We start from the raw sequence: 72,089 nt of genomic DNA, 5'->3' as shown, positions 1-72,089 counted from the left end.
TTAGTGGAACTCAAATCAAGGGTTTGATTTGAACCTAGTAAAGTTTTTATTGTTAAAGAGTTGTTTGTTTTAATCAAGCATATTGACTCAACCCGTAAATGACCATTTCATTCAAATAAACAAACAAACATTGTTTTTGTTCTTCTGAATGTGAGTCTTTCTGTGTTTGAAACAGAAATTTAGGTATGCTGATTATGGAACAAAATAGTCATTAAGTTCCAGCCTTTGAAAGGACTTAAAACAAACTAGATGATCCTACAACTAATGTAGCATTGCCATGCTTCATTTCCCAGTTGTAGGCCATTAGTGTAGCCTGGCTTCCATTGTTTGAGTTATTACCGAAGTAAGAACTTCAAGCGGTATATGATACCAAGGAAGTTTGATTGCTAGGTCACTTCTCTTTAAACATAAACTTATAGGTAGAAACGAAATCGTAAAATTTCTTTCATTTGTTCCTTGTTTTCCTATTTCTTGTACCCTTTCTTTATTTCTTATAGTCTTAAGAATTGATTTCTCTAGATTTGACTTTTATACTTTGTTTAGACATGTCCAATGTCACCAACAAGGTTCTTTACCATTTTAATTTATGTTGAATATTTTGTTTCAACTAGATGATCTTACCAGAAGCTTCTAAAGTTCTCTAAGCATCGATCTATTCGAATGTCTAGTGACTAGACTCATTCGAGAATTAAATGGAAAATGATTTTAGGTTGTTAACCATTGGTAAAGCTGAGCGTTTAAACTCAATGCTTTATGATCTCAAAACTACATTGTATTTTGAATTCACAAGCACCAATCGGTTCGCCATTCGACTTTGATACTCGAAAACAACCATAAAAGTCGCTAAAAGAAACGTACATTTTAAATTGCTCATTTTCTCTTATTTCCGTGAATAGTTCTTAGATTCACTACCAATCGAGGAAATTTACTGTTACCTTTCTAAAAGGATTTACTGCAGTGCAAGATATTTAATTATGAACAATAATTAAAACGTTCATTGAAGCATGCAAAGTCTAAACATTTATCATGAGTAATAACTTGAAAATTAAAGCAATCATGCAATTTAAACAAGTTATTGACATTTTATTCGATTTTGTTGTTCCGGCAGGTGTGAATAAAATGATTCCAAGACCCTAAAATCATTGAAGAATTAAGCACATTATGTATTTTGACTCAATTCTAAAATATTTTAGGTAAGCAAAAGCCTTTTGCTAATAGTCTAGAAACTACTCTTGGTTGATAGGTACGTCTAAGAACTTATTAGGTAAACCTATCGATTTTTCCACGACATAAAAGGACTCCTTACTTATATCGTTGAGTTTCACCAAAACTAACATGTACTCACAATTATTTGTGTACCTTACCCCTTTAGTATCGATAAGTAACACCTCGCTATGGCGGAAAACTATTACTAAGATCGATGAAAAAAGGATATCCAAGTAAGTGTTATTTTGGCATGGCACCTTTTAACTCAATTTTTTTTTTAAGTTTGGAACTTAAGGCTCTTACTATGTTGGTTAGATTTTAAGTGAACTAAAATCCTTAATCATGCAACATAATCAAGCTTTGATCTCATGCATATTTAAGACATATTTAAAAGCAATAAATAACTTAAAACATGCATAAGATAAATGTGATCTAGTATGGCCCGACTTCATCTTGAAGCTTCAACTTCAAAGTCCGTCTTGAAAATCTCCGTGGGAGGCGCCATTTTCTTCAAATAGGATAAGCTATAATTAAACTAATTACAACTATTTGATGGTACGCAGACCATATTTGAATTGAAAAATAATTTTGGTACTTTAGACCAATTACATTCAAATTAATGGTACGTAGACCATATTTTCTATCCTATTTGGGCCATACTAGTCACTTCATAACCTGCAAAGCAGTACATATACAATATATACCATTCACCCATTCATTATCATGAATGGCCCACATAGCTGGTTAGTAAAACACGTTATGCATCACATAAATATTTGCAGCAATTAATTAAAGGCACCAATAATCTACCAATTATTCAGTCCTTATTAATTCTAATCAAGTTGTTTAACCTTAAAGGATTTGTAGACCTAATCAAGAGTTTATGACTAAAATTGCTCCCACTTAAACCAATAACTTTATATGCTTTACTAATTTTAAACATAAAAATGTATTTCTAGTCTAACCGGAAACATACAAGTTTAATTAAAATTTAAAGCTCATATAAAATTATAATTGAATCCATTTATTTAATTTATTTTCAGTTGAATTAAATGAATTTAAATTAATTCAAGGATTTAATTTTAGTAAAATAATTAGTATAAAACAACATTTATAATAATTATAAATATTCAAAATTAAACTCCAAGAAAACAATTTAAATTATCAATTTTAAAGTTAATTAAAATTATTTCCGAACTGAAAATTCAAAATTAAAATCAAAACGTACCAATCGTCGCAAGACGAGGCACTTGGGCTTGCGCCCAAGCCCCATCAAGCCACGAGGCAGCGCGCCCCGCTCGATCGATCGTCGCACAAGGCACACACAGCCACACGCCACAGGCAGCCACACGCCACATGCACACGGGCCATTACTGGCCACGCTGCGCGCAGCCTTGTGCTGTGTCGCGTGTTGCTGCGCAGGCCAGCGCGCGCCGAGCGAGGGATCGCTCCCTGCTCGCGCGTTCTGCTTGCTGGCTGGGCGAGCCAGGCGCGCTGTGGCGTGCCAGCATCGCTGCCCACACGCGTCTTGCTCGTCGCTCTTGCCTTGCATCGTCGCCCTCGCCCATCGCATAGCACACACGCACACACGCACAGGCTGCGTTGCCTCGTGCGCGCGCCATGCGCTATGTTGCTCGCTGCATTCGTACCGCACGGGCAACGAACTCCCTTGCTCGTCGTCGCGTGCCCGCACTATACAACACCCTTAAGGGTAACACGTAGCTTCCATTGCTTTGTGCGTGCAACATTAATGAGCGTTTTCATAAAAATTTAAAATTTTTAATTCAAAATTAATGACAAATTAATAAAACATATTAATTTCATAATTTTAGGGCGAGAAATCGAAAATTTATTAATCAATTAATTTCCGATTAACATGGATTCAAATCTAGGTCATAAAAATTAAAATTTAAGTAAATTAACAATTTTTATGGTGGATTTTAATCATAGATACCTAATTAAACTATTAATTAATTATGAAAATGAAATTAATTCTAAATTATTCGAATTTCAACAAATTAATCATAATTACAAATTAGGTTGTATAATTAACAAGGCTAGGCATTCAAACTTGTTAAACATATACTGTGGGTCAATCAAAATGTCAAGATTTATCAACAAGAATCGCAAATATTTAATTTAACATCTTAAATTTACAAACTTTTGCGTTCGAAAAACTAAAACCTCCGAAAAGTCATAGTTAGGCTTCGAATTTGGGAATTCTGGGTTCGGCCGAAATTTATTATTTTTGTCAAAATTTTAGAATGCCTTTTACATGCGGAATTGACACAAAAATCACTCGATTTGGATGAGTAACGAAGAAACTGCCGAAAACCTGCGTACATATAATTAAATAAACGCCATTTGCAATTAATTAACAATTACGAAAATTAATCACCCCTTTTAATTCCTTGCAAATTTGTGAAATTTAACCATGTTTATGCAATTTAGATTATGAAAATAATAAGAGGCTCGTGATACCACTGTTAGGTTATGATTCATATGACAAAACATAAATCATGCGGAAAAACCATAAAGCCAGGAAAGCATATTATTTACACATAATCATTTAGCATAGTTTAGATGCATACACTTTGTTGCGTGCCCTCCCTAGCTCCGCCCGAACCGAACAAGAACAAGTCTTTAGGACTCCAAGTGTCGTCCCTCCGTAGATAGTCCACAGTACGTCCGGATCCGCCTCAAGATTGACCAAGTAGAATCGCCCTTAAGGTACTAGGATTTTCGGCTAGGTTAGTGCAAGTGTATGGCTGAATTTTTCTTTCAAAAACTTACCTTTTGAATACTTCAATTGTCACTGTAAATAATGACCCTAGGCACTTATTTATAGAGGTATGGAAAAGGAACTGGAATCCTATTAGGATACTAATTAATTAAACTAGAATCCTAGTAGGACTCTGACTTAATTAATTTATCCTTTTAGGATTAGGAATTTAATCATATATCAAATCCTAATAGCTTTAGGATTCGTGTACGAACACAAACACACACACGCACGGCAGCCCACGAGGGGCGCCTATGCGCGTGCGGCCTGTGAGTTCGCAGCCCACGCCACGAGGCCCACACGCTGCCTTGGCCTTAGCACGCGCTGGGCCTGCCTTGCGGTGGGCCTGGGCGCTGCCTTGGCTTGGGGCGTTTGTGGCGCGCTGGCTTGCTGGGCGATGGCCCGGCTTCGTGCTGGGCCTTCGTCCGGCAGACCTCGTCCGATGCTTATTCGTACGATGCGCTTCCGATTAAATTCCCGGTTCCGGAATTCATTTCCGATACGAACAATATTTAATATTTCCGAATCCGGAATTAATTTCCGTTTCGAACAAATATTTAATATTTCCGTTTCCGAAATTATTTTCCGATTCCGATAATATTTCCGATTCTGACAATATTTCCGTTTCCGGCAATATTTCCATTTCCATTAATGTTTTCCGATACGTACCATGTTTCCGTTTCCGGCAACATCTACGGCTTGGATAATATTTATATTTCCGATACGATCCATATTTCCGTTTCCGGCAATATCATCGTTTCCGGAGTATTCATTTCTTGCTTGTGACGATCTCAGCTCCCACTGAAACCAAGATCCGTTGATTCCGAATATCCATAGATGGAGTATTTAATGCCATTAAATACTTGATCCGTTTACGTACTATTTGTGTGACCCTACGGGTTCAGTCAAGAGTAAGCTGTGGATTAATATCATTAATTCCACTTGAACTGAAGCGGCCTCTAGCTAGGCATTCAGCTCACTTGATCTCACTGAATTATTAAGTTGTTAATTAATACTGAACCGCATTTATTAGACTTAACATTGAATGCATACTTGGACCAAGGGCACTATTTCCTTCATTTCAGCCTGAAGAAAAGAAAAGAAAAGAAAAGGTCCCCCTTCATATAAATTGGTGACATATTTCCTGTCCTCTTGATGCACATAAAAGTCACAATATTTTGGAAGTTAATGCTAATAAGGGGACTAAAAGACCTGGATAGTGAAGCCAATTCCCTAATGCTCACACTTAAAAATTATTGTTGATGTCAATTTAACAGTCCGATTGTGTAGAAAAAGGTGACCCTTAGATGTGCATCTTCATGTGTGGATACATGTTTTAGTGTGAGAGAAACTTATACAACCCTAATATGGCTAAAAACCAGGTAGAAGAAGAGAACCATGATCAAATATCTAGATAATACATCAGATACAGTTTCTATATATTGAAAACTCTTTTCAAACGTATTCATAAGTATATGAAAAATACAGATAATAACTTTAAATTCATCACATCTTGAAGCAAGGTATTATATCCCAATACTGATTTTCGGTTTTCTATCACAAAAGTTTCTCAAGTAAATAGTAACACTCATATTACATTATACCTTCTTACAAATTGATTACATAAAACCAAGGCTGCTTCTCTACAACACTTCCTTGTTAATTACCGATTTCCTTTCACTGTTCTACCATCAGTTTGTATCTAGATATGCTAGAATTACTCTTGAAGACATTAAAAAATGATGATTAATCACAAGAGTGGCATATCAACTACTATCTTTTTCCTCTACTTCTTTCGCAGTTCAGTCATCTTATTCTTCTATCCCCTTGGTCCAGAATTAAATCAATCATTAACTATGTTTTATCTCTTTAACCAATTTGTAAATCAAAACCACAGGGTAAAGAAACCCATCACAACATTGCATAGAATGAATGATACATACAGGACAGGGACCCTAATTAGTAGAAGGATTTGGGAATTATATCCCAAAATTATCAGCAATATAGGCAATTATTAAGTATATAATAATAAGTTTTTTATCAAATACAGGATTTAAATAAAATCATAATCAAATTCACAGCTTCAATAAAAACACTATCTTACCGGATTATTAATGTACTCTACCTTGAGATCCTTCAAAATCCTCCTGGAATGCATCCCCTTAAAACCTAAAAAATCAAAAAAGATCAAGTCAAATATTCAGCTAGAATCATCAAATATAAATTAAGAAAAAAAAATACCAAATTAAACAAAAGTAAACGAGCATATCGCAATTAAACTGCAATTTACACATGCCAAATCGCAAATTCCCAATTGATAAACCTGTAAAACGCAAAGCACAACACTAACATCCAAATCCTCCACAATTGAATTTTGTCGTCAGTAAAGATTTTCCAGAGATGACACTAGCAAAACCGCAGATGAACTCGACAAATTTGGATTGAAGGGAACTCGGCGATTTTAGTTTGAAGGGATCCCTCAAATTTTTTTGATTTGGGGGATTGGGAATGAAATTTTTAGTTTAGCTTTCTGGAGAAAATTTTGGGGAGTTGAGATGAACCGCAATAGTATCGTGGGTGGTAAATGGGATTTTTTGTGTGTGGGTAAGATTTACGGAATACTCTGCAGGTTTCAACAACACGTTTATAAAAAACGCTGTATTTTACTAATTTTAGCAGCTATGAGTTATTATTTGATTATAACAACAGCGTTTATTCATAAACGCTGTAAATTAGATGTTGTTAATTACTCATTTTATTGTAGTGATTGTAGAAGTAATACCCCTTTGTTTCCTATGGATAGCCCACAAGGATACATTTGTCAGATTTTGGATGAAGTTTGTCTGAAATTAATCGTTTGACGTATACTTCACATCCCCAAATCTTAAGAAAAGACACATTTGGAGGCTTTCCAAACCATAACTCATATGGAGTCTTTTCAACAGCTTTAGACGGAGCTCTATTTATAGTGAGTGCAGCTGTATTTTGCATGTCCCCAAAATTCTATTGGAAGTTCGGCCTGACCCATCATTGATCTAACCATGTCTAGCAAGGTTCTATTCCTTCGTTCCGACACACCGTTCCATTGTGGTGTTCCAGGAGGAGTCAATTCTGATAGAATTCCACATTCTTTCAGATGGTCATCAAATTCATAGCTCAGATATTCACCGCCTCTATCAGACTGCAGCGCCTTAATCTTCTTGCCTAATTGATTCTCTACTTCACTCTGAAATTCCTTGAATTTGTCAAAGGATTCAGACTTATGCTTCATTAGGTAGACATAACCATATCTACTGAAGTCATCAGAAGTGATAAAGTAGCTGAAACCACCTCTAGCATTTGTACTCATTGGTCCACATACATCTGTATGGATTAAACCCAATAGTTCATTTGATCTTTCTCCAACTTTAGATAAAGGTTGCTTTGTCATTTTGCCAAGTAAACATGATTCGCACTTACCATAATCCTCTAAGTCAAATGGTTCTAGAATTCCTTCCTTTTTAAGTCTTTCTATGCGTTTCAAGTTAATATGGCCTAATCGACAATGCCATAGATAGGTGATATCTGAATCATTCTTTTTGGCCTTTTTTGGTATTTATGTTATAACTTGTTTGTCGTGATCCAGTAAATAAAGTCCATTGACTAATCTAGCAGATCCATAAAACATCTCTTTAAAACAAAACGAACAACTATTGTCTTTTATTAAAAAGCTAAATCCCTTAGCATCTAAGCAAGAAACACAAATGATGATTTTAGTTAAACTTGGAACATGGAAACATTCTTCCAGTTCCAAAACTAGCCCAGAGGGCAACGACAAATAATAAGTTCCTACAGCTAATGCAGCAATCCGTGCTCCATTTCCCACTTGTAGGTCGACTTCCCCCTTGCTTAACCTTCTACTTCTTCTTAGTCCATGTGGATTGGAGCATAAGTGTGAGCCACAACCTGTATCTAATACCCAAGAAGTTGAATTAGCAAGTATACAGTCTATAACGAAAATACCTGAAGATGGAACGATTGTTCCGTTCTTCTGGTCTTCCTTAAGCTTTGGACATTCTCTCTTGTAATGGCCAATTCCATCACAATAAAGACAGCTTGATGTGGACTTGTCCAGCTTTGTTTTAGCATTGCCCTAGGACTTTCCACCTTTCTTGAAGGGTCTCCCTCTAGCCTTGAGTAAATCTTTGGCTTCGCAGTCGAGTATTAATTATCTCAGCCTTTCTGACAAGGTGAACAACCTCTGCAACTGTTTCTTCTCTTGGTTCACTTAGGTATAGTTGCTTGAAGCGACCAAACCCACTGTGCAATGAATTGAGCAAGATAGAGACTGCCATCCTTTTGCTTATTGGTGTTCCTAGCAGATTTAGGCGATCAAACAATGAAAGCATATGGTCTACATGGAACCTCAGTGGGACGCCTACCCTTTGTTTAGTGCGAAGGAGCTGAACATGTGTTTCTTGGATCTCCATCCTAAAACACCTGTTAGGAGAACTAACCTTTAGACCAGACATTGATTCAATCAACTCATGGACGTTTAGGTCCCTGTCCTCCGTGCTTCCATGACAGATATCCCTCAGATTCTTGATGAGCATAAAAGTTTCGTAAGCTACAAACCTTCTAGCCCATTCATCATGGATATAGTTCAGCATGAGACTCATAACCTTTTTGAGATCCGCATCCCAGGCGGCAAATCTTTCAGGGGTCATGTCTCTGGCATAGTAGCTTGGCATGGGATGGAGTAGTGCATACTCAAGTCCATTGAGTCTGACTACTTCAACTAGCTTAGCTTCCCATTCAAGAAATTTTGTTAGGTTCAGCTTGACCATAAGCTCAGAACCTATGATGATGTTTTGATTGTTGTTTGCCATAGTTAAAACTACAATTGAAAAAAATAAACAAGTAAATAACCATTCACAGTTTCTCTTAATAAACTCAAATTCTAGCATGCATGCATAATTAAATGTTCATTAAGCATTTTATTCAAGTTATGTGCTCCAGCAGGTGTGAATAAAATGATTCCAAGACCCTAAAACCATTGAAGAATTAAGCACATTATGTATTTAGACTCAATTCTAAAATCTTTTAGATAAGCAAAAGCCTTTTGCTAATAGTCTAGAAACTACTCTTAGTTAATAGTCACGTCTAAGAACTTATTAGGTAAACCTATCAATTTTGCCACGACATAAAAGGACTCCTTACTTATATCGTTGAGTTTCACCAAAACTAACATGTACTCACAATTATTTTGTGTACCTTACCCCTTTAGGATCAATAAGTAACACCTCGCTGAGCGTAAAACTATTACTAGATTGATGTAAAGGTTATCCAAGTAAGTGTTATTTTGGCATGGCACCTTTTAACTCAATTTTTAATGTTTGGAACTTAAGGCTCTTACTATGTTGGTTTAGATTTTAAGTGAACTAAAATCCTTAATCATGCAACATAATCAAGCCACAATCTCATGCATAATTAAGACATATTTAAAGCAATAAATAACTTAAAACATGCATAAGATATTAAATGTGATCTAGTATGGCCCGACTTCATCTTGAAACTTCAACTTCAAAGTCCGTCTTGAAAATGGATTGGAAACTCCGTCTTGAATTTCACCATGGGAGGCGCCATTTTCTTCAAAAAGGATAAGCTATAATTAAACTAATTACAACTATTTGATGGTACGCAGACCATATTTAAAAGCAATAAAATTTGGTACTTTAGACCAATATTACATTCAAATTAATGGTACGCATACCATATTTTCTATCCTATTTGGGCCATACTAGTCACTTTCATTAACCTGCAAAACAGTACATATACAATATATACCATTCACCCATTCATTATCATGAATGGCCCACATAGCTGGTTAGTAAAACACATGTTATGTATCACATAAATATTTGCAGCAATTAATCAAGGGCACCAATAATCTACCAATTATTCAGTCCTTATTAATTCTAATCAAGTTGTTTTAACCTTAAAGGATTGTAGACCTAATCAAGAGTTTATGACTAAAGGCTCCCACTTAAACCAATAACTTTATATGTTTTACTAATTTTAAACATAAAAATGTATTTCTAGTCTAACCGGAAACATACAAGTTTAATTAAAATTTAAATCTCATATAAAATTATAATTGAATCCACTCTTTAATTTATTTTTCAGTTAAATTAAATAATTTAAATTAATTCAAGGTTTTAATTTTATTCAAATAATTAGTATAAATAAAATTTATAATAATTAGATTATTCAAAATTAAATTCCGAGAAAACAATTTAAATTACGAATTTTAAAATTAATTAAAATCGTTTCCGAACTGAAAATTCAAAATTAAAATTAAAACGTATCAATCATAGCAAGACGAGGCACTTGGGCTTGCGCCCAAGCCCCATCTAGCCACGAGGCAGCAGCGCCCCTCGACTAATCGCTCGTCATGCATGACTAGCAGCAGCCACGCGCAAACGCAGCAAGCCAAGCCACCCTTGCGCGCAGCCTGCTCGTCCACTTCGCATCGCAGCTGCTGCCTGGCGAGGCATCGCTCGCTGCACGCGAGCCATCGCTCGCTGTGCGAGCCAGCGCTCGCTGGCGAGGCAGTGCGCGCTGTGGCGCAGCACGCTCGCTGCCCACACGCGACTGCTCGCTCATGCCTTGCCTTATCGCCCATCGCCCATCGCACAGCACACACGGCCAGCACCAATGCCTCGCGCGCGCGCCATGCTATGTTGCTCGCTGCATTCGTACCGCACGGGCGACGAGCTCCCTTGCTCGTCGTCGCGTGCCCGCATTATACAACACCCCTTAAGGGTAACACGTAGCGTCCATTGCTTCGTGCGTGCAACTTTTATGAGCGTTTTTCATAAAAAATTAAAATTTTAATTCAAAATTAATGACAAATTAATAAATCATATTAATTTCATAATTTTAGGGCGAAAAATCAAAATTTATTAATCAATTAATTTCCGATTATCATGGATTCAAATCTAGGTCATAACAATTTAAAATTTATCATAAATTAACAATTTTTATGGTGGTTTTTAATCATGGATACCTAATTAAATCGTCAATTAATTATGAAAATCAAATCAAATTCTAAATTATTCGAATTTCAACAAATTAATTACAATTACAAATTAGGTTGTATAATTAACAAGCTTACGCATTCAAATTTGTTAAACATATACAGTAGGTCAATCAAAAATTCAAGATTTAACAACAAGAATCGCAAATATTCAATTTAACATCTTAAAATTACAAACTTTTGCGTTCGAAAAAACTAAAACCTCCGAAAAGTCATAGTTAGGCTTCGAATTTGGGAATTCTGGGTTCGGCCAAAAAAAATATCTTTTTGTCAAAATTTTACAATGCCTTTTACATGCGGAATTGACACAAACATCACTCGATTTCGTTGAGTAACGAAGAAACTGCCGAAAAACTGCGTACATATAATTAAATAAACGCAATTTACAATTAATTAACAATTACGAAAATTAATCACCCCTTTTCATTCTTTGCAAATTTGTAAACTTTAACCATGTTAAGCAATTATTATGGAATTAATTAGAGGCTCTGATACCACTGTTAGGTTATGATGCATATAAACGAATATAAATCATGCGGAAATAACCATAAATGCCAGGATTCCAAATTAATAGCCACATAACAATTATCATAATTCAGATGCATACACTTTGTAGCGTGCCCTCCCTAGCTGCGCCCAAACCGAACAAGAACAAGTCTTTAGGACTCCAAGTGTCGTCCCTCCGTAGAAAGTCCACAGCACGTCCTGATCCGCCTTAAGATTGACCAACTAGAATCGCCCTCAAGATACTAGTAATATTCGGCTATTATAGGGCAAATATATGACTGAATTTTTGCTCTCAAAAACTCACTTTGAAAACTTGAAACTTCTATATAAATTGTGAACTAGGATCACATATTTATAGGGGTATGGAAAATAAATTGGAATCCTACTAGGAAACTAATTAGCTTAATTAGAATTTTATTAAAACTCTTATTAACTAATTTATCCTATTAGGATTAGGAAATCAATCATTAATCGAATCCTACTTGACTTAGGATTTGGATCGGACACAAACACACACACGAGCACGGCCCTTGCGGGTGCTCAGCCCACGCAAGCCTTGCGGCCCACGCGAGCCTCGCAGCCCACGCGAGCAGCCATGCTCGCAGCCCATTGCGCGCGCAGCCATGCTGGCAGCCTTGGTCTACTGGACCTGGCCTTGCGCTGGGCCTGGCGTGGCCTTGGTTGCCTTGTATGGCGCGCTGGCTTGCTGGACGCGGGCCAGGCTTCGTGCTGGGCCTTCATCTAGCAAGTCTCGTCCGATGCTAATTCGTACGACGCGCTTCCGATTAATTTCCCGATTCCGGAATTCATTTCCAATACGAACAATATTTAATATTTCCGATTCCGGAATTAATTTCCGTTTCGAACAAATATTTAATATTTCCGTTTCCGGAATTATTTTCCGATTCCAATAATATTTCCGATTCCGACAATATTTCCGTTTCCGGCAATATTTCAGATTCCGGCAATATTTCCATTTCCGATAATATTTTCCGATACGTACCATGTTTCCGTTTCCGACAACATCTACGACTTGGATAATATTTATATTTCCGATACGATCCATATTTCCGTTTCCGGCAATATCATCGTTTCCGGAGTATTCATTATTTTCTTTTGACGATCTCAGCTCCCACAGAAACCAAGATCCGTCGATTTCGAATATCCATAGATGGAGTATTTAATGCCATTAAATACTTGATCCGTTTACGTACTATTTGTGTGACCCTACGGGTTCAGTCAAGAGTAAGCTGTGGATTTAATATCATTAATTCCACTTGAACTGAAGTGGCCTCTAGCTAGGCATTCAATTCACTTGATCTCACTGAATTATTAACTTGTTAATTAATACTGAACCGCATTTATTAGACTTACCATTAAATTCATACTTGGACCAAGGGCATTATTTCCTTCAGATTGTGGGCGGAGGTAGGGCGGAGGTGGGTTCACGCGGTGGAGAGGGTGGTTGGGAGTGGTGGTGTGACGCTGGTGGTGCTGCAAGGGAAGAAAAGAGGAGGGAAGAGGGGAGTGGGTGGCTGCGGGAAGGGAAGCGAAAATAGGGGGGTGTTGGGTCAAGTGTTGCGCCGGAGATGGTGGTGAGGGTGGCTGGGAATGGGGGTGCAGCACGGTGGTGCAGCGAAGAGGAGAAGGGGACGGCAGTGGTGGTGGTTATTGGTGGTTCGACAGTGGTGATGGTTTCCAGTTTTGATAACTGATTTTGGTTGGAAAAATGGTGACAATTTGTGGCTTGTTTATAGTGTTGAGTTGAGTGAATAATAAGCTGAAATCCTTGGGAAACAAGGCATGAATGTAGACTGAATTGTGGGTGGAGAGGAATGAAGGAATTCCTTCATTCTTGTTCTTGTTTGTACGTGAATAGCAAGGAAGGAGAAAGAAAGATGTCAATTTGTTCCTTAGGGGCATTTTGGTCATTTTTCACATAGTTAGGCAAGATTTCTGAAAATTGGTTTCTATTTTAGGTAAATGTTTAATTAAAACCAAGTTTTGAAATAATTCTTTATAAAAAAATATCGTTAACGAAAAATAAGTTTAGTTTTCGAATAAAGATAAGAACGTTTCAAAATTATTAAAAATTCGAAAATATTAAGATTTAAAAAAAATGTCGTTAAGCCCGTAAATATTAAATTATAAAATCTAAAAATAGTAATTCGTGTAACAATATTAAAAATTCAAGCGAAATAAAACTTCGTTAATTAAAATAAAGTTTGAAATTAGGATTTAAAACGTTTTTAAATTAAATAAGCATAATTAATCGAGTTTTAAAAATTCGGGGTATTACATCACCTCCTTAAGTTTTTGTAGAAATTCTCCATTTTTTGGATCAATCTTCAGTGCTTGCGCAAGATCCATGAAAGCCGAGTCGGATTTTTTAAGCTCCACAGCTGCCACCGCCCTTCTATAGTAAGCTTTCACATTAGAAGTATCATAACACAACACCATCTAGCATAATTGACCCACTCTTTCAAAGTCTTTCTCCTTGATGAAACATGCACCCAAGTTCAGATTAAGAGACACCGCAAGGCCCAAAAAGCTGACTTATCCTCATCATTATGGATTTAAACAAATGATAAGATCTTGAGTGCAAAGGAGTACTTTTTGATAACCAAGCTAGTACTCTCTTTTTAGAGCTTATTTCCCTCATCTTTCAACCGTTTGACCAGAATTAGAACCCTAATAGGATTTTCCAACCGACTGACTGTATGAATCAGATTACCAGAAGAAACATCATCCTCTTCAAAATGAGATAAACACAAATCCCCCCTAATTTCTACGAAACTACTCATGATAACTTGGAGAAATTAAAAACAAACTGACAAAACCACCACAAATAATAAACTACTATGAAGCAAGGTAAAGCCCAACTACAACTAGCAAACTAAATAAACTCACGACAAACTAATCTTCACCCCTTTACCAACTACCAAATCCAATTAAACCAATTCCTAAAATAACATATAAAAAATCAAGGGAACTAATAACCTTGAGACCCAAGATCCTCTGTCGGACATGAAAGGGATGAAGGACAAGCCAGACCCGAGCCAAAAAACTCCGATCGACAATGAAGAGTCTTGAGAGATCCGTGGGCTTGAGAAGTTTGATGCCGAAAGGAACGATCTTGGGGAAAAAACGGACTCGGCAACAACCGGTAGAGACGAGATCGGTTGCCGGCGAGTTTGGTAGCTGCTTCAAGAGTGGCGGCTAGGAGGTCAGGGAAAGAGAGAACTTTCTCTCTCTAGCCACTTTAAGCTTGTAATTAAAAATTTTGAGGGTTAACTTTTAAATTATTTTCTATAGCGGATGTATATGAAGCACTATCAAAAGTTTTTATTTATTTATAACACCATATATTGAAGAATACTAAATAGTTGGAAATTCATTTCCAAACCTCAATTAAAAGAATTTTTGCAATTGTCACCCTAATAAAACCGATTACATAGATCTAAACTAAAATTCTAAACATTAAACTACGTAAAATTTATTAATCAATAGATTCTTATGTTTGTTGGTTCCATCAACATTATCTAGCGATTATACAATTGTTGAACAACATGGAGCACCCCTTCGGTTCTTACTTCGTCAATCTACTCTTTGTCCTAACTTGAAAATTGAAAATCTGAAAAGTACTGCGAAACAATGGGTATATTAAGAATTCATACATATATATAAGGGAAAAAACCCAAAAGAATTAGTATTACCATAAACATGAATTGCCATACTTGAAGAAAAAAATGAACTTCACATTTTGGAAAAGAATTGCAGATAATGCCTTGCTGATATATTATAAATTAAAGCTGCATAGATGGATCCGAGATGGATTCCTTGAAAAAAAGGACTCAGAAACCAAGAGGTTCATCTAGGATGTCACTGTTTAGCAGTGCTTAGCAGGGAAGGATTCTTATTAATAGGTTACGAGTGTGACAAACCAACGAATAAGTTAGTATTTGTTGACTAGTTAGGCAACTTATCTGTCATGAACCGTACTAATTAACATAGGTGAAACCTACAACAAGAGCAGCCAACCCATTTGACATAGCAACACAACATCAGACAAGTACAACAGTAGCAGGGCAGTAGAAACATGACAGGAGAAGCAAGAAGAGAGCACACAAAGTCGTTGCTGCTAGAAGACAAGAAAAGCATTAAATGTCATCTACTTAGCTTTGTATAAATAAGAAGAAAGGCAGAGAGAATTTGTGTGTATTCTTGTGTGTGTATTGTTATCAGGTTGTGGTAGAATTTGTGAGTTCTTTTCGCTAACGATGGATAAAATTGCCAACATACGTTCACAACAGAAGAAAGTCCATAACAGAACAAAGAGTGCATGATAGAAGAAAAAAAATGTAAATTTCATTCATCTAAAAGCTCAGGGTCTACAGATATCAGTCCGGAATAGCATAAGCTGACCGTAACAACTCAGAATTTTTTTTTAACAATGCTAGAAAGGAGGATTATACCATATTTAGCAATTTTATCAAAACCTAATAAGATGCTTGTGCAGATTGAGAAGATTCTTAGAGGCAGATTGTTTTTTGAAATCAGAACTATTTGGTTCAATCTATTTACCTCGGGAATAATAGAAATATCATGTTTTGTAGTTGCGTCCCCAATGTGATCTAACTTCAAAACTTCAACATTCTCCTATAAATGAAACTTTATCACATTAGTTGTTCAAATGAAAGCACTTAAACTGAATTGGAGAGCATAAGAACTAGCAAAAATAGAACGAGTCAGCTGATATTGCTGAATGCAGCACGCTGATGCTCATCAGTTGATTGCAGTATGTTGTTGTTCATCTGCTGACTGCTTATATCAATGATCACGGTCCACAAATGTGATCTAAAAAGGAGTCTAGATAACTAAAATGATAATCTGATACCAGAAGTATAATACAAACAATATAATTCATGCGGAAAAACCATAAAGCCAGGAATCCAAATTAATTTCCACATAGTCAATTAGCATAATTTAGGTTACATACAATGTGATGCGTGCCCTCCCTAGCTTCTCCTGAACCGAAAAAGAACGAATCTTAGAGATCCAAATGTCGCCCCTCCTTAGAAAGTCCACAGCACGTTTGGATCCGCCTTAGGTTCAACCAACTAGGATTTTACTTAAGGTTTTATGTATTCGGGTTAGGCTATAAACTATGTTCTCCCTAAGTAAAGAATATTATTTTTGGTGTGTTAAATTATGAGGGCTAGCCTCATATTCATAGGGTAGGAAATAAGGAATTTGAGTCTCACTAGGAAAAGAATTACCAACCCTACTAGGATTGAAATTCTTAACCAATTAGAATTGTAGCAACAAATAACTCTTAATTAATCCAATTCTAGTAGGTCTAGGAAAACTAATACTTAATGCCAAAGTTACTTGGCAATTAAGTAATCAGACTTTGCTTGGAGACCAAGACGAAGCAACCAACGCAGCCACAAGGGCCACACTGGCGCACGTGCCTGCCTAGGCCCAAACGCAGCCGCAGCTGCCCAAGGCCCAGCGCGTTGCAGTTTGGCCTTGGCGGGCTGCTTGCCTTGGCTTGCTGCTGCTGCCTTGGCCTGCTGCTCGCGCCTTGGTGTGCTCGCAGCCCACAGCGCTCCAGGCCCATCGCCTATTGCTGGGCGCTGGCGCTGGGCTTCGCGCTCAGTGCTATACGCTCGGCCTTTTGCTTGTCGAGCGATGGGCCGGCTCCCTTGCCGGCTTGTCGCTCGTCAAGCTTCCGATTCGTTTTCCGATTCCATAATCTATTTCCGTTTTGAACAAATATTTACGTTTCCGTTAATATTTCCGATTCCAAAAATAATTTCCTGTTCCGACAATATTTCCGATTCTGGTAATATTTCTATTTTCGATAATATTTTCCGATACGAACCATGTTTCTGTTTCCGGCAACATCTACGACTTGGATAATATTTATATTTCCGTCATGTACCATATTTCGTTTCCGGCAATATATTCATTTCCGGAGTATTCTTTATTTTGCCTTTTGAAGATTTCAGCTCTCACTGGAACCGAGATCCTTCTTTTCCGAATGATCATAAATGGAGTACTTAATGAATAATATATTCACTCAAATACTTGATCCGTTCACGTACTATTTGTGTGACCCTGCGGGTTCAGTCAAAAGTAAGTTGTGGATTAATCTTATTAACTCCACTTGAATTGAAGTGGCCTCTAGCTAGGCATTCATTTCACTTGTTCTCACTGAATTATTAACTTGTTAATTAATACTGAACCGCATTTATTAGACTTACCATTAAATGCAAACTTGGACGAAGGACATTATTTCCTTCATATCGCTATTCGATGCCCGCGTTTTTACGTGAAATGACAGTTATACCCTTTATAAAACTCTACCCCATAATAGTATTATAATAACAACAACAATAATAATAGTAATAATAACCATAAAAATAACACTAATAAGTAAATAATAATAATAACAACAATAATAATGATAACATGTCCGAAAATTAATTAAACTTTACAACAATGATTGAAATTAATTAAAACAGAAAATAAAAAATAAGATAAAAACCCGAAATAAATCAGAAAATAAAATTAAAAAATGGAATAAAATAGGGGAGGGGGAACAAAGGAACGAAAACAGGGAAAATGGAAGGGGTGTCGCCCGTGTTTAACGACTGTGACCATGAGCATGCCGCGTGTGTTTGGTGGCCACCACCATGGCCATGCCGCATATCTTGAGCGGCCTAGCCATAGTAGTGGCCGCCAAACACGTGCGGCATGTCCATTGTCACAACAGCTAAAAACGGGCGGCACTGTTTAAAAAAAAAAAACTATGCTCCTCGAACGTACTGAAGCATCATAGTGAGAGACTCGCAATTGTTTTGGCTTCATGTTTGTACTGGCCTCCCCATGCCAGTGGTTAAGAATCATAGGGTTTGTGGTGATTGCCACACATCAACAAAATTCATATCTAAAATCACACAGAGAGAAATACTTGTGAGAGATTCTGTTCGCCTTCATTTATTAAAAAATCGAACTTGTTCATGTGGAGATTTTCGATGATTTAACTTTTGGTGAACACTGTTATCAAGTATTGGTAGTTAGAGTTTTGAGCGCTCCACTTTGTTTCATACATCTTTTTGCGAAGTCGTTGCACCTGTGAGGATAGTGGAGAAGAGGTTAAATGAACAATCTAGTGAGTGGATTTCGAAATGTAAGAGGTGGGAGGTGGTTGAACACAGAGGCAGGGGGTGTGTTTTTTTTTTGTCGGAGATCGGTGGGCGGTGGCCGGAAACACAGAAGTAGGGGTCACACGGTGAAGGGGAGAGGGGGTTGATTTCTTTTAGAAGACATTATTGTCTTTTCATAATAAATACGCGGACGTTTTTAAGCTAACCCAGTCGCGAACGTCGATTAAAACCCTTAATATTTACTTTTAACTTTTTATCAACCGATTGGTGGTTGCAGTAACCAGCTAAATTTATTTGATGAATTTCGACATAAAAAGTGTTTGTTTTTGCCAGGAATTGTGAAAATAGTTGAGTGATAGGTAGGGGTGTTCATCGGTCCAAACCCGGACCGGACCGGACCGACCCGGACTAGACCGAAGACCGAATTTTGATAATTCAAGACCCGAAGACCGGACCAGTTATGCTTGGACCGAACCCGGACCGGACCTAAAAAATCGGTCCAAAACCCGGACCGGACCGGTTGTGGACCTATTTTTATATATATTTTTTATTTTTTCTAAATTTATGGTAAAAAAGAAATATATATATATATATATATATATATATATATATATATATATATATATATATATATATATATATATATATATATATATATATATATATATATATATATAAAGCCAATTGTTTAAGGCCTTTTTTGGAAGTTTATCATAATATAGTAATATTTACAACATATTAAAGGAGAGAATTACACTTTTAAATGGAATATATTTTATTTTATTAAGGAAAAATCGGTCCGGTCCAAAATCGGGTTTTTGACCGGACCGGACCGGACTAGACTGAAGACCAGAAATTGATATTTCTCGACCCGAAGACCGGAAATTGATATTTCTCGACCCGAAGACCGAACTGTTGCCTTCGGTGCGGTCCGGTCCGGTCTTGGTCTGTCTGGTCCGAACCGAAAAATAGACCGGACCATACCGACCAAGACCGGACCGGACCAATTTTTGCACACCCCTAGTGATAGGGCGACAAATAGAAGTGAGAATAATAAGTGTGGAAAATAGTGGTGATCCTGATTTACCCTCCCGTTAAGTGGTTTAGACGCAACGCGCGGATGGTGCAGGGGCCTGCACGTAGATCTACGTGCACCTCCACCAAAACGCAAAAAACAAAAAAAATACAAAAAGAACATAAGAAACTAAACAGAAAGAACATAATAGAGTAAACGAAAAGAACATTAACCAAAAGCTGAAAAGAACACTAATGTTAAAAAACTAAAGAAAATGTACAAAATTGAAAATAACATATTCTCTCTCCCGATACACTATAAAAAGAACAACTATTTTACAAAAAGAACATCATGTGAAAAATGCAACAGAAAAACAAAAAAAAAAACATATTACCGATAATATTATAAAAAATTAAAAACAGTAAAAAAAGTTAAAAAGTTAAAAAGAACACAAAATAATTAAAAAAAAGAACACAAAATAATTAAAAAAAGAACAACAACTTTTTTAGAAAACACAAAGAATAAAATCAAAAGAAAAATAAAATAACAAAAACTCAAAAAAATTTAAGAAAAAGACAACAAAAAAAAGAACAAGAGAACAAAACACATGAATAAGAACAACATGCATTTTCTTTTTCCTTATCAAACAAAAGAACAGAATGAAAGGGACGAAAAGAACAACAAATCTATGTTCTTTTATTAGTTGTATTTGTTCTTTTCAAACCACTTAGTGTTCTAATTAAAAAGACAAAAACGACGATATTTTGATGCACTTAAAACTAGATCTATATTTTTATTTAAATGTATTTTTGTTCTTATCCAACGCATCAGATCTATGTTCTTTTATTAAGTGTTATTTGTTCTATTCAAACGATTTCATGTTCTAATTAAAAAAAGACGAAACGACGATTTTTTGATGCACTTAAAACTAAATCTATATTTTTTAAAAAAGTATTTTTGTTCTTTTACCACGAATCAGACTATGTTCTTTTTTAAGTGTTATGTGTTCTTTTCAAACCATTATATGTTCTTTTTTTAACAATCTATGTACGTTGATATAAAAGAACAAACTATGTTGATGCCACAGTAAAAGTAAAGTTGTGAAAAGAACATTACAACTTTAAAAGAACATTAGAGGAAAGAAAAAGGAAACGTACCTTAAACACTTGATCAACATTTATCAGGAGCATCAATATCTTTTAATAAATCTTTAAAAACTGATCTCAATCCTCGGAAAATATCACCCTCTGCAGATATTCTCTTGCTTCGAAAACTAGCCAAATTGAACTAGTGTTTTTCTTAATTGACTCATTTTTCAACTAAGGAGAAACATTCAGAAGGAATTTTAGAGAGAGAATAAGGAGAAAATATATTTTTTACTCTTTCACTCACCATCTCACTCTTTCTCTCTCAAAAAATCTCTCTTATGTTGAGAGAATATAAATCCTCTCCTCTTTCTCTCTCTAAAATGTATTTATAAAATGACTAATGGTTATAATTCATAAGTACAATTATTATATATATATATAGTTGCTGAAAAATAGAAAATGAAAAAAATAGAAAGTAGAATCAAAGAATAACTGAGAAGGAGAAAGGAAAAATTCTTAAAGAGTGCATAATGAGAACTATGCACGTGTTTTTATTTTGTTCTTTTAACAGAATATTATAAAAAGAACAAATGAAAAGACTAAAAGAACAAATAGAGAGACTAAAAGAACAAGTCAAGTACCTTGTCCAACAATAATATATGATTCGGAATCATCATTTTCATCATTTTCATCATTCTGTTATGAATTATCAAGCACATTATTCATAATATCTGAAAAATAATAGGTTAACATGTATAAAACCAAGAAAAAGAACGTAACCAAAAGAACAAAGGATAAATAAAAAGTAAGAAGAAAAATAACACAATAAAATAAAAAGAACAAGTTATGAAACGCAAATGAAATTGAAAATAATAAAAAAGAAGAACACAATAGAATGAAAGAACAAATTATGAAACGCAAATGGTCTACTTTTCTACTATAATGAAACTGTTCTTTTAATACGAGCATAAAGAAACTGTTCTTTTAATACGAGCATATGTTCTTTTAATACGTAAAACTGTTCTTTTCTGGAAAAAAATCGTAATTATATAATTCAAATCTTCAAAATCAGCGATTTCAACGAAATCAGCGTGTTGTTACATAATTTGATTCATTAAAATCATCAAAACCATCAAAACTCGATTATCAAAAACAAAATCATCAAAACAATGAAAATAATCAAACACACGATTATTACAAAATCAAAATCATCAAAACTTAGAATTTATTATTTCAAAATTGAAAAATTACCTCCCAAAATCTGATTATCAGCTGCAGAATTCAGATTTGAAGAAGAAGAATCGATTTAATTTGATGTTGAAGCAGAAAAATCATCGAAATTTTGGGAATTTTCACCACTTTATCTCTCTAAGAACCATTTTAGAAAACCTAGTTCATACTTTCTCTCTCCTCTTCACAATTTGAGTTCAAAACATAAAATCTAGCAGAATATATATCGCAAGAAAAAAGCAAATCGAATAAAAAACGCGAAATACAGAGCTCAAAAGAACAGAGCCTTTAATGTTCTTTTGTTCAAGGGTATTGTTCTTTTGTTCAAGGAAAATGTTCTTTTGTTCCCGGGATTTAATGAAACACGCGCGTTTTATGTGTTTTTTATGTCGTTTTGTTTCCGGTGCACCTAGAGCACGGTGCACACGCCTGCACCATGAAATTTGCGGTTTAGACGTTTAGTTACTAGGGGAAAGTTTTACCAACGGATCTTCATTTCTGGTTTCACCCACTCTGCTTCCCTTTTCCCTGCCGCCGCACTGTTTTTTTTTCCAAAAAAAATTCACCTGAATTGGCTGTTAATTTGATCTCACCATTCCTAATTTAGAAATGGAAGAATTGTTTAGAAGTACTGACCGCCAATTAACTGGCGCCGCCTTCCCTGAAGACTTAACTCCCTTCCCTATCCCTGAACCTCAACCTCATCTTTCCTCCGCCGTTGGTGTTGGTTTCTACTACCCTCAACAAGCGGCTCTTCATTCTCCGCCAGTTCCCCAGAAGCTCCGTCCTATCAGATCCAACGGTCGTAATCCCATGGAATATTCGAATCCCGAGGACGCATTGGTTAGAATGAATGGTTGTAATTCGTCGGAGCTAGGGTTTCTTCCATTTCAGCCGGATTTCTCTTCGAAGTCGGAGGAGGACACGTCAGCAGAAGCACTGATGAAAATGAAATCGGAGATGGACAGCCAGTTGTTATGCAACTTCAAATCACAAATATCAAGCCTCAACTTCTCTTTCAGGTCTTTCTATTCTCTTTTGTACTGTAATTGTGTTTCTTGCTTATTCTACTGTTTCTCTTTGTCTTCTTCTTAACTGCTATACTTACATTTTAGGTTATTTTTTTAAAAAAAGAAGTATTTGATTCCACTGCTTTGAAATAACCCAAATTCACTCTAGGAAAGCCCTTTGTATAGTACGGAGTATAAAACATGATAAGATTGTTACTGCGGCGGTAATTTAAGCTTTGTTTTAGTTGAGTATGAGACTATGAGGACTGTAAGGGGCTTCAATGACAGGAGTAATTAAGTATTATTTGAGAGTATTGCAGTTTTTGAGTTAACTCTTTTGAATTCAGTTCCTCTTCAGATTGTAGTGGTGATTCTGCACATAAGGCAGACGAGCTTAACTCGAATGAGAAACCGAGAAAGAAGAGGAGGAAAAAGATGGAGTCCTTTTTACAAGGTTTGATGTCTCAAGTCATCCACAAGCAAGAGGAGATGCACCAGCAATTAATGGACATGATTGAAAACAAGGAAAAGGAGCGGATTATTAGAGAGGAAGCTTGGCGTCACCAAGAGATACAACGTGCCAACAGAGATCACCAGCTTAGGGCCCAGGAGGCTGCTCGTAGTGTGGCCCTTATTTCTTTCATTCGGAATGCTCTTGGCGTCTCGGAACTACAAATTCCCGAGCTCTTACCCTTGCCCCAAGTCTTCTCTGGGGAAGATGTTGCGGATCCTCACAGCTTGGGTCAAGGTGAACTCGATAATTTTGATCCTAATAACAAGAGGTGGCCGACTTCTGAAGTCCAAGCGCTCATCACTCTACGAGCTGCTCTGGATCATAAGTTTCATACTTTAGGCCCCAAAGCTCCTGTGTGGGAAGAAGTTTCAGCTGGGATGGCTAAAATGGGATACATTCGAAGTGCTAGGAAATGCAAAGAGAAGTGGGAGAATGTTAACAAGTATTATAAGAAGGCAACAGGCAATGGAAAGAAACATTCTGAGAATGCCAAGTTGTGCCCGTACTTCCATGAGCTGGAAACCCTCTACAAAAATCGGCTTATTACTGCAGCAAAAGCAAACTCTCCCAGTAATGAAGACTCCGAACAGAATGGAAAAGTATAGGAGTTCAAACTAGCATTGGCTTGAATATTATCACAGCTTATCTAATTATCTGAGCTACTGAAAGAAAGCAGTACTTGCTAGGGATGGGAACACAACTTTCTCTTTGTTCTCTAGTTTGAGACTACCAGATATTCGTGATCCAAGTTCCCATCTGTTGATTCTTTCATCAACTATTAGCTGCAATTTTCTTTTATCGTTAACAGAAGGAAATGAGGATACTTCTTTTGAGGCCATCATTTTGGCTTTATGCGCGTTGAAGATCAATACTGAGCTTAAAACAGTATGCATGTTAGGTCATTGTTGGTATGTCTTTGATCTTTTATTTGGATCTAGCCAGCAAGTCACATGCCTGGGAAGACGTCGGATAGAAAAATGCAACTCTTTCCGGCATGTTGCTGGCTAGTCCTTTAGACCACTTTTCTGCATTCATTTGGTTCACTTGTCTACAAATAGATTGAGGCATTGAGCAGCTAAGTATTGTGGATTTGTGGTACGCATTAGAGGCATGATATTCTAACCGAAATTCAGCTTATGTTGTAACTTGTAAAGCTACTTAAAGTAGAAACTAAATAAAGCTTAGTTGAAGATAATTTTCTTTGAAATTTCTTGGAAACCCATCTATGATGCCAATTTTCATAGGTACTCATCAGGCATTGTTATAAGATAAACTGTAATGACATTGTCCTTCTACATAGAAAAGTACAGCAAAAGCTTCTAAGATTGATATTAACATTGGAGATCCAACGAGGTAATTGAGATGACTGTCAATTGCATTGCAGCATGGCCGTGCACACTGCAGCAAGGGGCGTGGCATTTGCACGAGGTTGCCCCAACTACTACGCAAAGCCTTTGATCGGTGAGTATCATCTATTCATATTATTTGGATGTTTGACACTGCTAGTGGCGTTTAGAACTAGTTACCTCATATATCACCAGTAGGAAGGAATAGAACAGGGTTGAAATGGGGATTATTGACAGCAGAATGGCGAGTATTATAGGTGGTTCTGGCTGTATATAATAAGGAAAACTCAAGATAAATGATGCGATAAGCAATAACATCAAGACCTTGGCACAACTTCTGTTGTCTTTCATTTGATAAGGATTACCAGAGAGACAGAGAGAAAAGGAGAGAGGGAGAGAGAGAGGGAAGAAGTAAAATAGGGTGATCTGCTGTTGATTATTATGTAGTCAATAGTTTTGGTTAATCCGCTTTTACAGTTTTCTCATTCCTGAGAGTAAAATTCACCCAATTATCATTAATAATTAATAATTAATAATTAATAATTAATAATACGGAGTAATGAATATGGAGGGCAGGTACAATAAAACCATTTGCTCAGCAAATGTGGAAACTGGAAAGTGAAGAGGAGGGAGTGATATCTAACAAAGCAGCTTTTCCATTTTGAGAGATATATTTACTTCCATCTCTCTGAAACCAACCTACCACAGGTCCACAGTAGTACATACAGGCGTATGATTATGAATTTGCTTCTTATATTTTTGTCTAATTTAGCTAGGTTCATTGTCATCATCCTGCAACTTGTTGGTTTAATTTGCTGCCTCTATTATCATTAATCATTTAATGGTTTTCACTAACTTCTAATTTTTTCAACTTGTTGAGCAAAGGATAATGTATCCCCAATAAGTACGAGTTCATTTCATTTCACGGTCTAAAAGCACAAAGTAAAATCCCCTAGCCAGAATGCCTAATGTTATTTTTACGATGGAAGAAACATCCGATGTTATCCTACATTTGATTTGTTATAATCAAGTATCATTCAGTAATGACACCCTTCAATTCTAGTGTAGTAACGTGCATATATTTTCCACTGTAATATATTTTATATATGCTGTACATAGCATTGTATCTCATTTGGAAGCTTGAGTATTGAAGTAGATAAATTGGCGTCCATCTCTAAAGCTTGGTTTGATAGCCACTGCTGGAAATCCTGAATATTGACCATCCATTCTTGCCTTGCAAATTTTAACCATGTACCTCAGGAGCTCATATCTCTGAACAAAAAGCTGCATTGCATATTCTTCGAAGGGCATCCACTGTACATCGGAAATTGATAAGAGGGATTGACGAAACCAAGTGACAGAGAATTTAATAATCAGGGTAATTTGGCTTCACTGCTTGGTTTAAAGTTTCAAAGTCGTCTCTTCAGTGGCTTAGGAATAGCAAATATAATATTAGCAACAGTGAAATTACCTGAGCTGCTTCAACTTCTGTTTCCTGAACCTGGATGTTAAAGGACAGAGGTTGTAGCAGACAGACGAAGAAAAGATCCGACTTGTGAAAAAATGCCATATGGTGTTCTCTGTGTATTTTAAGAAATTTGAAGGTGAGCAGAAGTTATCCTAGATTACCCATCTCAAAACCCTCCATTATCTATTGAAGTAGTCTTTCCGCATTCTTTATACTAGAAAAAGGATCATGTAAAGAGAAGTTGGAAGTATTTACCTGAATGTCAGCACTTGCACAAATTTAGTGTCAATCTATAAACAAGTATGGAGTGTCAAATAGTTGAACTACAATGCTAAGAAAGGAAAAATTAGAGAATAACGATCTAAGGAGTAAGGACTTTACTTACTCCAGTCTCTTCTTTGACTTCTCGCACAGCGGCAGCACAAATATCCTCACCCTGTGAATTTAAATTGTCAATTACCGAGTAGGGAAAGACACGAACACACAACAATTAAATGCGGAGAAAACCTGATTGGCCATTCCAGTGGGAAACTTCCACACACCCTTTCCTCTTAACATTCCATTCTTCTCTTGAACCACTAGTACCTACAAGCAAACATTTCCTATGTAAGAAAAAGAATCTGTAAACGTAAACATGGTTTTACGATTAAATAGTAGTATATGCGTCTAGACTTCAACTGTGGTTACACAGAAACAAGTATTGAACTGATCATACTAGAAGTGAAAAGAGAAAGCATATATGAATATGAATATGAATATGAATATGAATGAAAGTACCTGTTTCTTGTCGTTGATGACAAAAGCGCCAACACTAACACGATGAGATGCGTTTGCTGGAAGAGTATTGGGTTCATCCTGAGGAAGCCACTTTGCTAACATTACATACCTTGGTTCTGCATGGTGGTACCAAAACCCTTCCTGCAGGTTGATCAGCTTATTAATTAATTAATTCATTTATGCATACATACTTGGTAGCTACATTCCATTACATACCTTGACAGCAGCTTCAATAAGATTGTTATGTTGAATAGGAAGTTTAATCCAGACAGCTCTTTTCCCCTGCATCAATCATAATTCGTGTAAACCAGACTGTCATGTCAGATTATTTAAACAAACAGAAAAAGGAATAAGAGTAAAATGAAGAACAATAACCAATTGGGTCCAGTAAGAAAGGGAAGATCTAAGGGAAGAGGCAAAGAGGTGGGAGTCCATAGGATCCTGCATATCGACATGTAGACCTCTATGCTCATCTTCCGTTGCTGAAAGTAGTTGTAGTTGTCGACCCTGAACCCTCATCAAACCCGACAGCATCCTTGTCTGAATCTGTGTGTTCTCACTATTTCTAAACTTAATCAAACCACCAAGATGTAATGGAAGATAATTTAAGGTGTTAGTTACTGTCAAAAATGAGAAATTGCGGGAGGTGCAAATAGATTTAAGAGACATCATCATCAACATCATCCAAATGCAGTTAAACTCGAGCCCACTTAGTACGTTCTACTCCGTATTCTATTTATAGGAGTTACTCGTGTACGTACTCCATACTTCATATGTCTCTCAACAAGTCTAGCTCATGCCTCATGCCTCATGCCTCATGGAGTCATCAGTCATGGGAGAAGGATTTTGTTTCAACTTCTTTGAATGGATTTTTCACTTCACCAATATATTTTTCAATTAATCTATCTTCTCTCTACATTTGTATTACGCCACGTGATTTATTCTTCACTTCTGATTAACTCGTGACTGAAATTTACTATTCTTACTAATCCCACTACGTAAAGATCATGAGGATTCGATCAAAAAACGAAAGGACTACTATCAATAATTTAGGAAATGGATTTAATGTTTATACCCTATAGATATTCATGTATGTCATGGTTGTATACATCTAAAAATTACTACGTATTAGGTACTATGTACGCGTATATAGAAATGTATTTGTATTCATATTCACAGTCATTTTTTCACATTTTCTCCTTACATGATATGCATATATAAAGGAAAAATGTGACCCAGGCAGGCCCCACCCTAGGGGTAGGCAAGGGGTGCGACCGCCTAGGGCCCAAGGCGGAAAGAGGCCAAAAAAATAGCATGTCCAATAAATTAGTACTAGTAATAAACAACACATTAAGTAAACATGTTATTTTCTTGGCTCATTGGTAGAAAGGAGATATTAAAGTTTTGATATCTATCATATATCTAGGGTTCGATTCCCCTCAATGACTTTTATTATTATATAGGATTCATCCCTCATTGTTTTTCTTGTTGACTTCTTTTATCCGCTCACCTCTTTTCTTTTCTTTTTTTTTAACTTTGTCAATATTTTTATTTTGTGTTTGTTAGTTTGTATTGTAATTTTTTTATTTAAATTTACTTTTTAGGCTTTTAGCAACTAATTTTCTCATTCATAATACTTTATACATATAGTGTCTCAATTATTTAAACTCTTTATTTGTATTAGCTCCTTCCTTTAATCATTTACAAGATAATTAAGTTTTATATTGAGTTTATGTACATAGTATTTGACTTTTAGTACTATGTTCTAATTGATGTAACTATATGTAGGCGAAAAATATGCTTATTTGATGGACTATGGTTCTATAAGTTTTAAAATAGATTCAAATTTTGACGCTGACAAAATTAACTGATACTTTATATGCTCAAAATGAACCTTTATTTATAAAAAATAAAAATCTGCTTATGCATATTAATTATCTTGTAATTAAGTAAGTATTTATTTTATTGAAATATTTCAAGAGATCGACTAGAGCAGGATTTTGAATTCTAAGATCCTGCAAAAGAGATATACTAATATTTTATTAATTTGAATTCAACAATATAATGGTTCTAATAAAAAAAATTCTATGATTCCAGGTAAAAACTACTCCCTTCGTATTTATTTAAGGGATACACTTGCATTTTCCGACCGTATTTATTTAAGATATACACTTGCCATTTTTAGTAACTTATCAACCCCGCCATCTAATTAAATAATACTCCATACATCTAATTTACCATATTACCCACCATCCTATTAAACAAATAATTTCATAAACTCACCCCACCTCCCACCCCACCAAAATGACATGGTCCCCACTTGTTTATTTATTAAAATATTTACCCAACCCCACTTGCTTTATTATTTTATTTTATTTCATTCAATTCTTCTTCTTAATACCCGTGGCCGGCCAAGTGTATCTCTTAAATATATATACGGAAGGAGTATCATTTCGGAAGGGGCCCTAATCCCTTATTTCGCCTAGGGCTCTTACAATGTCAGGACCCGGGCTTAACCCAGGTGCACGTTGGAGGTGTAGGTATTGGTAGGAATCTTACGTTTCAACCGAATATAAAATAATATGTACTCCCTCCGTTTCATTTTGTTTGTTACGTTTGGACTTTTGCACGTTTATTAACGTATAATAGAGATTCTTTTTCTTTTTTATTAAAAAAGTTAAACCAAATAAAACCTCAATCCACTAATCACTACAACAACCAATAAGATTGTTTTATTTATCAAAATAAACCAATAATGGAAAAGCACAAAGATTGCTAACTTAACATACTTGAGAAATGGTAAATAAATTTAATGAATTGAAAAAGTTGACCAATTAAAATTAAGAGTGGGCACAAAAAATAACATTATAATAAGTTTATAAATAGAAAGATTCTTCCATGTAACAAATAAAAAGAAACACCATAAAAGGAATACGTAACAAACAAAAACAAATGGAGGGAGTACGTAGTAGAGCATACTAGTCGGTTATTCAATGTTCAATTGTTCACATTCAAAATATTTTGTACATAGTGTTTCTTGGCAATTAGCGTTACATAGGTAATCACTCGGTAAATACTCGTCAAATTTCTTGAAACTTTGGGAGATGGTTTAGTTAGAGGTGAGAGTCCGTGAGACGGTGATTTTCCAAACCTTGAACTTGATTAACTAGTCAAAGTAATTACGACTATAATTTTGTGGTAAATACTTATTGAAAATTGTGGTAAACCAGGGCGTGTCAAAGATTTAAAAGAAAACTTTCATTTTAGGAATGGAATGAAGGGGGAATACATTTTCACTTAATTTTGCAAAATCTAGATACATCAACATTTTCCCACAAATTCACAATTTTGGTTTAATTATATTTTTTTGACAAATTAAACACAGTTTTGGTTTAATTATATTTTCACTTTATGTTTTCCATTTAAGTTATATATTGAAAATATGTAAATCCATCATTGTCTCTTTGCGCCATTCTCGTAGAAAAAAAGTCAGAAAATTCTTTAGTGCAATTAGAAATGAAGAATGTAATTCATACGGAGTATTTTACTTATATATATATATATATATATATATATATATATATATCTCGTAGTACTAGTACATTGTAAACGATGTTAGCATCCAAATATCAATAAATGTAACATGAAATCGCCCATACTAGATTACTAGTATTAATCAATTATTATGTTATTATGAAATATAATGATCGATTAACATTACTTGAATGTACATGCAACGAAGAGAGCAACAAAAATAGGAAACCAACCATATATACTTCCTGAACAAAATTTAAACAACATGCATGAAGTACATAGTAACATCATAAGTATTCATTGTTCAATGGGTGGTATTATGATGAAGCAGGAGGAAGACAACAATAAGGACAGTAGGGATGAGAAGAATCATAATGAAGGAAGGCGCAGCGATGACAGGGCCAGGACTCATAGTCCATGGAAGAATAAGCAGAAGGAATGCCACCCCTATAATTGCCATCACTGAACCAAAACCAATGCCGAATTCACCATCATCGCCATTGCACACCATAATAACTTACTCCTCCTCGTATGATAAAATAATGACTATGATTATGTTAATGATTAGAATATTTAATTATGATTAATTATGCTAATAATATCCCCAAATCTGTTGGACTTTATATAAGCCTAGATAGATGCATGCATGATTCCCCTTGGCGCCAAGGGACACATCGTTTGGATCCTGTTTTTGTTTTACTTTTTAGGGGGTTAATTCCGTGTTTTATCATTTTTAATCTTTCCCAATGTCTCCTTACGTTTTGGTTTGGAAGTTTAAGGGACTTGCTACATTACATGACCGAACAATTGCTAACTGCTGTACCCGGGTACAGTCAGCTTTGGCTGTACCCCAAAAACGACGCGGTCATATTGTTTGTTCATTCTTGTCGACTGTTTGTTCTTTTTTATTGTACTGTTTGTTCATTCTTGTTGTACTGTTTGTTCTTTCTTGTTGTTTTTTAAATTCATCATCAAATTTTCATAATTGTTGTATTTTTTGTTCTTTCTTCTGGAATTTTATGTTCTTTTTTATATTGTTTGTTCTTTCTTGTTTATTTGTTTGTTTATAATAATCATATGGTTAATGTTCATAATTAAACTCTTCATTCATCTTTTATTCTTTCTTTTTGTATTGTTTGTTCTTTCTTGTTGTACTATTTGTTCTTTCTTGTTGTTTTTTAAATTCATTCATCAAACTTATTGTTGTATTGTTTGTTCTTTCGTGTTGGCTTTAAAATTCATCATAAAATTGTTCATAATTGTTATATTGTTTGTTCTTTTTTTTCTGGAATTTTATGTTCTTTTTTATATTGTTTGTTCTTTTTTGTTGAATTATTTGTTCTTTCTTGTTTATTTGTTTGTTCATGATAATTATCTGCTTTATTATTTTTTCTTTCTTGTTGTATTGTTTGTTCTTTCATGTTGGCTTTAAAATTCATCATAAAATTGTTCATAATTGTTGTATTGTTTGTTCTTTTTTCTGGAATTTTATGTTCTTTTTTATATTGTTTGTTCTTTTTTGTTGAATGATTTGTTCTTTCTTGTTTATTTGTTTGTTCACAATAAATATATGGTTAATGTTCATAATGAAATATTGTTCACTTCATTGGTCTTTTATGTTTTTACAAGCGCCTATATTGTTTATTTCCAAATAAATAAATAAATGTACATTTTCAAAATAGTAAATGTTCATTCCAAATAAATAAATAAATGTTCATTTCCGAAATAGTAAATGTTCATTTTTGTAGTTTATTTCCAAATAAATAAATAAATGTTCATTTCCAAAATAGTAAATGTTCATTCCAAATAAATAAATAAATGTTCATTTCCGAAATAGTAAATGTTCATTTTTGTACTAGTGTTTGTTCTTTCTTGTTGTATTGTTTGTTTTTTCATGTTGGCTTTAAAATTCATCATAAAATTGTTCCTAATTGTTGTATTGTTTGTTCTTTTTTCTGGAATTTTATGTTCTTTTTTATATTGTTTATTCTTTTTTGTTGAATTATTTGTTCTTTCTTGTCTATTTGTTTGTTCACAATAAATATATGGTTAATGTTCATAATGAAATTGTTCACTTCATTGGTTTTTTATGTTTTTACAAGCGCCTATATTGTTTATTTCCAAATAAATAAATAAATATTCATTTCCAAAATAGAAAATATTCATTCCAAATAAATAAATAAATGTTCATTTCCGAAACAGTAAATGTTCATTTTTGTAGTTTATTTCCAAATAAATAAATAAATGTTCATTTCCAAAATAGTAAATGTTCATTCCAAATAAATAAATAAATGTTCATTTCCGAAATAGTAAATGTTCATTTTTGTACTAGTGTTTGTTCTTTCTTGTTGTATTGTTTGTTTTTTCATGTTGGCTTTAAAATTCATCATAAAATTGTTCCTAATTGTTGTATTGTTTGTTCTTTTTTCTGGAATTTTATGTTCTTTTTTATATTGTTTGTTCTTTTTTGTTAAATTATTTGTTCTTTCTTGTCTATTTGTTTGTTCATAATAAATATATGGTTAATGTTCATAATGAAATTGTTCACTTCATTGGTCTTTTATGTTTTTACAAGCGCCTATATTGTTTATTTCCAAATAAATAAATAAATATTCATTTCCAAAATAGAAAATATTCATTCCAAATAAATAAATAAATGTTCATTTCCGAAACAGTAAATGTTCATTTTTGTAGTTTATTTCCAAATAAATAAATAAATGTTCATTTCCAAAATAGTAAATGTTCATTCCAAATAAATAAATAAATGTTCATTTCCGAAATAATAAATGTTCATTTTTGTACCAGTATATTAATGTTCATTTTAAACAACACAAAACGACATCGTTTTGGATGGGGGTACAGCCAGCTTTGGCTGTACCCGGGTATAGCCAAAAATTTGCGTTACACGACCCATTGCATTGGGCCTACTTACTTTTTTTACATTGGGCCTGCTTCGATCTTTGATAACTACTCCCTCCGTTTATTTTGTTTGTTATGTTTTGACTTTTAGTGGAAAAATTAATCATATTAACACAAAAAGCTACGATATGATTTCATAAAAGTTATGAATTATTTATTTTTGGAAAAACTGATACTGATAGTCTCAACTATGGTAACTTCACTTTAAAAGCTCCCAACGTTGAATTATTCTAAAGTGGTCTCAATTTTTAGGTGTGTTTTCCCTTGATGGTCTTTTAGCTTAATTATACTGTTAATTAAGTTGATTTAAGCATATCATAGTACTCCATTAACTTCATTTAATTAAAAAAATATGATTATTGCATTAGAGATATGAGTCTTAATTAAGTTATATAGCACTTAATTTTAACTAAATGATCATTTCCGGAAAGGACTCTCTATAGTTGGGACCACTGTGAGATAATCAAAAGTTGAGACATTTTAAAGTAAATCGGTCATAGTTGGAACCGATAATATCAATTTTTCCTTTACATTATCCTCAACTCTCATAAGTGACCAGTCACACCTTTAAGTTGATAGTGTGACATGTTCACACTGTATATAGAACTCATGATTAAGGCAGGGGCGGCGAAGAGGGGGTACGAGCGGGGCGGCCGCACAGCCCCCCCCCCCCCCCCCCCATGAAAATGGCCCCCTAAACTAAGTATCTATAATATTAAGGTGTATATATCAACTAGAAGTTTAACTTGGCTCAGTGGCAAGTGCTGATTAATATCACACAATATCTCGGTTTGATTCTTTGATTGAGCACTTGAGCGTGTTTTTCCCATTAATACTTTTTCTTTTCTCTCCTTTTTAATTTTGGGTTTTTTTTCTTAATCTTTCCTCCAGTTTTAGTTTCTTTTTCCTATTTTTTATATTCACCTTAATTTCTAGAATTCAATACTTCATAGTTCATAACAATTAATGTATAAGTTTTATTTTGTGAGGGATAACAATATATGAATCATTGTCTAGTAGTAAATAATACAAATATTTTATTCTATTTAAGTTCTTTTTTTAAATAATAATTTTTATTTTCCAAACAATTGATTTTTTTCCCTAGTGCTACAAATATAGTCAAAGAAATAGTCATGAAATCGAAAACGATCCCGTAATAATTAAACTAAATATTATTAATATATGTTGAATCATGAAAGAAGGACCCAATTTTATAAAATTGCACAAGGCCCCCAATATCTTTGCCACGTCTCTGGATTAATGACGACCAAGACTTACATCACTTTATAAGCAAAGTGTGGAGCATTGTCTTGTATAAACTAGCTTTTGAGCCCGTTCTTTGAACGGGCGGTTGTATAGTGGTTATTTATCTATCTTTTTAACTTCTTTGCTGAGCTTGTGATTTTAAAGATAATATATGATTTATATAGAGGTAAATTTTGAAAGTTGAAATAATACATAAATTAAATAGTGTATTAATATTCATTGTTAATCGGGAAGATGAAGTGGAAAATGTTGAATGAATAGATTGGTGAACTGATGTTGTATTAGGAAGATGAAGTTGAAGAGGCAATTAGAGTTGTGTAATATATCAAACAATAAAGAAAAAATAAAATAAAAAACGAAATTGATGGAGGAAAGCATGGACGACAAGTGTCATTTAATTAAATGTTTAACACGTGTCATCTAATCAAATGTGGTTTTGTTTTTTAAATATTAGGTATGGATTAGGTATAGATGTTGGGTTGCAACAAATGTTCAACTAACCTCCGTATCATCTATTGAGTTTGAATGTCGTTGGCAACATTATTTTTTCCTTCTCTGTTTTCGGTCTTTTTCAATTTTCTTTTGTTTATTATGGAATTAGAATTACATTTTTTTTACATTCTTTTATATCTAACGAATCAAGATGTATTTTCTTTCCTTTAAAAACATATAGTAACTTTAAATATTGTCCTATTTTTCCTAAAAAATAAATAAAAGTAACACTATTAATTAACGTACAAAGAATAATCCATGGTAATAGTAGTAGTAATTGTGCCAAATGTAAAGTATATCATTAACATACAAAAAGTAACCTTAGTAAAATATTCAAGTAACATCCTATTGATTTAACTGAATAAGTAGCTTAATTAAAAGTAACTTGCTTAGAACTATAAAAGTAACTGAAATTATAAATAGAAGTAACCAATTACAAATAGAAGTAACCATTACTAATATTAGTAGTAGTCGTGTCTAATATTTAAAAGTAACATCATTAACATACAAACAGTAATCATAGTAATCTATTAAAGTAATTAACATCCTAATAATGTTTTAACTGAATAAGTAGCTTGGTTAAAACGAACTCTTCAAAATCTATAAAAGTAACTGGAATTATAAATAGAAGTAATCATCTACAAATAGAAGTAACCCTTAGTAATATTAATAGTGATTTTGTATATTGTTTAAAAGTAACACCATTAACATATAAAAAATAACCCAAGTAAAACACTAAAGTAACTTCGTAATATTTTAAGTACATGACCAATTAACTGAATTAAAAATAAGTTAAAACTATAAAAGTAACTGAAGTTATAAATAGAAGTACCCAATTACAAATAGAAATAATCCCGGGTAATACTAGTGGTAAATATGCTTAACATTAAAAGTAACAGCATTAACGTACATTGGGTAACCCTTGATTATATGCGAAGTAATATCTTAATAATATGATATTAACCTCAATTGGATGAGTAGTTAAAGTATTTAGTATTTAAATAATTGACAATAGAAAAGAAACGAGATGAAAGCAAGAGAAAAAAAAATGGAAAACCAAACCAAGTGACAATGGGAAAAAAATCATCTCACAAAAGAATTGAAAAATAAGAGGAAAAAGGGGAAAACAAAAAAGAAAATATGTTGTTGCTAGGAATTGAACCTTTGACCAAAACACATAAAGCTCACCATAAGCATGGAATACCACTAAGCCATCCATCATTTCATCATTTTTAATTTACCCAATTTGAATATAACATGTTTCTTTGGGCTTTTGTGAAGGAAATATGTCATTCACCCAATGTGCATTAGTCTAATACCAAGGTTCAAATTAATTACGAACAATAAATTCAGTGAGATCGAGTGATCGGAATAACTGGCTGGAGCAATGCTTTTGATCAGTGAGTTCTAATCTATATTAGGCTCAAAGCTTACTCTTGACTGAACTTATAAGGTCACACCATTGACATGTAACAGATCACCGGATTAAATGAATCGGAAATTCATTTAATAGCTTTTCGGGAATTAGTTCGGAAAAACATAAATATACGATATGACGTTGAATCGGAATCGTATGTCGTATTGCGTATATTCGTAAGCTAGGCGAAACGAATAATCGTATCGTACGACGGTGAATCGTCAAACTAAAGTATTATACGATAAACAATCGCCGTAAGGCATTGGACGTGAATACGAGAAGGAAACGTTGCCGGTCCGACGAGCCAAGCGTGCAAGGCCCATCAGGCACAGCAGCGCGCCAACGCATCGAGCAAGGCCCAAGGCCTACGGCTGGGCGCGCGTGGGACAATTGCAGCAGCATCAGCGCACACAGCGTGGCCCAAGGCCCAACAGCTGTGTGGCTGTGCGCGCGTATGGGCTTGCGAGGAGCTGGTCGGCCTTGGCCTTTGTGCTTTGGCCGGTTGGTGTTATAACCGAAAGGTTATAGCACCAATCCCTCCCTTAGGTCGATCCGGCCGTGGACTTCAATCCTGTTAGGAGTTTTTATATTTTTCCAACACCACACAATATACACTTTAACCTAACCACAGAAAAAAAATCCTAATATTCTGTGTGCCTCCGTCTAAAGTGTTCTTCCAAAAGCAAACAATCTTGAGTGACTTCTAAGCCATCGATCTCAAGACAGATCTGAACGTGTCGGTGAACCTGATGAGTCATATTTGTATAGGGTATTTTAGGCGCATTTAGGTTGCATTATTAGGCATTTATATCATTTTAGTTGCATTTAAGATCACATTTGCATAAGTTATCGTTGTCGTACTCTATTACGCCCCGTTTGTGTTTTCTTAATGTTTCAGGTGATTTTACGATCATTTGTATGCTTTCGGAGTGTTATGAGTTGATTTGGATGATGAACGGATGGAATGTTGACTCGAGGATCATTGCATATCTCTAGGGATAATTTTGAGTCAACATCGAAGCTAAACGCTATTTTTCTAAGCATCAAAACTGACAAGCGTTCACTCTTTTGATGATATCTCAAGTTCTACATGTCGGAATGAGGCGATTTTTATTGGCCTAGAAAGTAGACTTCAAGTTCTTTCCAACGAAAGGTCACACGTCCTTATAGGCATTGTAGAACAAGAGTTATGACATAAACAAAATGACTCGACTATCCGATTCGCCCGAAGCCCAAAATGATGGCCCAATCTTCCCCTTGGGCGCGAAAACCAGCGACCCACCAGCGGGCCCGCTGGTTTCTCCGCCCAGATACTTCCATGCGGGTTCGGTTCGTCGTTTCTCGTGATCGTTCAATTAAATGATAACTTATGTAATTATTATTATTTTCCTTTTTTGTTTAGAATTTAGGAAACACTAAAATACCTCAAGGGAATTAATGTATTCCCTTATGCTTTTATTTTCTTTTACGTTTTCAATTCCTAAAAACTCTTTCACGTTAGTTTTGCTTTTCTTCCCTTTTCCATTGTTGAACCCTAGCTTTTCAATTTTCAATTCATCAATCTAGAGGTAATTCAAGAATCGTTATTTTTGCTTTAATTTATAATTATTGTTTTTGTTCCTTAGTTTAATTTTTCCTTTGATTATGAAATTCATGTTTATTATTTCTATCATGTTTGTTAATTCAATTATGAGCGAGTAGTCGTATTCTAGGGCTAAGTAAGGGAAGCCATGTTTATACCATGATTATTATGCATAAAGTTTGTTAATTTATAGATTATTGCTTGAGTATTCCGATTGATTTGTTTTAATTGTTGATTCATGTTATCGGCCAATTTCATGAATTGATTATCTAGCTAATAGGAATTAGAATCGAAAGATCGTATTTTTAGAGGCTTAGTACAATTGGCAATTCTGATTATGTTAGCGACCGTACTGCATATGTTGAATTGAAAGTGTTAAGACCCGACCGTAGAATTAACATGTACTTTAATTACTCGGCTTAGTTTATTCATTTCTGGATTGATTTGTGTTCTTGGATTGGTATAAGCATGGTGAACCGAACAGACGCTCTAGACCTTTTAATTCATTGATAATTTCACATTTACATTATTGCTTTAGCTTCGTTAGTTAATAATATCCAAAATCAACTTTCGTTATTGAAATAGTTCGTATAATTGGGCAAAAAATAATAGAACTTGTCTCCCTGTGGGATCGACCCGTATTTGCTAAGTATCTGCTAACAACCGACACCGTGCACTTGCGGTATCACTTTTTAATTCATCAAGTTTTTGGCGCCGTTGCCGGGGAGACGGTTTTATTTTTCTTTTTATCTTTTATTTTTTGGTGAGGCTACATTGTATATTTTTTTTTTGTTTTTTGTATATAATTTCCCTTTTTTTTTTAATATAAAATGGCTTCTATTTGTTTTCCTCAATTTGAGAATGAAGTGTTTTGGAGACATTATTATAGGTTCGGAGATTTTCTTGGTCCAAATCATATTTTTGAACAATGGGAATTATGTATGGTGATTTATGAGGGATTGAATGAAGATACAAGATTGGTGTTGGATTCCATGAGTAGTTATATATTTGTGGAGAAAACTCCAGAAGAGTGTTGGGATTTGATCGAGCAATTAGTGTAGACACCTACTTTTGTCCCCATTCCCGCAAGGGAAAGGTTCGATGATGAAAGCATAAAAACTCCACTTGACAACGCATCTCCTATAAAATAAACGAATCTCGATTCCCCATTTCATTTCACCTGAAACCTGCTATTTATGGAAACCTGCTAAAAATAGTAACTGCCGTAAAAAGTAGCGTCTAAAAGTGGCAAATCATAAAAGATAGAAACCTGTCAGAATTAGGTGTTGCATTCCAACATAAATCCTAAATGAGATAGAAAACCACGAGAATCCTATTCCTAATAGGATTCGGAAATAAGAGTTACGTATTAATTAAAATCCTAACGAGCCTAGAGTTCGTAACGGGCCCTCGTCACAAAATTGATACGCGCTAAAAGACTCGAATTAATCTCAAAATCTACGGATTTTAGGAATCCGAATCTGACTAAACAAAGCTGCCCAGACCCTATTTTCAACGCCTGGCTCTGGGCGCCGAAATCTTCGGCGCCCAGGCCTGGGCGCTGAAAGTACCTGGGTACGTCTCTTTTCCTAATTCTTTGCGGATTAGAACTCTGCAATTCTATCTTTCCACGAACTCTTCCCTATAAATAGGCCCCTAGTTTCGACGTGAAACAACACACAACAACACATAATATATTCTGAGTATTGACTCTAAACCCCTAGCCTAAGCCTCTCGCTGCGAAACTGTTCACGCGTTCTGTCGCAATCGATCCATAAATCGAACAGAACGTATCCTGTCCCATAATCGAGATTCGTTAAATAAAAAGGAGAAATAGCAAAGTCAAAGTGGTTAGTTTTCTGAGAACCGTGACGCACCTCTCAAGGGTGCGTCGTAATGTGTCCCTTTTCGATGATTTAACTGCTTTCCTCGCCCTTTTTATGAACTGTTAAACTAACCTAATATGATTGTTCTATCACGCCTAACAAATATAATATTTTTGGGAAATCGGATTATCATGCTAGGTCCCTTAATGTTATTTAAATCAGATAATCACGATCGAATTAGTATTATATGTTGCATATTGCTAAAATCAATTCAGATTAGTTTAATAGTTAACGCATGTCCCTCCAATTATTTATGCTGAGCTAGTAAGGATATCCTGCCTCTGGAGTTATCGACGAGCGAATTACTCCTCTCGGTAGTTACAGTCCCCCGAACCCTCAATCTCTACCTTGCGGGTGTATATTGAGAGATCCCCACACCAGGGATCACAAGGGAACCTACGGCCGTCGTGGTCAAACATAATTGCACTCCCTTTATGTCACGATAACCGGGTTTTGTCAGTTTTTCTCATTGTCGTTAAAAACTGAATGGCGACTCCTATATTACTAGTCAATTGGGTGTATACTCACAGGAAATCCAATTACACTTGATTGAATAAAAATAATCGTCACACCCACGAGGGACAAGGTCACGCATTAGCCTCGCGCTTTTTTGACCCCCTCACAGTGGCGACTCCACTGGGGATAGTGAAGGAAATACTCGTGCTTGTAGGTAATCAAAATAGTCGAAGGGTGAAATGATCCTACCCCGCGTTTATTTCCCCATCAAGTTGGGACGACCTGAAAATCAGCATATTAATGTGAACGGGCAGAACATCATAACGAATCTCGACTCCCTCGGGAGTTGGGACTAAGGATACCTTTTTTTCGCCAATAGGGGGGTGCATACGCCGCGCATGTTTCCCACTCGGTACTTGTGCAGGTAGTACACCTATCCCGAACCCAATCGCTCGCCCATTAGGTCCCTCTCGCCTGCATGCCCCCTTGGCTTGCACTTGCGGGTTGGCCTCTTGAGCGAAATTCGTCTGTTGAAGACACTACCTCGACCGGGGCATATGTTGGATCTACGATAGAAGCGATACCAAGCCAGGCGCAAATAAACTACCCATAGAAGCCTATCATAAGCTACGTGGCATATTTAATTTTCAAATCCATGTTTGTAATGTAGTTATGTGTAGCGAAATATGTGATTGTGTGTGACAAACTATCCTAGAAAACCAATGACCTTAAAAAATTGCCCAAACATTCATAGACTAATTTGCCAAAGAGTTAAACCGAAACACGTGTTCCGCAAACCCGAATGATCGCCACAAAATAAGCGACGCTCGGGATGGCCTGTAACGAATCCCACAAACGCTGTTACGCGTAAAGGACGTTATTAGGCAAGCACGCAAATCGAAGTCGCATAAGCAGAAAACAGAAAACGAGAACCAGCCAGGGACGCATTTTCAACGCCCCTGGCTGGGCGCCAAAATTTCTCACGGCCACTGCTGGGCGCTGAAGTTACTGCTTGGCTTACGGATCAGGCGCAGCAGCCTCGGTGCCCAAGCAAAAAGAATGTACGTAGCACAAAAAATACTCATCAAAAGAATTGCTACAAGGGCGTAAGAAAAGCACTCGATTTCAAAAGGCGACTCGCGAAAAATTAATAACTCTTTGTGTCGTCGTTAGGCCTCCTACGACGGCAATGCTCGGCACCAAAACCGAACATGCTAACAACTATGAATGTCACACGGGCAAGTGTTTCGAAAATCCAAAGAACGACCAAAATAAAAAAAAAACCCCCAAAAAGTGTACCGACAGAAGAAAGAGCGAAAAGAAAACACCAATTTATAGAGTCGAAGTCTAGACTAAGTAATGCTTGAAACTTTGGGAACCTAAACTTTAGCTTATCTTATGCCTAGGACTGGTCCTGCCACTTGGTGCCGATCAGGGAATCAACGGCTAGTGCGTCTCGAAGATACATCACCAACACCAGGTCTAGTAACTCCAAGCTACGTCCGTCGTCCCTCATTTCAAGGATCTCCGCTTCCCCAACCTCGATTCGCACCTCCAAACATGTCCATCAAAGATTTGCGAGACCAGATGGTCCAAATGACCCAACTCATGGGCCAACTGAAAATGGAAAACGAAGCCTTAGCGGCCGCGCAAGCCAAAAATGACCTCGAAAACGAGAAGAGGATCGAAAAAATGGTCCTACAGCAAACCATGGGGAGAAAATACTTCTCCCTCGAGCCTGAACCTTTTTCTGGCAAATTACCAGAAAAGTTCAGTTCATCTGACTTACCAAAGTTCAAGGCCACGGACAACCCCCGTGATCATCTACTGAGCTTTGTGAATACCATAAACTTGAAAGGCGTGGACAAGTCCATGTACCTACCTGCCTTTCCTTTGTCCTTGGAACCTGTGCCGCTCAAATGGTACTATCACCAGGACCCTAAGCTCTTCCCCACCTGGGAAGACTTTGTCAATGTCTTCATCAAGCAATACTCGTCGAACATGGATTTCCAAGTCACCATGCGCGAGCTGGAAGTTCTCTTCCAAAAGAAAAATGAGGGTTTCACAACCTACTTTGCTAGATGGAGGGACCAGGCGGCCCAGCTAATCAATAGGCCTCCCGAAACAGAATTGGTCCAAAAATTCATTGACAACTTGGACCCGGCTTACAGACAACACCTTAGGTACCTGGGACTCGACACTTTCAAAAGGGTTTATGATGTGGGAATAAAAATCGAGGACGACCTCGCCAAAACCATACAGAGCAAACCTGCATATAAGACCAACACCTATAATCGGGGTAACACACCCCAAGCCCAAGAAGTCCATGCTGTAGAAGAGGCTCCCGCCCGAAGATACCCTGTAAGATGGGTCCGAGACCGAAAGTTTGCCCCACTCGGGTCAACTTTGGTACAAGCCTTTGAAAGACTGACCAATCAAGGAAAGTTGAGACCTATAGGCCCCACCCGTGACCCTCCTGTCAAAAAAAAATATTGGGTCGAAGGTACTTACTGCAAATTCCATCAAGGAAATGGGCATGACACTGAAAACTGCTGGCATCTAAAACATACGATCCAGGACATGATAGAGGATGAAGTAATACCTCTCCCTAACGTTGGCAATGAAGGAAATAATGCCCTTGGTCCAAGTATGCATTCTATGTTAAGTCTAATAAGTGCGGTTCAGTATTAATTAACAAGTTAATAATTCAGTGAGATCAAGTGAGCTGAATGCCTAGCTAGAGGCCGCTTCAGTTCAAGTGGAATTAATGATATTAATCCACAGCTTACTCTTGACTGAACCCGTAGGGTCACACAAATAGTACGTAAACGGATCAAGTATTTAATGGCATTAAATACTCTATCTATGGATATTCGGAATCGACGGATCTTGGTTTCAGTGGGAGCTGAGATCGTCACAAGCAAGAAATGAATACTCCGGAAACGATGATATTGCCGGAAACGGAAATATGGATCGTATCGGAAATATAAATATTATCCAAGTCGTAGATGTTGCCGGAAACGGAAACATGGTACGTATCGGAAAATATTATCGGAAATGGAAATATTATCGGAATCGGAAAATAATTCCGGAAACGGAAATATTAAATATTTGTTCGAAACGGAAATTAATTCCGGAATCGAAAATATTAAATATTGTTCGTATCGGAAATGAATTCCGAAAACCGGGAATTTTATCGGAAGCGTATCGTACGAATAAGCATCGGACGAGGCCTGCCGGACGAAGGCCCAGCACGAAGCCAGGCCATCGCCCAGCAAGCAATGTCGCGCCACAACACAGCCCAAGGCTGCGGCAGGCCTACCGCAAGGCAGGCCCAGCGCGCAGCTTAGGCCATGGCAGCCTCGTGGGCTGCGTGAAGGAAATAGTGCCCTTGGTCCAAGTATGCATATAATATTAAGTCTAATAAATGCGGTTCAGTATTAATTAACAAGTTAATAATTCAGTGAGATCAAGTGAGCTGAATGCCTAGCTAGAGGCCGCTTCAGTTCAAGAGGAATTAATGATATTAATCCACAGCTTACTCTTGACTGAACCCGTAGGGTCACACAAATAGTACGTAAACGGATCAAGTATTTAATGGCATTAAATACTCCATCTATGGATATTCGGAATCGACGGATCTTGGTTTCAGTGGGAGCTGAGATCGTCACAAGGCAAGAAATGAATACTCCGGAAACGATGATATTGCCGGAAACGGAAATATGGATCGTATCGGAAATATAAATATTATCCAAGTCGTAGATGTTGCCGGAAACGGAAGCATGGTACGTATCGGAAAATATTATCGGAAATGGAAATATTGCCGGAATCGGAAATATTGCCGGAAACGGAAATATTGTCAGAATCGAAAATATTATCGGAATCGGAAAATAATTCCGGAAACGGAAATATTAAATATTTGTTCGAAACGGAAATTAATTCCGGAATCGGAATTATTAAATATTGTTCGTATCGGAAATGAATTCCGGAATCGGGAAATTAATCGGAAGCGTATTGTACGAATTAGCATCGGACGAGGCCTGCCAGACGAAGGCCCAGCACGAAGCCGGGCCATCGCCCAGCAAGCCAGCGCGCCACAACGCACCAGCCAAGGCTGCGCCAGGCCCACCGAAAGGCAGGCCCATCGCGCGCCAAGGCTGTTGCAGCGTGTGGGCCTCGTGGCAATGGGTTGCGAGCTCGCGGGCTGCGCGCGCGCGCATGGCGCCCCTCGTGGGCTGCTGTGCGTGCGTGTGTGTGTTTGTGTGCTATACGAATCCTAAAGCTATCAGGTTTCTGTTAGGTTATGATTCATATGACAATTCATAAATCATGCGGAAAAACCATAAAGCCAGGAAAGCATATTATTTACACATAATCATTTAGCATAGTTTAGATGTATACACTTTGTTGCGTGCCTTCCCTAGCTGCGCCCGAACCGAACAAGAACAAGTCTTTAGGACTCCAAGTGTCGTCCCTCCGTAGATAGTCCACAGCACGTCCGGATCCGCCTTAAGCTTGACCAACTAGGATCGCCCTTAAGGTACTTAGAATTTTCGGCTATTGTAGGCAATTGTATGACTGAATTTTTGCTCTCAAAAATCACTTTGAATACTTGAATCATGTGTACAAATAATGACCCTAGGCCCTTATTTATAGAGGTATGGAAAAGGATTTGTAATCCTACTAGGATGTGGATTTGTTAACTAGAACTTTATTAGGACTCTAAATAACAAAGCAAATCTAATAGGATTAGGATTTTAATCTTCGCACGAATCCTAATAGGATTAGGATTTTCCCGCACATGCATCGTACAAGCCGTGCACCCGCGCAGGCCTTGCGGCCCACGACAAGCGCACAACCCATGTGCGGTGCTGCGCGCGCACGCGCCCTTGGCTGGGCCTGGCCTTGCGCTGGGCCTGGTCGAGGCGTGCGTTGCTGCGTGCTGCTCGCTGGGCGATGGCCTGGCTTCGTGCTGGGCCTTCGTCTAGCGGGCCTCGTCCGATGCTAATTCGTACGATACGCTTCCGATTAAATTCCCGATTCCGGAATTCATTTCCGATACGAACAACATTTAATATTTCCGATTCCGGAATTAATTTCCGTTTCGAACAAATATTTAATATTTCCGTTTCCGGAATTATTTTCCGATTCCGATAATATTTCCGATTCTGACAATATTTTCGTTTCCGGCAATATTTCCGATTCCGACAATATTTCCATTTCCGATAATATTTTCCGATATGTACCATGTTTCCGTCTCCGGCAACATCTACGACTTGGATAATATTTATGTTTCCGATACGATCCATATTTCCGTTTCCGGCAATATCATCGTTTCCGGAGTATTCATTTCTTGCCTGTGACGATCTCAGCTCCCACTGAAACCAAGATCCGTCGATTCCGAATATCCATAGACGGAGTATTTAATGCCATTAAATACTTGATCCGTTTACGTACTATTTGTGTGACCCTACGGGTTCAGTCAAGAGTAAGTTGTGGATTAATATCATTAATTCCACTTGAACTGAAGCGGCCTCTAGCTAGGCATTCAGCTCACTTGATCTCACTGAATTATTAACTTGTTAATTAATACTGAACCGCACTTATTAGACTTAACATAGAATGCATACTTGGACCAAGGGCATTATTTCCTTCAGTCTCCCACTTGTCCTTAGGGACAAGTGTGCATTTCCTAATTCCTTTGTCGCTCGATGCTTGCTCTTGAACATAAGGTAAGAGTTGTCATCCTTATTATGTCCAGAGGTGTTTCTCGGTTTCAGAGTTCAACTGATCAAATAAACAGATAATCATAGCCTATGATTCATCCGAGCACGGCCATGCATTTCACAGTTTCTAGCTCTCCGAGTGGCCTTGTACAACTTTTAAGCATCTCATCCCGATTTATGGGAGGACAATCCCAATCTTGCGATCTTGAGATTAGACTTCGTTTGAAAGGTGATTACCTGAGCGTTGCCTTTATAGCCTCCTTTTACGGTGCGACGGTTGGTCAACGTCAAAGCAACCAGTTCTCAAACAAGTAATCTCAAATCACTCAGGTATTGAGGATTTAGTGTCTAATAATTTTAATGAAATTTAATTATGACAGATTTTCATCTCTTACAGTAAAGTTTCATAGGTCTTGTCCGATACTAGTCTTCCCAAAGTAAGTATCTATGCAAATGATTATGACATTGCCATGTCCACATAGTTCAAGAAACTGAACTACTACTCATCTTGCATTCTAGTCGTCTAACGTTTTCTATGCGTCCAATTTTATAGAAAACTCCGACTAGGGACCATTTTCAGCTTTTGACATTCAAGTTCACTTGATAGACATTTCTTAGTCACAGGACTGGTCCTGACAGTCTATCTTGAATATATTGTCAAATTGAAGGGACTCATCATTTAATACTAAACCAAGATTAAATGGAATATGAAAATACATTTCATATATGATAAATGTTCAACCCCATTGTTTTACAACCATGGGCCTCAAACCCATCTTTAAAACAGTTCATGGAATTCAAAGCTATGCTTGATTTCCAGTGCTACAACGTGAGTGTTGCTTCTCACTTGTTGCATAGGTTTAGTTATCACGCTTTGCCAATCTTAACATCCTTTTCATCGAATGTTCTTCGAGATATGATGATAAGAACTTTTGAGTATGTTTATTTTGTGATCTAGTCTTTCTTGCTACATTAGTGGTTCTACGCATTTTGCAATGAAGAACCATTAAGTCAACAGACATGTGATCTTCCCAAGAACAACTCTATTTTATTGCTTCTTAGGCAATAATTACTTTTACTTCAACTGTATAGGTTGCTAGTGATGCTTTGTTTGGATCTACTTATCCAAGCAGTTCACAGATATGTGGAAGACTCTCCAACTATATCTTAGAACATAGAAACTATTATTTTAATTTCCCACGCAACAACTCATGGTCTTCAATCCATGTTGCCATTTCAAAACACGATGCTCTTTAGCTCGTCCTTGTCAATGGTTAACTCCAAAGGAATCTTGCTTGATCCTTTGCCAGTGTTTATGCGTGTAGCATCAATATTTAGCATATCTTTATTTCCTTGAATCAAGAACTATTCCTATGTACCTTTTCAAGTACCATAAGTGTTCTTGATCTCAATCTAGTTGATCTTCACTTAGATCAATAGAGATTGGTATATGTTCGTTATGCCTAAAGTCATACGATACGTTTTTGGCGATCCTCATATTATATTATATACATGATAAATTCTTTTGTAGAATAATTCCCAATTGAATTCTATTCATGTAACTTTAGCTCATTCAGTTACAGTAGATACTGAATCCAACTAAATTATTTGACATATAATATAGGTGAAGAATCTCATTAGATTCTTTGATGTTTAACTTAGTAAATGCTTATGCATAGTTCAAACATTCATTACTTAGATTTATTCATATGGATCGAATATCTCCAATGGAGTCTTTCGTGTTTGATTTAGTAAATGCCATTACTAAACAATATCATAAGATCTTTGTAAATAGATCTTAATACCCAGTATGTACTAAGTTTCGCCTTGGTCCATCATTGATGAATAATTTCAAACCTAAGTCATTAGCATTTGAATGTTATTTCACAATAGAGAGATATGTGTGATACACATAGGACCAAATAAGTTTTACGTACTCCCACTAAATTTCTTATATATCTATAAGAATCATGTACATTTTATGAAACTAAAATACTTATTAGCTTCACTAAAATACATTTCTAATTCCCAATTGCTTGCTTAAATCTGTACTTAGATTTCATAAGCTAGCTTTCTTTTTTAAGCATTTATTTGGATCCGCAAATCCTATGACATACCATGTACATAGTTTATTCCAACATTTTATTGAGGAATTGTTTTGTCATCCAATTGCCATATGTACCAATATGCGATCAGTGCTTGATTTATAGACTTGAGCATTACGATTTTGCATGAGGTTTCAACACAATCCACATCGTGAATTTGCTTGTAACCTTTAGCAACTAATCTAGCTTTGTGTGTGAACACAATTTCATGTTTGATGGTTTTTATCCTTAAAATAAACTTGCAACCAATAGGTGTGAAACTATTCTTGCAAATCAACAAAATTTCAATTTTGTCATCAAAACATTGAGTATGTTTTATGGCCTCTAACCATTTAAAATATTTGATTCTATATATGGCCTCTAACCATTTTAGGGAATCTGGGTTTCGTCATAGCTTTCTTACAAGTCACAAACTCATTAATCTACATGATAACAGTTTGACTGCAAGTTGTAGGTTTCTTCACTATCTAATAGAAGAATTGCATAGTTTCAGTGACCTGAACTCCATGTTTCTTCACTATCTAATAGAAGAATCTCATAGTTTCAGTGACTTGAACTCTATGCCTACAAGGGTATAGAACATCAAACAACAGAATATCAATAGCCACTTAAAAGTCCTTTGAATATTCTGTTTTCCTTGAAGCACTTGTAAAGTCTTCTAAGAGATGTCTATTCTTTAAAGCCACTTCTAAAGTCCTTAAAGAATACGTGTTCGGATTTTCTAAAGAACTTCGAAAAGCCTCCGGAATGTCCGTTTATGTTTGTTGTTCGCCTCGAAGACTTTCGAGGTCTATTTTCTCCCACTTGTCATTTTGGAAACGAATCTCCAAAAGGACATTATTTCGAGCAAACAAACATTATGTTCTCAAAAATTCGTGGTAGAAACAATACCCTTGTGTTTCATTTGAATAAATCACAATGAAACATATTTCTATACTTGGGCCTTAGTTTGTTAAATAACAAACACTAAGCTCCCACTGAGTTTAGGAACTCTCTAGATGTATTTTACGAAAAGTTATTCTGAAATTACTTTTCAATAGCTTTGACGAATTTGGTTTAGTTTGGTGGTAGTTGAGAATTTTGTTTTAGAAATTATAGGAAAAGTCTTTATGATTCGTCATTAATCGAATCAAGTACTAATTGACTTCGATTATTCCAACTAAGATATGCCATATCTTATGGACCTAGATTGTGAAATTACAACACACAATCATTGATGATCATATTTGGTCTCAAGTAATCATCAACATGATCTAACCTAGATCTTTATGATTTATTGCCAAGTGGATTTTATACTTCTGAATCTTTGAACTAGTCAAACAGATTCAAACTTATATCACTTTGAGTAAATAAACCTATATTCACTCAAATCCATGTGAAATAATAAAGTCATAAAATCTTTCTTTAGCTTTGAACTCTATTGTCTAGGCGTTCTAACAATAGTTCATATCTTTTGTTACTTTCAACAAGTAAGACTAGTCGTCTTAAATTGATCTAGAAATCAATGAACTTTCAAAAGTCCATCAAAATAGAGCTTTTGAATGTTAACTTGTTGATATGGTCTAAGCAACAATGCCAAAGATTAGTGGAACTCAAATCAAGGGGTTGATTTGAACCTAGTAAAGTTTTTATTGTTAAAGAGTTGTTTGTTTTAATCAAGCATATTGACTCATCCCGTAAATGACCATTTCATTCAAATAAACAAACAAACAAACATTGTTTTTGTTCTTCTGAATGTGAGTCTTTCTGTGTTTGAAGCAGAAATTTAGGTATGCTGATTATGGAACAAAATAGCCATTTAGTTCCAGCCTTGAAAGGACTTAAAACAAACTAGATGACCCTACAACTAATGTAGCATTGCCATGCTTCATTTCCCACTTGTAGGTCATTAGTGTAGCCTAGCTTCGATTGTTTGAGTTATTACCGAAGTAAGAACCTCAAGCGGTATATGATACCAAGGAAGTTTGATTGCTAGGTCACTTTTCTTTAAACATAAACTTACAGGTAGAAACGGAATTGTAAATTCCTTTCATCTGTTCCTTTGTTTTCCTATTTCTTGTACCCTTTCTTATAGCCTTAAGAATTGAATTCTCTAGTGTTGAATTTTATATTTTGTTAGACATGTCCAATGTCACTCCAACAAGGTTCTTTCCATTTAATTTATGTTGAATATTCTGTTTCAACTAGATGATCTTACCAGAAGCTTCTAAAAGTTCTCTAAGCATCGATCTATTCGAATGTCTAGGGACTAGACTCATTCGAGAATTAAATGGACAAAGATATTAGGTTGTTAACCATTGGTAAAGCTGAGCGTTTAAGCTCAATGCTTTATGATCTCAAAACTACAGTGTATTTTGAATTCACAAGCACCAATTGGTTTGCCATTCGATTTTGATATTCGAAAACAACCATAAAAGTCGCTAAAAGAAACGTACATTTTAAATTGCTCATTTTCTCTTATTTCCGTGAATCGTTCTTGAATTCACTACCAATCGAGGAAATTTACTGTTACCTTTCTAAAAGGATTTATTGCAGTGCAAGATATTTAATTATAAACAATAATTAAAACATACATTGAAGCATGCAAAGTCTAAACATTTATCATGAATAATAACTTGAAAATGAAAGCAATCATGCAATTTAAACAAGTCATTAGCATTTTATTCAAGTTATGTGTTCCGGCAGGTGTGAATAAAATGATTCCAAGATCCTAAAATCATTGAAGAACTAAGCACAGTTTGTCGACTTAATCCTAAAACATCTTAGGTAAGCAAAAGCCTTTTGCTAATAGTCTAGAAACTATTCTTGGTTGATAGGTACGTCTAAGAACTTATTAGGTAAACCTATCGATTTTGCCACGACGTAATAGGACTCCTTACTTATATCGTTGAGTTTCACCAAAACTAACATGTACTCACAATTATTTGTGTACCTTGCCCCTTTAGGACCAATAAGTAACACCTCGCTGAGCGAAAACTATTACTAGATATCCAAGCAAGTGTATATTTTGGCATGGCACCTTTTAACTCAATTTTTAAGTTTGGAACTTAAGGCTCTTACTATGTTGGTTAGATTTTAAGTGAACTAAAATCCTTAATCATGCAACATAATCAAGCCACAATCTCATGCATAATTAAGACATATTTAAAGCAATAAATAACTTAAAGCATGCATAAGATAAATGTGATCTAGTATGGCCCGACTTCATCTTGAAGCTTCAACTTCAAAGTCCGTCTTGAAAATCTCCATGGGAGGCACCATTTTCTTCAAATAGGATAAGCTATAATTAAAACTAATTACAACTATTTGATGGCACGCAGACCATATTTGAATTGAAAAACAATTTTGGTACTTTAGACCAATTACATTCAAATTAATGGTACGCAGACCATATTTTCTATCCTATTTGGGCCACACTAGTCACTTCATAACCTGCAAAACGAACATATACAATATATACCATTCACCCATTCATTATCATGAATGGCCCACATAGCTGGTTAGTAAAACACATTATGCATCACATAAACATTTGCAGCAATTAATCAAGGGCACCAATAATCTACAAATTATTCAGTCCTTATTAATTCTAATCAAGTTGTTTTAACCTTAAGGATTTGTAGACCTAATCAAGAGTATATGACTAAAAGGGCTCCCACTTAAACCAATAAATTCATATGATTTACTAATTTTAAAAATAAAAATGTATTTCTAGTCTAACCGGAAACATACAAATTTAATTAAAATTTAAAGCTCATATAAATTTATAATTGAATCCAAAAATTTTGATTTAATTTCAGTCGTATTTAAATTAATTCATGATTTTAACTTTAGTAAAATAATTAGAATAAATAAAATTTACTATAATTACAATATTCAAAATTAAAATCCAAGAAAATAATTTAAATTATTAATTTTAAAATTAATTAAAATTACGTAAACTGAAAATTTCAAATTAAAATTTCAAAACGATCTAATCGCAACGCAACAACCCCACGCAACGCACGCCCATGGGCCACACGCACACAGCCATCGCGGGCCATGTGCGCGCAGCTCAAGCGCTGCTTCGCATCGCTGCTGCTCACCATTCGCAAGGCATCAATCGAACACGCGAGCTGGTGCTCGCTGCGCGCGCCAGCGCTCGATGCACGCGAGCCATCGCTCGCTGCGCTCGCTTGCCAGCGCTCGATCCATGCGAGCCATCGCTCGCTGCGCGCCTGCCTTTCCCGCACGCGAGCTTGCGCTCATCGCACGAGGCAGCAGTATGCGAGCTGGCACTCACTGCGCGCGAGCCATCGACGCTGTGCGTAGCGCTGGTGGCACGCGAGCTTGCGCTCGCTGCGCGCGAGGCTCCGCATGCTTGCGCGAGGCAGTGCGCGCTGTGGCGCAGCACGCTTGCTGCCCACACGCGACTGCTCGTGCCTTGCTCTCGCCCCTGCCCACACGCCCATTGCTCACAGCCCACGACACAAGGCAGGGCTGCTGCCTTGTGCTCGTGCACCATGCCCTTGCTCGCTGCATTTGTACCGCATGGGCGACGAGCTCCCTTGCTCGTCGTCGCATGCCCGCACTATACAACACCCCTTAAGGGTAACACGTAGCGTCCATTGCTTTGTGCGTGCAAGTTATATGAGCGAGTCGCATAAAAATTAAAAATTTATATTCAAAATTAATGACAAATTAATAAAAAATATTAATTTCATAATTTTAGGGCGAAAAATCGAAAATTTATTGTTTAATTGATTTCCGATTAACATGGATTCAAGTCTAGGTCATAAAAATTTAAAATTTAACATAAATTTACAATTTTTATGGTGGTTTTTAATCATAGGTATCTAATTAAATTATAACTAATTATGAAAATCAAATTAATTCTAAATTATTCCAATTTTCAACAAATTAATCATAATTACAAATTAGATTGCATAATTAACAAGGCTAGGCATTCAAACTTGTTAAACATATACAGTAGGTCAATCAAAAATTCAAGATTTATCAACAAGAATCGCAAATATTTAATTTAACATCTTAAATTTACGAAATTTTGCATTCGAAAAACTAAAACCTCCGAAAAGTCATAGTTAGGCTTCGAATTTGAAAATTTTAGAATGCCTTTTACATGCGGAATTGACACAAAAATCACTCGATTTGGATGAGTAACGAAGAAACTGACGAAAACCTGCGTACGTATATTTAAATAAACGCAATTTGCAATTAATTAACAATTATGAAAATTAATCACCCCTTTTAATTCTTGCAAATTTGTAATATTTAACCATGTTCATGCAATTTAGATTATGAAAATAATAAGAGGCTCGTGATACCACTATTAGGTTATGATTCATATGACAATTCATAAATCATGCGGAAAAACCATAAAGCCAGGAAAGCATATTATTTACACATAATCATTTAGCATAGTTTAGATGCATACACTTTGTTGCGTGCCTTCCCTAGCTGCGCCCGAACAGAACAAGAACAAGTCTTTAGGACTCCAAGTGTTGTCCCTCCGTAGATAGTCCACAGCACGTCCGGATCCGCCTTAAGCTTGACCAACTAGGATCGCCCTTAAGGTACTTAGAATTTTCGGCTATTGTAGGCAATTGTATGACTGAATTTTTGCTCTCAAAAATCACTTTGAATACTTGAATCATGTGTACAAATAATGACCCTAGGCCCTTATTTATAGAGGTATGGAAAAGGATTTGTAATCCTACTAGGATGTGGATTTGTTAACTAGAACTTTATTAGGACTCTAAATAACAAAGAAAATCTAATAGGATTAGGATTTTAATCTTCGCACGAATCCTAATAGGATTAGGATTTTCCCGCACATGCATCGTACAAGCCGTGCACCCGCACAGGCCTTGCGGCCCACGACAAGCGCACAGCCCATGTGCGGTGCTGCGCGCGCGCGGGCCCTTGGCTGGGCCTGGCCTTGCGCTGGGCCTGGTCGAGGCGTGCGTTGCTGCGTGCGGCTCGCTGGGCGATGGCCTGGCTTCGTGCTGGGCCTTCGTCTAGCGGGCCTCGTCCGATGCTAATTTGTACGATACGCTTCCGATTAAATTCCCGATTCCGGAATTCATTTTCCGATACGAACAACATTTAATATTTCCGATTCCGGAATTAATTTCCGTTTCGAACAAATATTTAATATTTCCGTTTCCGGAATCATTTTCCGATTCCGATAATATTTCCGATTCTGACAATATTTCCGTTTCCGGCAATATTTCCGATTCCGGCAATATTTCCATTTCCGATAATAATTTCCGATATGTACCATGTTTCCGTCTCCGGCAACATCTAAGACTTGGATAATATTTATATTTCCGATACGATCCATATTTCTGTTTCCGGCAATATCATCGTTTCCGGAGTATTCATTTCTTGCCTGTGACGATCTCAGCTCCCACTGAAACCAAGATCCGTCGATTCCGAATATCCATAGATGGAGTATTTAATGCCATTAAATACTTGATCCGTTTACGTACTATTTGTGTGACCCTACGGGTTCAGTCAAGAGTAAGCTGTGGATTAATATCATTAATTCCACTTGAACTTAAGCGACCTCTAGCTAGGCATTCAGCTCACTTGATCTCACTGAATTATTAACTTGTTAATTAATACCGAACCGCATTTATTAGACTTAACATAGAATGCATACTTGGACCAAGGGCATTATTTCCTTCAGTTTCGACATATGATTAAATTCCTAAACCTAAAAGGATGAATTAATTGAATAAGAATTCTATTAGGATTCTAGTTTAATTAATTCGTATCCTAATAGGATTCCAGTTCCTTTTCCATACCTCTATAAATAGGTGCCTAGGGTCATAATTTATATACACAATTGAAGTATTCAAAGTGATTTTTGAGAGCAAAAATTCAGTCATATAGTTGCCTACATTAGCCGAAAATTCTAAGTACCTTAAGGGCGATCCTAGTTGGTCAAGCTTAAGGCGGATCCGGACGTGCTGTGGACAATCTACGGAGGGACGACATTTGGAGTCCTAAAGACTTGTTCTTGTTCGGTTCGGGCGCAGCTAGGGAAGGCACGCAACAAAGTGTATGCATCTAAACTATGCTAAATGATTATGTGTAAATAATATGCTTTCCTGGCTTTATGGTTTTTCCGCATGATTTATGAATTGTCATATGTATCATAACCTAACACTGCGGTAGCTCGCATGGGCTTCGTGGGCGTGTGGGCTGTGCGCGGGCATAGCCTGCATGCTTGCGGGTCATGCTCGTGTGTGTGTTTTTGTCCATGCATAATTCCTAAAACTATTAGGATTTGATGTATGATTAAATTCCTATTTCTATTAGGATTATTTAATTAAATAGAGTCCTTGTAGGATTCTAAGTTTAATTAAACCGTATCCTACTAGGATTCCAGTTCCCTTTCCAAACCTCTATAAATAAGGGCCTAGGGTCATAATTTATACGAACGATTGAAGTATTCAAAGGATAAGTTTTTGAAAGAAAATTCAGCCACACTCTTGCACAATAATAACCGAAATTCCTAAGCACCTTAAGGGCGATTCTAGTTGGTCAATCTTGAGGCGGATCCGGACGTACTGTGGACTATCTACGGAGGGACGACACTTGGAGTCCTAAAGACTTGTTCTTGTTCGGTTCGGGCGCAGCTAGGGAAGGCACGCCACAAAGTGTATGCATCTATACTATGCTAAATGATTATGTGTAAATAATATGCTTTCCTGGCTTTATGGTTTTTCCACATGATTTATGTATTGTCATATGTATCATAACCTAATAGTGGTATCACGAGCCTCTTATTATTTTCATAATTTAAATTGCATGAACATGGTTAAATATTACAAATTTGCAAGAATTAAAAGGGGTGATTAATTTTCGTAATTGTTAATTAATTGCAAATTGCGTTTATTTAATTATACGTACGCAGTTTTTCGGCAGTTTCTTCGTTACTCATCCAAATCGAGTGATTTTTGTGTCAATTCCGCATGTAAAAGGCATTCTAAAATTTTGACAAAAATAGCGTTTTTCGGCCGAACCCAGAATTCTCAAATTCGAAGCCTAACTATGACTTTTCGAAGGTTTTAGTTTTTCGAATGCAAAATTTCGTAAATTTAAGATGTTAAATTAAATATTTGCGATTCTTGTTGATAAATCTTGAATTTTTATTTGACCTACTGTATATGTTTAACAAGTTTGAATGCCTAGCCTTGTTAATTATGCAATCTAATTTGTAATTATGATTAATTTGTTGAAAATTGGAATAATTTAGAATTAATTTGAATTTTATAATTAGTTATAATTTAATTAGATACCTATGATTAAAAACCACCATAAAAATTGTAAATTTGTGTTAAATTTTAAATTTTTATGACCTAGACTTGAATCCATGTTAATCGGAAATCAATTAAATAATAAATTTTCGATTTTTCGCCCTAAAATTATGAAATTAATATTATTTATTAATTTGTCATTAATTTTGAATAATTTTTTTTAATTTTTATGCGATTCGCTCATATAACTTGCACGCACAAAGCAATGGACGCTACGTGTTACCCTTAAGAGGTGTTGTATAGTGCGGGCATGCGACGACGAGCAAGGGAGCTCGTCGCCCATGCGGTACGAATGCAGCGAGCAAGGGCATGGTGCACGAGCACAAGGCAGCAGCCCTGCCTTGTGTCGTGGGCTGTGAGCAATGGGCGCATGGGCAGGGGCGAGAGCAAGGCACGAGCAGTCGCGTGTGGGCAGCAAGCGTGCTGCGCCACAGCGCGCACTGCCTCGCGCAAGCATGCGGAGCCTCGCGCGCAGCGAGTGCAAGCTCGCGTGCCACGAGCGCTACGCACGTCGTCGATGGCTCGCGCGCAGCGAGCGCCAGCTCGCATACTGCTGCCTCGTGCGATGAGCGCAAGCTCGCGTGCGGGAAAGGCAGGCGCGCAGCGAGCGATGGCTCGCATAAATCGAGCGCTGGGGCGCGCAGCGAGCGATGGCTCGCGTACATCGAGCGCTAGCGCGCGCAGCGAGCACCAGCTCGCGTGTTCGATTGATGCCTTGCGATGGTGAGCAGCAGCGATGCGACGCAGCGCATGGGCTGCGCGCACATGGCCAGCGATGGCTGTGTGCGTGTGGCCCATGGGCGTGCGTTGCGTGGGATTGTTGCGTTGCGATTAGATCGTTTTGAAATTTTAATTTGAAATTTTCAGTTTACGTAATTTTAATTAATTTTAAAATTAATAATTTAAATTATTTTCTTGGATTTTAATTTTGAATATTGTAATTATAATAAATTTTATTTATTCTAATTATTTTACTAAAACTAAAATCATGAATTAATTTAAATACGACTTAAATTAAATTAAACTTTTTGGATTCAATTATAAATTTATATGAGCTTTAAATTTTAATTAAATTTGTATGTTTCCGGTTAGACTAGAAATACATTTTTATGTTTAAAATTAGTAAAGCATATGAATTTATTGGTTTAAGTGGGAGCCCTTTTTAGTCATAAACTCTTGATTAGGTCTACAAATCCTTAAGGTTAAAACAACTTGATTAGAATTAATAAGGACTGAATAATTTGTAGATTATTGGTGCCCTTGATTAATTGCTGCAAATGTTTATGTGATGCATAATGTGTTTTACTAACCAGCTATGTGGGCCATTCATGATAATGAATGGGTGAATGGTATATATTGTATATGTACTGTTTTGCAGGTTATGAAGTGACTAGTATGGCCCAAATAGGATAGAAAATATGGTCTGCGTACCATTAATTTGAATGTAATTGGTCTAAAGTACCAAAGTTGTTTTTCAATTCAAATATGGTCTGCGTACCATCAAATAGTTGTAATTAGTGTTAATTATAGCTTATCCTATTTGAAGAAAATGGTTCCTCCCATGGAGATTTTCAAGACGGACTTTGAAGTTAAAGCTTCAAGATGAAGTCGGGCCATACTAGATCACATTTATCTTATGCATGTTTTAAGTTATTTATTGCTTTTAAATATGTCTTAAAATGCATGAGATCAAAGCTTGATTATGTTGCATGATTAAGAATTTTAGTTCACTTAAAATCTAACCAACATAGTAAGAGCCTTAAGTTCCAAACTTAAAAATTGAGTTAAAAGGTGCCATGCCAAAATATACACTTGCTTGGATATCCTTTACATCAATCTAGTAATAGTTTTCGCTCAGCGAGGTGTTACTTATTGGTCCTAAAGGGGCAAGGTACACAAATAATTGTGAGTACATGTTAGTTTTGGTGAAACTCAACGATATAAGTAAGGAGTCCTTTTATGTCGTGGCAAAATCGATAGGTTTACCTAATAAGTTCTTAGACGTACCTATCAACCAAGAATAGTTTCTAGACTATTAGAAAAAGGCTTTTGCTTACCTAAGATGTTTTAGGATTAAGTCGACAAACTGTGCTTAGTTCTTCAATGATTTTAGGATCTTGAAATCATTTTATTCACACCTTCCGGAACACATAACTTGAATAAAATGCTTAATGAACATTGAATTATGCATATATGCTAGAATTTAAGTTTATTAAGAGAAACTGTGAATGGTTATTTATTTGTTTATTCTTTTCAATTGTAGTTTTAACTATGACAAACAACAATCAAAACATCATCATGGGTTCTGAGCTTATGGTCAAGCTGAACCTAGCAAATTTTCTTGAATGGGAAGCTAAGCTAGTTGAAATAGTCAGACTCAATGGCCTTGAGTATGTACTAACCAATCCCATGCCAAGCTACTATGCCAGAGACATGACCCCTGAGAGATTTTACGCCTGGGATGCGGATCTCAAAAAGGTTATGAGTCTCATGCTGAACAATATCCCTGATGATTGGGCTAAAAGGTTTGTAGCCTATGAACCTTTTTCGCTCATCAAGAATCTGAGGGATATCTGTCGTGGAAGCACGGAGGACAGGGACCTGAACGTCCATGAGTTGATTGAATCAATGTCTGGTCTAAAGGTTAGTTCTCCCAACAGGTGTTATAGGATGGAATTCCAAGAAACACATGTTCAGCTCCTTCGCACTAAACAGAGGGTAGGCGTCCCACTAAGTTTCCATGTGGATCTTATGCGTTCATACTTTGATCGCCTAAGTCTACTAGGAACACCAATAAGCGAAAGGATGGCAGTCTCTATCTTGCTCAATTCACTACACAGTGGGTTTGGTCGCTTCAAGCAACTATACCTAAGTGAACCAAGAGAAGAAACAGTTGCAGAATTTGTTCACCTTGTCAGAAAGGCTGAAATAATACTGGACTGTGAAGCCAAAGATTTACTCAAGGCTAGAAGGAGACCGTTCAAGAAAAGTGGAAAGTCCAAGGGCGATGCTAAATCAAAGCAGGACAAATCCACATCAAGCTGTCTTTATTGTGATGGAATAGGCCATTACAAAAGAGAATGTCCAAAGCTAAAGGAAGATCAGAAGAACGGAACAGTCGTTCCATCTTCAGGTATTTTCGTTATAGACTGTATACTTGCTAATTCAACTTCTTGGGTATTAGATACAGGTTGTGGCTCACACTTATGTTCCAATCCACAGGGACTAAGAAGAAGTAGAAAGTTAAGCAAGGGTGAAGTCGACCTACGAGTGGGAAATGGAGCACGGATTGCTGCATTAGCTGTAGGAACTTATTATTTGTCGTTGCCCTCCGGGCTAGTTTTGGAACTGGAAGAATGTTTCCATGTTCCAAGTCTTACTAAAAACATCATTTCGGTTTCTTGCTTAAATGCTAAGGGATTTTCCTTTTTAATAAAAGACAATAGTTGTTCATTTTATTTTAAAGAGATGTTTTATGGATCTGCTAGATTAGTCAATGGACTTTATTTATTAGATCACGACAAACAAGTTTATAACATAAATACCAAAAGGGCCAAAAAGGATGATTCAGATCTCACCTATCTGTGGCATTGTCGATTAGGCCATATAAACTTGAAACGCTTAGAAAGACTTCAAAAGGAAGGAATTCTAGAACCATTTGACTTAGAGGATTATGGTAAATGCGAATCATGTTTACTTGGCAAAATGACAAAGCAACCTTTCTCTAAAGTTGGAGAAAGAGCAAATGAACTATTGGGTTTAATCCATACAGATGTATGTGGATTGATGAGTACAAATGCTAGAGGTGGTTTCAGCTACTTTATCACTTTCACTGATGACTTCAGTAGATATGGTTATGTCTACCTAATGAAGCATAAGTCTGAGTCCTTTGACAAATTCAAGGAATTTCAGAGTGAAGTAGAGAATCAATTAGGCAAGAAGATTAAGGCACTGCGGTCTGATAGAGGCGGTGAATATCTGGCTATGAATTTGATGACCATCTGAAAGAATGTGGAATTCTATCAGAATGGACTCCTCCTGGAACACCACAATGGAACGGTGTGTCGGAACGGAGGAACAGAACCTTGCTAGACATGGTCAGGTCAATGATGGGTCAGGCCAAACTTCCATTAGAATTTTGGGGACATGCACTAAATACAGCTGCACTCACTATAAATAGAGCTCCGTCTAAAGCTGTCGAAAAGACTCCATATGAGTTATGGTTTGGAAAGCCTCCAAATGTGTCTTTTCTTAAGATTTGGGGATGTGAAGTATACGTCAAACGATTAATTTCAGACAAACTTCATCCAAAATCTGACAAATGTATCCTTGTGGGCTATCCAAAGGAAACAAAGGGGTATTACTTCTACAATACATCTGAGAACAAGGTGTTTGTTGCTCGAGATGGTGTCTTTTTGGAGAAAGATCACATTTCCAAAATGACAAGTGGGAGAAAAGTAGACCTCGAAGAAATTCGAGTCGAACAACAAACTCTAGAGAATGCTCAAAATGACATACAGGATGAAACTCAGAGATCTTTAGAAGAATCTGGTGAGAATCATGGTCAATCTAGCTAGAAATGTTACCCCGCGTAGATCGCAAAGATATAGATCTCAACCGGAAAGGTACTTAGGTATTTTGACGAACGAGAGCTATGACGTTCTATTACTTGAAAGTCATGAACCTGCGACTTACAAACAAGCTATGACGAGCCCTAGCTCCAAGCAATAGCAAGAAGCCATGCAATCTGAATTAGACTCCATGTCTGAAAACCAAGTATGGGATTTGGTCGATTTGCCAGATGGCTACCAAGCCATTGGAAGCAAATGGGTTTTCAAACTGAAAAAGGACAAGGATGGGAAACTTGAAGTTTTCAAAGCTAGATTGGTTGCAAAAGGTTACAGGCAAGTCCACGGCGTGGATTACGATGAAACCTTTTCACCAGTTGCAATGCTAAAATCTATTCGGATAATGTTAGCAATCGCTGCATATTACGATTACGAAATATGGCAGATGGATGTCAAAACTGCTTTCTTAAACGGCGTTTTAACAGAAACTGTGTTTATGACACAGCCTGAAGGTTTTGAGGATCCAAAGAATGCTAAAAAGGTATGCAAGCTAAAGAAATCAATCTACGGATTGAAGCAGGCATCCAGGAGCTGGAATATACGTTTTGATGAAGCAGTCAGTGACTTTGGTTTCATCAAGAACGCAGACGAATCTTGTGTATACAAGAAGGTCAGTGGGAGCAAAATTGCTTTCCTAGTATTATATGTCGACGACATATTACTTATCGGAAATGACATTCCTATGTTGAACTCTGTCAAGATTTGGCTTGGGAAATGTTTTTTGATGAAAGATCTAGGAGAAGCACAGTACATATTGGGCATCAAGATTTACAGAGATAGATCTAAAAGGATGATTGGACTCAGTCAAAGCACTTATATCAATAAGGTGCTTGATAGGTTCAAGATGGCAGACTCCAAGCGAGGCTACCTACCCATGTCTCATGGAATAACTCTAAGCAAGACTCAGTGCCCAAAAACACTTGATGAGCGTAGACGAATGAATGGGATTCCATATGCATCATTGATTGGTTCAATAATGTATGCTATGATATGTACAAGCCCGGATGTTGCGTACGCACTCAGTGCTACGAGCAGATACCAGTCAGACCCAAGAGAGGCGCATTGGACTGCTGCCTAGAATATTCTGAAGTACCTGAAAAGGCACAAAGATGACTTCCTGGTCTATGGTGGAGATGATAAATTAATTGTTAAAGGCTATACGGACGCAAGTTTCCAAACCGACAAAGACGATTTCAGATCACAGTCTGGGTTTGTCTTCTGCCTCAACGGAGGTGCAGTAAGCTGGAAAAGTGCTAAGCAAAGCACCATTGCGGATTCTACAACTGAAGCGGAGTACATTGCTGCACATGAAGCAGCAAAGGAAGCTATATGGCTAAGGAAGTTCATAAGTGAACTTGGTGTAGTCCCCTCCATTAAAGGACCAATAGCCCTGTATTGTGATAATAACGGAGCTATTGCACAGGCAAAGGAGCCTAGACACCACCAGAGAGTCAAGCATGTAGTTCGTAGATTTCACCTTCTACGAGAGTTCGTTGAAAGAAAAGAAGTCGAGATAAACAAGATTGGAATTGATGAAAACATATCAGATCCATTGACTAAACCTCTGCCGTAGGCGAAGCACAACTCGCACACTGCAGCTATGGGAATCAAGCATATTGGAGAATGGCTTTGATATCCCTGTTTAATGTTTTAAAGTTTTAGAGTTTAAATCTTTGTAAAACATTATTGGTTAATCATTCACAATAAATGAAAAGAATTCATTTTTCCATTTAATTTGTGGTTTATTAAATGATGAGTCCCTTCAAATTTGACGATATATTCAAGATAGACTGTCAGGACCAGTCCTGTGACTAAGAAATGTCTATCAAGTGAACTTGAATGTCAAAGGTTGAAAATGGTCCCTAGTCGGAGTTTTCTATAAAATTGGACGCATAGAAAACGTTAGACGATTAGAATGCAAGATGACTAGTAGTTCTGTTTCTTGAACTATGTGGACATGGCAATGTCATAATCATTTGCATAGATACTTACTTTGGGAAGACTAGTATCGGACAAGACCTATGAAACTTTACTGTAAGAGATGAAAATCTGTCATAAGTAAATTTCATTAAAATTATTAGACACTAAATCCTCAATACCTGAGTGATTTGAGATTACTTGTTTGAGAACTGGTTGCTTTGACGTTGACCAACCGTCGCACCGTAAAAGGAGGCTATAAAGGCAACGCTCAGGTAATCACTTATCAAACGAAGTCTAATCTCAAGATCGCAAGATTGAGATTGTCCTCCCATAAATCGGGATGAGATGCTTAAAAGTTGTACAAGGCCACTCGGAGAGCTAGAAACTGTGAAATGCATGGCCGTGCTCGGATGAATCATAGGCTATGATTATCTGTTTATTTGATCAGTTGAACTCTGAAACCGAGGAACACCTCTGCACATAATAAGGATGACAAACTCTTACCTTATGTTCAAGAGCAAGCATCGAGCGACAAAGGAATTAGGAAATGCACACTTGTCCCTAAGGACAAGTGGGAGACTGAAGGAAATAATGCCCTTGGTCCAAGTATGCATTCTATGTTAAGTCTAATAAGTGCGGTTCAGTATTAATTAACAAGTAAATAATTCAGTGAGATCAAGTGAGCTGAATGCCTAGCTAGAGGCCGCTTCAGTTCAAGTGGAATTAATGATATTAATCCACAGCTTACTCTTAACTGAACCCGTAGGGTCACACAAATAGTACGTAAACGGATCAAGTATTTAATGGCATTAAATACTCTATCTATGGATATTCGGAATCGACGGATCTTGGTTTCAGTGGGAGCTGAGATCGTCACAAGCAAGAAATGAATACTCCGGAAACGATGATATTGCCGGAAACGGAAATATGGATCGTATCGAAAATATAAATATTATCCAAGTCGTAGATGTTGCCGGAAACGGAAACATGGTACGTATCGGAAAATATTATCGGAAATGGAAATATTATCGGAATCGGAAAATAATTCCGGAAACGGAAATATTAAATATTTGTTCGAAAGGGAAATTAATTCCGGAATCGGAAATATTAAATATTGTTCGTATCGGAAATGAATTCTGAAAACCGGGAATTTTACCGGAAGCGTATCGTACGAATAAGCATCGGACGAGGATTGCCGGACGAAGGCCCAGCACGAAGCCAGGCCATCGCCCAGCAAGCAATGGCGCGCCACAACACAGCCCAAGGCTGCGGCAGGCCTACCGCAAGGCAGGCCCAACGCGCAGCTTAGGCCATGGCAGCCTCGTGGGCTGCGGTAGCGCGCATGGGCTTCATGGGCGTGTGGGCTGTGCGCGGGCATGGCCTGCATGCTTGCGGGTCATGCTCGTGTGTGTGTTTGTGTCCATGCATAATTCCTAAAACTATTAGGATTTGATGTATGATTAAATTCCTATTCCTATTAGGATTATTTAATTAAATAGAGTCCTTGTAGGATTCTAAGTTTAATTAAATCGTATCCTACTAGGATTCCAGTTCCCTTTCCAAACCTCTATAAATAAGGGCCTAAGGTCATAATTTATACGAACGATTGAAGTATTCAAAGGATAAGTTTTTGAAAGAAAATTCAGCCACACTCTTGCACAATAATAACCGAAATTCCTAAGCACCTTAAGGGCGATTCTAGTTGGTCAATCTTGAGGCGGATCCGTACGTACTGTGGACTATCTACGGAGGGATGACACTTGGAGTCCTAAAGACTTGTTCTTATTCGGTTCGGGCGCAGCTAGGGAAGGCACGCTACAAAGTGTATGCATCTATACTGTGCTAAATGATTATGTGTAAATAATATGCTTTCCTGGCTTTATGGTTTTTCCGCATGATTTATGTATTTTCATATGTATCATAACCTAACAGGCAAACCCAACAACAACAAGAGCCCACTCAGCTCTTGTCACATCTCTCTCGACCAACCAGAGAATTTCGACCCCACGGTGTATATTACACCTCAAGGTGCACCACTCGCTGTGGTACCTATGGATCGAATCGAGGGGGAAGTGTGCGGTGTGTGGAACGATGATGCTGAAGATATTTACCTATCTCAAGTCTCGGGCCAGGACCTCTTCACTGAAACTTGGCCCGGGTATGCTCTCATTGACACCACCCCTCAGGAGCCCGAGGTCGACAACCTCACCCGATCCGGAAGGATATACCAACCGGATATTCACCCACCTCCTATGGACGACATCCCGGTTAGGCAAACTCCTGAGAACGGGCGGCACGCCACCGTCGCGGAAGTCATTGAAAATCCTCTCCTGAAACAACTGAAAAGAGCCAAGGCTGAGATTACCATCTGGGATCTTATGTGTACTTCAAAGGAACATCGCGAAAAGCTTATTCGCTCACTTGACCTCATCTCAGTACCCACAGATATCACACCTGACTCATTGGTTAGCCATGTCACGAGAGATGCCGGGGAAAAGGCCATAGTTTTCACTGATAAAGACTTACCCAAAGAGGGGGGTGCTCACAATAAAGCCCTTTACTTAGTGGTTGGATGCAAAGGACAAAACATCCCCCTAGCGCTCGTAGATAATGGTTCGGCGGTTAATGTCTGCCCATTGCGGACCGCCCATTGCTTGGGGCTAGGAAGCGATGACTTCCAAACCTCCTCATAAGGGGTACGAGCTTATGATAACTCCCGAAGGCCTGTATTGGGAAAAATCAACCTTACCATACAAACTGGGCCTGTGGCACGCACCACGGAGTTTCAAATAATCGACATCAAGCCCACTTTCAACCTCCTCTTGGGGCGACCTTGGCTCCATGACTTAGGAGGTGTGGCTTCAACCTTGCACCAAATGGTTAAACTTAACCATAACGGGGTAATACTAGAAATCCGCGCCCCTCCTCTCGACGTCAGTTGTACTATGGTTGGAACGGCCGAAACTGCAGATGACCTTTATGGGTTTCAAATGGAAGAAGCAATCCAGTTCATCGAAGATTATGATCCAGCATTCCTAGACCCGCATGCATCCCGAGTCATCCCTAGAATGCTGTTGGCTCAAGGTTATTTCCCAGGAACCCCATTGGGCATAAGGAAGAAGGAATGCACATTCCATCCTTTTCTCGACAAATCTACTCCCTTTGGCTTAGGTTATGAACCAACGGAGGAAGATATTGCTGACCGCCTATCTAGGCTACGCCTTAACAAAGCCAAACAAACCACCCTCCTTCCCCCATATTAAAGGACCCTTAACGGGATGTTTGTTCGGGAAGGAGAAGAACACCCATGCTGTGATTTCCCTGAACCCTTCGTTCAGGATGGCTTGCTAAAACCCGGGTTTGAAATTTTCCATGACTGCCACACCTTGGATGAGGCACCCCACCTCACCAAGACTAAAACATCTGAAATATTTGACAACCAGGCTCTATGGACATTGTTTAACAAATCGAGGCCTATGGAGAACGAGACTGTGATGACTACCCTAGCTTTACAAGATGAAGGTTTCGATCCAACCCGGTTAATCTCTCCTGCATCAACACTAGAAGAGGTCGGGAACGGATGGGTGAAGACATATTAGTGGGTCAACGCAAAAGGAATAGGATTCAAGATGAGTACCGGTGAAGGACCGAAGTTTTATGAGACTAAACCCCAGGCTTGAGCCATATAGAGCACCATTAGTAGTTCTTTAGATTGATAGAAAAAATAATAGAGACTTTAGCCCTTTAGAATATGGGTCAGTTTTATTTCAGTATGTTTTCTTTACTTTCAAAATCAATAAAGGCGTAATATTTCTCCTAAAAATTTTATTCTAACACTAAATAAACACCAAATGTACTTGCAAAATAAAAAAAAATAATAAAGAAGCGGCCCACTATAGGCCCAACAAACAAAGCCCACTCGGTTTTGAAATAATGCCATGTAAACCAGTTCCCGAAACCTACAAAATAAACCACACTATCCCATCCTCAAAACCTAAAAAGCTAACCAATGTCATCATAAGAGCCAATCCATGCAACCCAAAATCAAAAAGAAATCAAAAATTTAAAACAAACGCCAATGTTACCAAAAAAATAAATTCATAAAACATAGAATCCACCAACAGCGGTTTCACATAGATTCCATCATACCCTCCACAAAGATCTTCATAAGTTCCGCACCCTAACTCCATTTTCAAAACTGTTTTGGGTCACCAATAGAAAAAATTAATCTGGACAAGAATGCGTTTCACGCTAACAGCCAAAAAAGCCTCCAAAATAGCCTCAAAATTAACTTTAACTACGAAGCAAAATATCAAGGCACAAAAAATGAAATAGAAATAAACGCAAGAACATGTGAAGCAAAAACGTCAAAATTGACCGCCCAAGTTATTTTCCGAAATTTCTGACGCCCCAGCCTGGGCGTTGAAACTCTCTGCCTGCCAAAAGTTTTCCTTTTTCCGAAAAGTGCTCGTCATTTTATCCGCACACGACGGAAAAATAACGAACACTTGGGGGGTACAGTACGTATCCAAATAGGTTTACCAACAAATTGGTCGAATTTTACGCAACCTATGGAAAACGGAAGATGAAAATAATGGCAAATACTTCACTCATTTGACCGATTAAGTAATATGTTTCCACTTCGGGACATATCTACCGAAATTCGGCATACTAGAACTTATTCTAAAGCTAAGAACTACGCGCGACCTGATTCTGACAAGATACGTAGGCAATCCTTACCAAGGATTCGGTCCAAATAATAATAAAAAAATTATATTCTTTGTGTAAAAAAGTGTTAGACATATAAACAAAATTGAATGGAAATTAAAAATACGCCTTTATTAAAATATAATAAGAAGGAAAACAAAGTGCTAGGAATAAAAACAAACACAACTGAAATAAATAGAGGGCACCTACACCCTAGCAAAGAACTACACTACTCTAGTTCTTCCGGATCATCAAATAAAGTCTTGAAGAGAGCAATGTTCGCAGGATCCACCCCCACACTAGTAGAAAAAACCCCTGTTGCAGCCCCCTTGTTGCAGCGTACATGTATTAATACGCTTCAACATCCAGTAGGTCAATGCGGGTCAAACTCTTTAAAGGGTTGTTGCAGCGTACAAATTAATTGCCCCTGCAAAAGATTTTGTTGCAGCGTACATTGTAAAAGCCCCCTGCAATAGCCCGTTTTTGTTGCAGCGTACATTTTAAAGCCCCCTGCAATAGCCCGATTAAAAAAAAAATTCATTCCAATATTCATTGAATAGCATCTGAAAGTTTCTGTTCTCGCGCTCATCTCCCTCTTCTTCCCTTCACTTTCCATGCGTCGTCCCCTAAAAAAAAAACTTTCCCTGCACAAAAAACTTTCCCTCCATCGTCAATCTAGCTTCCTCGTCGGTGGTTCTGGCCTCCTCGCCAGCCGCCACCTGTTAGCTTGCTCGGCCGGTGGTTCCAAGGAAAAACTTTGCTTGCTCACGTCGGTGGTTCCAAGAAAGAAAGTTGCTCGCGTCCTGTTCTCCGTCAACCTCCTCGCCGCGGCTAGTAATCTTTGTTCAATTCGTTTATCTGATTTTCGTTTTAAGAATTAGGGTTTGTTCAATTCATTTTTAGGGTTCTGTGCGTTTGTTCAATTCGTTTTTAGGGTTTGTTCAATTCGTTTGTTAAATTCGTTTTTAGAGTTTGTTCATAGATAAAGATGTGGTGGTGTTGGAATCAGAGAATGGTGGTGGTGGTGGTGGCGGTGGTGGTGGTGGGGTGGAGCAGGGGAGGTGAAGTTGACTGTTGTTAATTGCATTGTACTATTGAAATGTGATTTTTCAAGGGCTTGAGTTGACTATTGTTTGTTCTTGTTGATATAGTTTGAACATGGTGGATTTTTTTTTTTGATGTATTTATTTTTGTTTTTATTCAAATGATTAGCATTGATTTTATTAGCTGTGTTTTGGGTTGCATTTTACTTTTAGAACTGAGGTTTTTCAAGTTAGTTGTTGATGTTTATAGATTGGGGATTTTGGGTTGCAAGATTACAATTATGTCAAATGATCATGAGGTACTCGTATGATATATGGAAAGTAGTACCGTCCTATACACTTGAGGATGATTAAGTTACATGTGTAGTATTTCTTATTACTTGTGACCAAGTTCTTAGAACCAATACTGTCTTCTGCTGCTGCTCTATTGTTCTGGGAAGGGAGTTCTTTTTTTTGGTTGCAAATGAATCTCACCCCCCCTGCACCTGTAGCAAAGAGATTGAAGGTTGTCTAACCCTGCTTTTAGATTTTAATATGCTCTAGAATATCCTTGTGATCATGTTTATTTTGGTTTAACTTCAGCATAGGATGGCATCTCTGATTTGTTACTGATGGTTACATATGTTATTATCCCTGATGGTATCTCGTATTCTCGTGTCTTCTTATTGAAGTTATTGTTTGCTAGCAGTAAAAGGATCAGCGGACTTGACATTGCGCCACCAACTGCTATGATGACAACCCCAACTTTTTACCCAATACAGGTTCAATCACGACAACTCCTGTTCCTGGGATGTTTCTTAACATGTTCCCTTTAACGTCAGGGCAGGTATGAATTGTTAATTGTGTCACTTTTACTAATTTGCCTTCATTGTTGTTAATTTCTTTTCTTGCTTTGTAGTTGCCTCTTGGAACTCTTCCTATCATGCCTGTTCAAGCAATGACTCAGCAGGTTAACTGTGATGCTATTTCTTCATTGAATTTCATTAATCATGCATCATTAATTTATATTTTATAAATCTGATGAGTGATATGAAATTTACAGGCAACTAGACATGCTCGATGGGTTTATGTTGGAGGATTACCCCCAGAGCTAATGAGCAGGTTTTCCGTCTTCATTATTTTCAATTTTTCACGTTGTTAATCCTTGTTATCCTATTCTACCATATTATTTGCTAATAATCTTGGCTTATCATTGTTGCAGACTGTGGCTATCTATTTCAGCCATGTTATGGCCTCAATTAGAGGAAATACTGCAGGACCAGGTACGAGCGCAAAGTTTCAGATGCGCTTTGGTATAGATTTTTATTTTTAAAATTTAATAATCTTGTCATAACTTATGCTTGTTCAGGTGATGCTGTTGTAAATGTCTATATAAACCATGAAAAAAAAGTTTGCTTTTGTGGAGATGAGATCGGTTGAGGAAGCTAGTAATGCTATGGCGCTAGATGGTATTATATTTGAGGTATATTTTTTGCCTTCGTTGTTCACCATTGTTCTGCTGTTTCTGGTACGGATGTGGGATTCTATTTGGCACTAGTTACTCTTGGTAACATATTACGCTCTTGCAATTGCAGGGGGCTCCAGTCAAGGTGAGGAGACCCAGTGACTACAACCCATCACTTGCTGCAACACTTGGTCTGAGTCAGCCTAATCCAAACCTAAACCTGGCTGCTGTTGGCTTGACACCAGGTTCTACAGGGAGTCTTGAGGGTCCTGATAGGATATTTGTTGGTGAGCTTCCTTATTACTTCACTAAGGCTCAAGTGCGAGATTTGTTGGAATCCTTTGGAGCACTTTGAGGTTTTGATCTTGTCCAAGACAGAGAAACCGGAAATTCTAAAGGCTATGCCTTTTCTGTTTACCAAGATCTGTCTGTTACGGATATTTCAAGTAGACCTTAAATCGCCCTGTGATTAGATTTTTACGCAATTTTTGCCCCTCCTGTTTAATTTTTTGCTTTTATAGTTTGATTATCCCATATTTACTTGATTTTATTGTCAACTACAGGGTTAGATTTTTGAGAACAAGATGTATTGATAGTTGTAGTAGTTTATAAAATACTAGTTATTCTTTTACATCTCTTTATGTCAGCATTTCCATGCAATTATAAGCATTGTATTCCTTTTCACTTTGTTGCTTGATATTTTAAGTCTGTAAATTGGTACAGGTATATTTATCAACATTTGTTGGGACATGAAGTCGAGATGCAGGTGGTTTGAAATACTTTGCCTCGTCGATTTGGCGCTCCAAGTCTTCCAGAGTTGAATGCATCTCAGGTATTATATTCTTGTGTTTACATTTTCGCTCCTAACTTTGAAATAAAGAACCTAAAGACTCATTTTAAACCCTTTACATGATTAATATGCTTAGTTTTAAGTTTTCAAGGCTCTTTCCAATCTATTTATGCACATTTGAGACTTGTTTGGCCATTATAGGTCATATTTAGGCTAAAATTACATTTTCGCTCCCAATTTTAAACTAACGAACCTAAAAACTCATTTCAAACTTACTACATGATTCATATGATTATTTTTAACTTTTCAAGACTCAATCCAATCTATTTATGCACATTTGAGACTTGTTTGGCCGTTATAGTTCATATTTAGGCTAAAATGACATTTTCGCTCACAACTTTGAACTAACGAACTTAAGAACTCATTTCAAAATTATTACATGATTCATATGATTAGTTTTAAGTTTCCAAGACTCAATCCAATCTATTTATGCACATTTGAGACTTGTTTGGTCGTTATAGGTCATATTTAGGCTAAAATAAGGCATTTTCGCTCCCATTTTTGACTAAAGAACATAAGGACTCATTTTAAACATTTTACATGATTAATATGATTAGTTTTAAGTTTCCAACACTCATTCCAATCTATTTA

At 36.9% G+C, this 72,089-nt stretch overlaps 2 protein-coding genes and 1 pseudogene across 2 annotated transcripts; 2 read left to right on the top strand and 1 right to left on the bottom strand.

The window, feature by feature from the left end:
- Positions 1-22,559: 22,559 nt before the first annotated feature.
- Positions 22,560-24,812, top strand: LOC110787112 (trihelix transcription factor DF1). The gene is made up of 2 exons (XM_021991683.2): positions 22,560-23,103; positions 23,439-24,812. The coding sequence occupies exons 1-2, from the start codon at positions 22,691-22,693 to the stop codon at positions 24,208-24,210; spliced, it is 1,185 nt and encodes a 394-aa protein (XP_021847375.1). The 5' UTR covers positions 22,560-22,690; the 3' UTR covers positions 24,211-24,812.
- A 1,198-nt stretch (positions 24,813-26,010) lies between these two features.
- On the bottom strand, positions 26,011-28,267 carry LOC110787100 (nudix hydrolase 2). Its single transcript, XM_056829804.1, has 8 exons — positions 27,572-28,267; positions 27,413-27,478; positions 27,197-27,337; positions 26,927-27,004; positions 26,805-26,855; positions 26,675-26,709; positions 26,423-26,558; positions 26,011-26,265 (listed from the first exon to the last, which is right to left on the bottom strand). The coding sequence occupies exons 1-8, from the start codon at positions 27,878-27,880 to the stop codon at positions 26,080-26,082; spliced, it is 1,002 nt and encodes a 333-aa protein (XP_056685782.1). The 5' UTR covers positions 27,881-28,267; the 3' UTR covers positions 26,011-26,079.
- A 3,209-nt stretch (positions 28,268-31,476) lies between these two features.
- Positions 31,477-71,434, top strand: LOC110779744 (splicing factor U2af large subunit B-like; annotated as a pseudogene).
- Positions 71,435-72,089: the final 655 nt, after the last annotated feature.

Source organism: Spinacia oleracea, chromosome 5, assembly GCF_020520425.1.
Source record: "Spinacia oleracea cultivar Varoflay chromosome 5, BTI_SOV_V1, whole genome shotgun sequence".
Taxonomy (NCBI): domain Eukaryota; kingdom Viridiplantae; phylum Streptophyta; class Magnoliopsida; order Caryophyllales; family Amaranthaceae; genus Spinacia; species Spinacia oleracea.
Note: the sequence above shows the minus strand (reverse complement) of the source record. Positions and strands in the feature narration are given on the sequence as shown.

What these genes read in the sequence shown, in the direction of transcription:
- LOC110787112 (XM_021991683.2), top strand. Translation starts at nt 22,691, where the DNA reads ATGGAAGAATTGTTTAGAAGTACTGACCGCCAATTAACTGGCGCCGCC. An exon ending in AGCCTCAACTTCTCTTTCAG is followed by an intron (nt 23,104 to 23,438) that starts GTCTTTCTATTC and finishes TTTTGAATTCAG; the next exon opens with TTCCTCTTCAGATTGTAGTG.
- LOC110787100 (XM_056829804.1), bottom strand. Translation starts at nt 27,880, where the DNA reads ATGATGTTGATGATGATGTCTCTTAAATCTATTTGCACCTCCCGCAAT. An exon ending in TCATCAACGACAAGAAACAG is followed by an intron (nt 27,005 to 27,196) that starts GTACTTTCATTC and finishes GTTTGCTTGTAG; the next exon opens with GTACTAGTGGTTCAAGAGAA. An exon ending in AAGTCAAAGAAGAGACTGGA is followed by an intron (nt 26,710 to 26,804) that starts GTAAGTAAAGTC and finishes ACTTGTTTATAG; the next exon opens with ATTGACACTAAATTTGTGCA.